Here is a 72,089-nt window from a genome sequence, read left to right as displayed (position 1 = left end):
TCAAGGTCATGGTAAGCTTTCCACCCTACATTTATCCTTTTATCAATGTTATAGTTTCAGTGGAGGTTGTGATGAATATCAATTCTAAGATAATTCTAATATATTTGTATGAAGACATTTACTCCAAGTTGTTGTTGTCCTATATGAAAGTACCATAAGTGATCTTATTGGATTTAATTATCGTGACTTTCATTTATCAATATTAAGTATCATACCCATATTAGAGAATAAATCCTTGAGGATTATTAGTTGCTTGCAAACTCAACCTACTTCCTATAATATTCTAACTTTTCAATGCATATACGAAAAATGGTAGGAGATAAGGTACAACCTTGCTTGACTTCAATATTACAATTAATTTCTTTTGATGAAGTCTCAGAGTTCCTAAAATTGGCCATATTATTATCATTTAATCTAGTCGTAACAACACTCAAATTGAGAGGAACTTTAATCTCTTCCATCCTATTCCAAAGGTTTTTCCTGGGTACAATGTCAAAATGTTTTCTAAAGTCAATGAAATAACACTTGAGATTAGATTTGTTATATGACACTCCTCCGTGATGATCCTAATTGTAACAAGGTGGTCCATAGTTGAACGATATTTCCTAAAACCAACTTGGCCTTTAGCTTTCTTTCCATGGCTTTCTAGCCATAGGCTAATCTTTCATTCCAAAATAATTCCATCCATCTTGCTAAAATGGGGCTAATAATAATAATTTGATAATTAGAGCGAATGTTTTTATTCCCACTTTTAAAAATAGGTATAGTGAGACTTTGCATTCAACATTGAGGGAATCCCATCTTAACTACTAAATTGAAGAGATTACGTAAGGGATGAAAATAGGCCCTCCAATTTTAAAAATTTAAGCTTGTTAACCTTCATTGTTCTTAGTCTTCTCATTTGCAATCTTCTTAACCCCGACTTCTATGTCGTCCATAGAGAAACCTTCGTCTTCTATAGGATTGTTTAGGATGGTGTCCATCACATTAGAGTTCATAAAGCTTTTTAAGGTAAGAATTTGAATCCTTCAAGGGAACCATATTATTTTTTAACTCGATGAATTAGAATTTTCTTCTATAATTTCTTAGGATCAAGCTTAGATAGTTGTAATACAAGCTCTTTCTTTTTATCAATGTAGAATATTCTCCCCCTTTTAATTAGGGATTTGTACATATTTATCTTATTGAGTTTTAAGGAATCATTAGTTGCATCCCTAATGGATTTCCCAACAATTTTACATTCTTTATCATACTAAGGATTGGTTGTGCTATTAATATTTTTACTTGACACATTGAAAGAGAATTTGTAAATGGAGGTAGAAAGGGTTGTTATAATATTATGATAGAGGTATTCAATGTTGCATGTATAAGTTAGGAGATTTAATCCATTGTTTAAATCCTTTAAGAAAGTATTAGCTTTACTTTTGTCAAAAATCATGTGTCTTTGATTATCAAAATCTTCTTCAATAGGGATTTTGTGTATGGAAAATTTTAGAGTTAGGGTTGATAGTCTATGATTAGAGTTAGGTTCATTGTCATTTAAAAGGTCAAAATTTACTATTTGATTGGAAATGGGATATCACATATCACATAATCCATGACACTACTACCTAGCCCACGAATACAAGTCATCCAGTTGGAGTTAGGCCATCTCAATACACAATTCCAAATTATCAGGCCTTGGGAACTACAAATCTTAACTAGCACGACACCAAACAAGTTCTCAATTAGGTTTTCAAAGTTTTGCTTGTAACTATTAATTAAAACAAGGTCCACATCTATGTAAAAACCCCATTTTGAACCACATGATTACTATAATTACTTATTTCATTATTGCTTTTATTGATGTTTAATTGTCGTCATGGTTTCATAGACTAAGTTGAATGATTTGAAAAGATTCATATGTAAATATTTTCATTGATAATTAAAAATGTTTAGCAACCAACTCAGAATGTGAGCATTGAAACATATTATGATACCAAAAATGGCAACTAGTGAGGTGGTTACGAGAAATTAACCATGCCTACTATCACCAGAAAAACCTCACCCTATGCCTATGCCAAAACTTGAATTCTAAATTTTATTACCTTGTTTTCCCACCAGCACATAATTCATTGAATGAAATAATGGGTAATTGAAGCAACCACTTGCCACATTTATGGAGGTTAGGTGGTGGTTGTGGAGTACTTTCTGAATTCATTGGGAAACATGGACGTGTACCCATCTCGAAATTTGAGCGTTGTCCCATGAAAGGTGTGGGAAAATGGGGAAAATACATGTGGATAAAAAATACATGAGTACATGGAGACCATACCCAGAGAAATTATAGATACATGAGTTCTTGTAGTGGTGATTTCATGAGCAAATAGTTGTCAATTTCAACTTGGAGGTTCTCTTCATTTTTTTAAGTATTTATACAAAGTTTTGGGTGCCCAAATACAACCATAAAAGTGCCAATCACAGATTGGAACATTGTTGGTGTGATTTGGGCTCTCTAAAAATGAATATTTCATGCACATTTCTCAACGAAGAGATTTGTAACTTAGTTAAAAAGTGGGGGTCACAAATTGATCCATAATGGGCCAATATGATAAAAAATGAGAAATGAAATCGCCAAGGGATTGTAGAGAAGTTAATGTATTTCTATATTCTATGTTGACTAGTTGAGAGGCATCTAAGATTTGTGAGACCCAAATCTTAACAAGAATAAGAGTCCTTTGAGTTTTTTTTCGTGAAGGAGAGTTTCCTTCACCCATCCCAAATCTCTTAATTGTTGATAGTTTCCCCTTGTGGTATTATAACATGGCTAAGGAATGGCTAGTTGTAGAGAGCATTAGTGCATCTAAGCCTACAGTTGGGTGGAAAAGGATCCTTTCCAAGTTAGTTTCCATCTTGAAATTATAGATAAATGTTGCAATTTATACTTGTTATTATTGTTGTTTTACTCTCTAAATTTTTTTGATGAAATTAGAAATAGAAAATGTATGGATTTTCTTGTATGGAAATTCAGAATGTGGTACAAATGTTAAACTATCATACAAATATGGTATGTCGATATGATGATGTACAAGTATGTCCCCCGATGCATCCCCTCTGTCCATAATTACAAGGTATTGGGTTTGTATGATGAGTAAGTCTTGCTATAAATCTCAAAAAAGCCCCATAGAAGTATAAGTGCATAGCTAGAGTAAGAATATACTAATTCATGACCCAAATATCTACTATATCCAGAGAAATAGTATAATTAATAGAGACATGGTAAATTTGGTAGAAAACTTAGTTATTACCAAGGGAGAGTAAAAGTTTTAATGTTTAATTTGTAATAGTAAAAAATTATTCATATGATTATGCCACATATACATAAGGTTATGTTTGATTTAATGCATATTAATTGGAACTTACAAGAACTTCTTGGGGGTAATTGTTGTTAGTAGATAAATTAATTACATAATCATCTTACTTAAATATAGGAAAAGAAGTGCATAAATTTTGGTGGAAGTTACCTTGATAACTTCGCATTTTTACTTATTACTCTTATCTATATCTCAACATAAATGCATAACTTTTGATGGGTAATATCTCCTGGTAAGTGTGCTCATTATTACATATATCCTACCTATTTTGGTGCAAAACTTGCTTAAATTATTATTTGTAGTAACTCCTTGTAATTATGTTTATTTACATGAGTATGAAAAATGTCAAAAATTCCCTTCTTCCTAAAAATTAGGTTTGAATCTTCACCTTTATAAGTTCTTATGTATATAATGAGAGTATATTGAGATTATATGAGAGTATCTTTATGCATATAATGATTCACATTATTCAATAGCTATAATCATATTTAATTTCTTATGCAATTTCTCTTAGGTTTATTGCAGAGTTTGTAAAAATATATTTTATCAACTATTGAAGAATTTATGGGATTTTTACTAAGTAAAAATGTTAATTTTGCAAGTGCTTGATGATACCATTGGTTTCGGTGGATTAATGAAATTTCTAAAATTGTGTCAATTGTTGATTATACCATCGAGGAGTCCATGGATTTGATGAAGTTTCTAAAAGTAACATTAAATTTTCTCAAGAGACGATAATACCATTGCAGATTTGATGAAGTTTCTAGAAGTGACACGTTAATTTTTTTCCAAAAATTGATAATACCATCACGCGTTTGGAAAATTTAACGAGGTTTCTAAAAGTGACATGTTAAATTTCATTTATGGTCGATGAACTAATTGGGGGTCAATGAAAAGTTGTGAGTTTGAATCCATCAACAATCGTGAAATGTTTTAGGTTCTACATTCGTTCAAATTTTACCTTCCACATTTTGAGTTATTCAAATGGGAAATTATTTAATTTAATGATAGTGATATAATGAAATTTATTTATTATCGTTGCAGTAGTAGTATGAACATAAATATATTAAGTTATCAATTAAAAAATTGTTTTACTTAAATGTAAGATAATTAATTATTAGGCAAAGGGATGACATGGAAGTGCTAAGTGGACTTAGTGTTGACATGGCATTACCCTCATGCTGACTTGATGCCACAATCATCTACCATGTGGTAATTGCATATTAATACTAACATGGTGCCAAGTATAAAAATATTTACTTAGTCATATCTCAATGATCTAGAGTTAATAAAATTTAAATCATAGGAAAGTTATCAATGATTAACATGTGATGATGATCTCATACAAGAGTTTTGATTTGAATTGAAAAAGAGAAATTTTGGTATCCCATATCCTTAATGAGTCTTGGAGGGACTAGCTAGGTGTGTTACAATCTATCCTTAAAGGATTAGGGTTGGAACCTTTGCTTAATAAAACCATTTGGTTATTTGTAGTTTTAGTATTAAAATCTCATAATAGGATGATATTACCTTCATTTTCAAAGTACAAATATCTTATTTAAAGTTATTATAAGGATCAATTGTATCTAGATTTTTTTCTTATAAAATGTAGAATTAAAAGGTGCAAAATAACAATTTGCTATATAAATTTTCTTAGCATTCATGTCAGAGATTTCAATCCAAATGCATTAATTGAGAGGTTCTATCCTATGAAGTAAAACGTGAGGAGAAATATACTTTCTTATGTAAGAGGCTATGCCTCCAACCCATTTACAATGTGATTTATTGTTCCATGTTGACCACCAGACAAATCCTTCTATGTTAGGGACTTTAGACTCCTTATGCTCCCATGTTTCAATTGGAAAAATAATGTCAATTTCACTCGAGATCCAACTTTGCATATGAGCCTTACACTATGGAAAACCACAACAATTCCATAAAAGGATATGGAATATCCCAAATTCCTATTTTTTATGGTTATTATGGTCTCTATCCCTAATACTAAATTGTGTATTCTATTTATTTCCAATTTTTCTTCCTTCCTAACTTATTTTACCTTTTGAACTTCATTCATTAATTATGTTTGGCAATAAACCCTAAAATCCTCAAGGCATAAGGCTAGTCAACATCAAGCATTGAAGTCATTTCCATTTTGAGCTCAACATGTCATTTGTGGGAATTGAACTTGGGTGGGGAGGATAACAATCATTCTTCCTAACCACCCAAGATAAACCCAATTGATAATTAAATATGTCATACTTATCATTAATACAATTTACCTTGACCCAAATTAACATATCATTATTCTCATTTATTTTTCCTGACCTTATTACTTCTATGGGGTAAGTTGTATCAATTCGTGATTTATATGTTAGTTCTTATTTTAGTATTGCTAACATGTCCTCATCTTTGTGCTCTTTTATATTAAAACTTATGAGGCTCTCGGACAAATTGTTTCTTAGTTTTTGTAGTGCTTTATCATGTTTAATAGGTTATGATTTTCTTCGGTCTCTCCATCTTGGATTGATTGTTTTTTTTAGCACTCTATTTATATTGAAAGCAAAAGGATATTTACTGGAAAATAGTTTTGTACAATCCAATATAAGGGAGATGTTTAATTACTTTTGAGATCAACATAGATTTGACACATGTTGTTTAAAAAGTTTTTAATAACAAAAAATAATTTAATGTTGCCAAGATATAAAATATTTCGATGTCGAACTTAAGTGAAATAATATTATATCAACATTACATATATATAAAGAGAAAAAATAATTGAAAGTATAAAAAATATATTTTTCCATATGTGCTTTCCACTTTCCCATATGAGGCAAATGTGTAATTCATTCAATGCTTAATATGTATTTCAATCTCCATTAACTGATTGATATATATATATATATATATATATATATATATATATATATATATATATATATATATATATATATATATATATTAATTATGGTTAAAATATTGAATGGTGAATCTTTGTTGGTAATTGCATGGAAGATGTGTAACTATTTCTATAATCAACATGAATTTGAGACATGGCATATTAAGAACCATCATAAATCAATCTTAGTTGTGGATCTATCATGTGCATAGAGCGATCAAAATATTGAGGAAATATTTGCTCTGGCAATTTGAATTTCTATGGATTTGATCGCTCTCTATACATGGTGGTTAAAACATTTCAAACGACATAGATGAATTTTAACTTCATATCTATCATGGGTTGAGAGGGATAAACATTTGAGGAAAATTTTCCACCTCTAGGGGATTTTATCTCTCTTTGTGCATGGTGGTTAAAACATTTCAATGGTGTTTTGTTCAATATGTAGGAGATTTCTAATTCCTTTCGTCCTCAACATAGAGTTGCTATGTGGCATATTAGGAACCAATATAGATCTATCTTAAGATATATCATGCATCAAGAGGAATCAAAATTTGAGGAAATGTTTGCACCTCCAAGGATTTGATTTCACTTAGCTTATAATAAATCTAAAATTAAATTGGATTTATGCCAATAATAACAATATAGTTGTAAAATCAAAGTAAAAATAAGATATGAATCTTGTAAGAGACAAAAGAAACTAATTAATTTATAAGTATGAAGTGTCAAATTCAAAATTATTTTAGAAAACTAATTGAAATTCAAAGTGAGAAAAAAATATTAAAGTATGATTAATATATGAAAATGTCAATAAAATAAGTTAAGTTTGTATTTTGTGCAAAGTAACACTAATTTTTTATCTAATTAAAAGAAAATTTGTCTCAAATGAAAAAGAGGAATAAGGAAAAATTAATTCATAAAAGTTATGATTATTGAATGTTGTAGTTGTTATATGTTTTGAAGCTTTTTTTAGCATTTGTTTTGGTTGAATTTTCTTAGAATTTGACACAAAATTATTGGAATCACAAATTTGGGTTGTAAACTCTCCAAAATATAAGTTCTTGGGGTGTTTTCAAGGTATTGAATCCATATACAGTCAAGAACTTATTTTAAACAACAAAAAATTCACAATTTCACCAAAAATTGTTTCTCCAGATTCTAAAATTCCAAAATGTATAATAGTTAGACAATGTCATATTAAATTAGAGGGTGGAAAAGTTTCAAGATCGGGGAGGAAAAGTATTGAATAGATTAAAAAAAATTAAATAAATGGAGAAATTTTAAAATTAATCAAGAGAATAGTCTATTAGTTAAATAAAATTAATAAAATGAAAAAGAGGAATAAGGAAAAATTAATTCATAAAAGTTATGATTATTGAGTGTTGTAGTGGTTATATTTTTTGAAGTTTTTCTGAGCATATTGTTTGGTTGAATTTTCCTAGAATTTGATAGAGAATTGTTGGAATCACAAATTTGAGTTGTAAACTCTCCAAAATATAACTTCTTGGGGTGTTTTCAAGGTGTTGAATCCATATATAGTCAAAAACTTATTTTAAACAACCAAAAATTCACAATTTCACCAAAAATTGTTTCTCCAGATTCCAAAATTCCAAATTGTATAATAGTTAGACAATGCCATATTAAATTAGAGGGTGGAAAAGTTTCAAGATCAAAGAGGAAAAGTATTGAATAGATTAAAAAAAATTAAATAAATGGAGAAAGTTTAAAATTAATCAAGAGAATAGTCTATTAGTTAAATAAAATTAATAAAAGAATTAAAGGAGAAGTAGAAAAAAAAAAAAAAGAGAGAGAAAAGAAAAGAAAAGAGATATAAAGAGATGAAAAGAACAAATATTAAAGAGAGAGAGATGTCCTATGGGGTAGGGTTGGTAGGGCTTATAAACTAAGAGTAAATATGATTTTAGGAGTCAAGAGGAGGGATAAAAGTGGATACTTGGAATTAGGGGAGGAAGCTAGAGAAATGAATTAAAGATTTAGGTGATGTATTGTATGATTTTTGGATTAAGTTTGTAGTCAATTTTTTTTTTTTAAAGTTATTAGAATGTAGTTTAATTTCTACGGTTTTTCGAATGATATGGATGGGGTAAAAGGGGATTGAAGTAAGAATTTTGGTTTGATCAAAGTAGATAAGGTGTTTAGAGTTATGAGAAAATTAAAAGATATCTGACTTAGATATGTGATTATGGAGTGCATCGGCTATATGCTCTTTGTGATGGGCTTTGAATGATTTGAGAGTTTGGCCAACATAAGATTTTCCAAGGAGAAAGGGATTTGGAAAACTCCTTAGCCAAGTATAGGATTATATTTATCTTTTATTATTCTAAATAAATATTTGAGGGTTTTATAAGGCTTGAACATGGTTTTAACATTCTTTTCGGCTAAGATATTTGAGATATGGTCGATAATGCCATATGTGTGGAGAGGAGAAATGAAAGATCAAGGTGGAGTAGAGTAAGGAGAGGTTTACATTTAAATCTAGAATGAAGTGTTGATAATAAAACTTTGTTAATTTGAGAGACTAAAAAAGCCTTGTTAATGAGAAACAATTTTTTAGGACAATAGATTTTTGGGTTGGTCGGTGGTGGGACTAAGCAATAAGGTATTTGTAAGTGTATGCCCTTTTTCGATAAACTTGGTGGGTAAAGATACCATTAGATTCACGGGATATATAAATAACCAAGAATGGAAAAGAGTTATTCTTTTGGATTTCTATAATATTTAAAGTGGTTAAAAAATAATTTAACTACACAATTGAATCTTTTGTGGATTTTTTTGAAGTTTTTTGCGATGCTGTCGGTTTTCATTAATGCAGTGGCTAGGGTTTAGCCCTATCTAGTCGCTTCTCTTTCCATTCACAATGGTTGAATGTGGTGGATTCTCTGACCTCCATGATTCCAGTATTTTCGATATCTCCTGTATTTTTGTCGCTCACCTTTTTCCAACCTTCAACCTTTCCCTCTCCGTCGGCTAGAAATAAGTCCATGCTCTTAGTTATGGGAAAGAGTTCACCCTTTTCGATGGAGACAGACTCTCCTTCATCCTCTGCTTCGGATATAGTTGTCACTAAGGGTGTTGCTTCCTCTGTGTCCATAATGGTTGGATTAAATAAACTCTCTTCTTTAGAATATGTGGAAATAAGTGTCGCTTCTCCTTCAAGCCTAGAGGGCTCCCGTTAGGCGGTGTTTCCTCTGTCCTGTTAGTTCCAGTCTTCACAGGCTGTCACCAAGGATCAACATGAGCTCTTACTAGTTTTGGTTTGGTTAGATGTTTTGCACACGATATTTAGCACAAAACATGTCACAAGTGTGTCCATCAGAAGAATCTTAGAAATATATTTCCAACGGTATATCACACTCCCATAACCAGTTTCTGGATCAAAAGATATGATCGAAATGAATGAGTGATTCTTCGTTATGCATGTTTTGAGGTCAGTTGTTGCACACAATGACAAGTTTAGTACAAGATCAGTTTCTGAAATAATGGTAAGGAATTTTTCAAAAGTGAAAGAGGTTTTTGTCCACCACATACCAAATAACAAAAACATCCTTCAGTTTATCCATAGGCATTATTATGTGGGAGATATGCAGTGATGTTTGAAGCCTACATTAAAACAAAGCAAATTTTTCATATTTTTTACTGTTTTAGTCATTTTAGTGCGGTGCCATTTTACAACAGATGGAAAGTAATTTTGAAAAACCCAAGGACATTTTTGTTAAACACAAGCCATATAACAAAAACCTCTTTCAGTTTATTCACAGGTGTCGTGAATTTTAATATGTGACTAGATCTTTATAGCTCATTTTGACAGATTTAAGTTTTTAATGATTTTATGTTTTAGAGATGATTTTGTGGCACAGATTCTGAGCAACTGGAAACAAATTTCCAGAATTTGAGAGAGGTTTTTCTCCAACATGACCTTATCTACAAAAACCTCTTTCATTTTTGTAACAAGTGCTATGGTTTAGGAGATACGAGTTCATCTTCAACACCTATTTTCATAAATTTGGTCCAAGTTTAATGTAACTGATTCTATTTTGAAGAAGATGGTTGAGCTCAATTCCCTTAATACAGGGATGAGATAAATGTATAAATTTTATGAATTTCATAGTGTATAGGTTCGATTTTGGCAGCAGAGAGGCTATCTTGGCTTTGTGTAAAAATTTTCCTGAATATCATTTTAATAAAGCAGTCTTTTGCCCTTTGGATCTGGGATTCATCACGGTGCTGATGTTTAGTATGTTTTTCCTGTAATTCATTTACACATTATGTTTTTTTCTGCCTTGTTACAGCATTATCTAAGTGATATGTTAGGAATTCATCCGTAATGATGCTCCTTTCATGATGATTTTGCTATTAGTTGTAATGGTTGTCTTAGCAGAATTCATCCTTGGCTAGATGCTCTGTTGAGCAACCTCATGATTCTCTTTCATCTAAAGTTGTTGTTGCAGATTCATCCTTTGTCTGATGCCTGCAGGGCAGCGAGCTTTCTCCCTCATACTTCTCACATTTACAATATTCACTTGGCTGAACATGGCACTTAATTTGCCCCAGGTTTGCCAGCAGAAATTGACATCGATTCCATAGTCCAAATCATCCTTTCTCTTGTTGTTTCAACCCAAAACAAATCCAATCAAATCCTCTGAGCTACTATACCTAGCCTAAAATCTACATTAAATTTAGTCATCTCAAGCCCTAATTGCCAATATCCTAATTGAGATTGACAAGGAGAGAGCCCTCTCCCAACCTGGTAGGGCTAGCTACCAGGTTAAGCGTGGTTTGATGTTACCCTAGACCTGTCTTCCTTCAACCTGAGGTAGATCCAGGCACTAACATAGTGGTGATCATATTGGGGAAGAAGTGATAGATCTTCTCCGGGAAAGATCGTTCAAGTTGTAGATCTGATTGTTGATGGTGGACAGCAGTTAGACACATATGAAGGCTGAAATCATCTACTTGATGACTCCAATGTTCAAGATCCTGAGCTTCAACTTCACTGCCAAAGAATCCAGTTTTCAGAACGTTGATGGTAATCATGATGACGGGGTATGTGGCAAATTCGTTATCTAGTGAAATGTTATTGATTTTAAGGATGAGATAGCAAAATTTCAGATTGATCAGAGTTTTTTAACATCATTGTTTCTTAGCTTGAAATCCAGCCGACTCACACCTGAGAATAAATATTGTTTTCTTGGCTTAGTGGTTGAAAGATTGGAAAATGAAATTGAATTATTGGATGTTCAAATTAAATCATATGAATTCCAAGGTCCCAAAAAGTTCTTGGAAACTCTCCCTCCTCCCAAAGAAGAAAAGGTAAGGCTGCCCTTAGATGGTTGGATGGAAGGATGTTATGGTTTACAGTGAGGATGTGACAATCTCCAACCAAGGGCATATGTTAATGAGCTGGGGCAGCAGATAGAATCTGGTTTCTATGATCCTATAGTTTCATATATGGAATATATTTTTAAGCTGAAAGAAAACCCAGGTTGCCTTTTACAGAGCCAGAGGTACTATGGGTATATATTGCTGGTAGGATTTCCAACTATGTTTTGGTTCAAACACTATCAAACAACACAATCATTGTCACAGTTGCTTGATTGGTTGGTCTGGCATTATAGCATTACTTGATCTATTGATTTTGCATCAGACTAGGGTGGATTTGTAAATAAATAAGCTGCCCAAGGTAGCATTTCAGTTTTCGGTATTTGCTTATGTACACGTTGCAGTATGTATATGTTTTTGGATTGGTATGAGTTGTTTTTGGTTTGCAATTGTTTGGCCGTATAGCCCAATGGATGAGGAACTTGGTCTACGGTGTTCTTGACACCTCCAAGGAGCTTCCATTCCCAATAAGGCCAATGTTAGTTCCAGTCTTCGCAGCCTGTCACCAGGGATCAACATGAGCTCTTACTAGGTTTGGTTTGGTTAGATGTTTTGCACATGATATTCAACACAAAACATGTCACAAGTGTGTCCATCAGAAGAAGATCATAAATATATTTCCAATGGTATATCACACTCCCATAACCGGTTTCTGGATCAGAAGATATGGTCGAAATGAATGAGTGATTCTTGGTTATGCATGTTTTGAGGTCAGTTGCTGCACACAATGACAAGTTTAGTACAAGATCAGTTTCTTAAATAATGGTAAGGAATTTTTCAAAAGTGAAAGAGGTTTTTGTCCATCACATACCAAATAACAAAAGCCTGCTTCATTTTATGCACAGGCATTATTATGTGGGAGATATGCGATGATGTTTGAAGCCTACATTAAAACAAAGCAAATTTTTCATATTTTTTACTGTTTTAGTCATTTTAGTGCGGTGCCATTTTACAGTAGATGGAAAATAATTTTGAAAAACCCAAGGACTTTTTTGTTAACCACAAGCCATATAACAAAAACCTCTTTCAGTTTATTCACAGGTGTCGTGAATTTGAATATGTGACTAGATCTTTACAGCTCATTTTGATATATTTAAGTTTTTAATGATTTTCTGTTTTGGAGATGATTTTGTGGCACAAATTCCGAGCAACTGGAAACGAATTTCCAAAATTTGAGAGGGGTTTTTCTCCAACATGACCTTATCTACAAAAACCTCTTTCAGTTTTGTCACAGGTACTATGTTTTAGGAGAGATGAGTTCATCTTCAACACCTATTTTCAGAAATTCGGTCCAAGTTTAATGTAACTGATTCTATTTTGAAGAAGATGGTTGAGCTCAATTCCCTTAATACAGGGATGAGCTAAATGTATAAATTTTATGAATTTCATAGTGTAGAGGTTTGATTTTTGCAGCAGAGAGGCTATCTTGGCTTTGTGTAAAAATTTTCCTGAATATCATTTTAATAAAGCAGTCTTTTGCCCTTTGGATCTGGGATTCATCACGGTGCTGATGTTTAGTATGTTTTTCCTATAATTCATTTACACATTATGTTTTTTCTGCCTTGTTACAACATTATCTAAGTGATATGTTAGGAATTCATCCGTAATGATGCTCCTTTCATGATGATTTTGCTGTTAGTTGTAATGGTTGTCTTAGCAGAATTCATCCTTGGCTAGATGCTCTGTTGAGCAACCTCATGATTCTCTTTCATCTAAAGTTGTTGTTGCAGATTCATCCTTTTTCTAATGCCTACAGGGCAGTGGGCTTTCTCCCTCATACTTCTCACATTTACAATCTTCACTTGGCTGAACATGGCACTTAATTTGCCCCAAGTTTGCCGGCAGAAACTGACATTGATTCCATAGTCCAAATCATCCTTTCTCTTGTTGTTTCGACCCAAAACAAATCCAATCAAATCCTCTGAGCTACTATACCTAGCCTAAAATCTACATTAAATTCAGTCATCTCAAGCCCTAATTGCCAATATCCTAATTGAGATTGACAAGGAGAGAGCCCTCTCCTGACCTGGTAGGGCTAGCTACCAGGTTAAGCATGGTTTGATGTTACCCTAGACCTGCCTTCCTTCAGCCTGAGGTAGATCCAGGCACTAACATGTCCTTTTGTGATATTGTGAAATATGCTACCTGCAGTCATTCATATGGGTCTGAGCACTTCATTCCTCCTTTGTCCCACAACATAGTGAAATCTATCTCTAGGTCATCTTTCTCTGGGATTTATGTTCATGAAGCTCCTCTGATAGAGGTCCCATTGGTGGTTGATGCTCTGTGTGATGAAATTTTTTTCTCAGAAGCTAGCTTGATTTGCAGGTCTAATGGTTTGTGGCCAAGGCTGTTTAATCTCAACTCTTGTATTTCTGAGCAGTGGAAGCCCTTAATCTTAGATGATTTAAATATCTACCCAATCACAAGAGGCTTCTTTATTGCAGGTTTTGACAAAGTTAAATATTGAGCGCTAATTTTTTAATCTGGTATATGGTTCTGAGGTAGTGCATGGCTTTCTTTGTAGCCCCCATTCCCCTCCTTCGACCCTCTATTGGCTTCAACTTCAACTGCTTCATTTTGGGTAAGGCTTCAATATCCCTCTGCATATGTGGAATCTTTACTCTTTGACATCAATTGAGAATGCCTTAGGAAGATTCTATTGTCGAGGTGATGACACAAAATTATATTTGAAACCTACATATGCTTGCATCTGTGTGGAAATGGATATTATCAAAGGATTTCCTACTGAAATTAAGTTAACAGGTCTTGACTGTTACAAGTATAATCACCCTAGAGTCTTGGGTTGGGAACCCCAACAGAGCAGAGGACATACAACATAAAGAGACATGAAAATAGGCAGTCCTAATACTTAAACTATTGATGTAGGAAGAAGAGGTATTACCCAGAGGTCCTATGTTTGAGGTTGTTCTCGTAGGGTCCAAACCCTCTGCTTCTTCCAATGCCTTAGAACCTGCAACTCATTCAAGAAAAGCATATAAAACAACAGTAATAGAAATCATGTTCATGATATAGGTGTTAGGTCATATAAGCATGTAAGAAAATAAGCATTAACATAAGATTTTATAAGAAAATCATAACGTAGATTAATGCATAAGGACCATAAACATCAGGAACAAGGCAGCATCGTCTCCAAGCATAAGAAAGTAAGAACTACAACCTGATTCATCTGCCGGCTCCAAGCGAAACCGTCCTCCGAATCCATCCTACCCAGGCCTCAGCAATCCTCCTCCATAGGTATACACAAGGATGTCATGAAGGGATGAAGGACATCTCAAGAAGGAAATAGAGGTTTCCTATGACTTGGGAGTGCAGAAGGCACATGGATTTCTTCAAACTTGATCAGGGATTTAATCAACTATAATATCAATATCTAATATTTTCTCCTCCCTTAAGCCTTCCCATGGAGGTTTATTTATACTTCTCCAAATTAGTTTTTTCAGTTGGGAAACAGTTGGGCCATGGGCTATAGTAGGTGAGTAACAGGTAAAACCCGTAAACTCCACCCGAATTTAAGGATATTATATATTTTTTAATGTTTTAACACATATACGCGGGTTGGGTATAGACTGACATGCGTGTACATGCTTTTTATATAGGGAAAAACAACGTATGGGATTTAAAACATTGTTTTTTAGAATTTGGACCAAGTTTGGAAGGGAAGGGTTGCCCTAGGCCATATCACGGAGCATCAAATATACCAAGGGTGGTAAATGGTGTTATAACATATGCCGCCTAATATATGAGGTCAGAAGGGGTACATGATGACCGAAATGTATTAAGTGTATAGAAGGAATCATACCAAGACCTAAGAGGAGTTAACCAGATTTCATCCTGCCAAGCCAGTGGAAGAGATCAGAAAAAAATTTGTTGTCTGAGGCGGGCATACCCATGCTCAGAGATAATAAAGCATCTTCACATATCAAATACAAAAGTGGATCCAATATTTATACAAATATAAAAGGACTGAAAATACATAGTGGATCATCCGATCATATCCATAGAAGTACATGTCACAATATCACATATAAAGGACTAATCAATGATGCTGAAGTAGAAAGTTGATCACTAAAGTCATAAAGCTGATCCAAAAAGTACCAAGTCAAATAGTGGAACAAATGGTACTGCACACAACTCGGGTGCCAACATATAGGATTTCATTGTAATGAACTACAACATATAAGGTAGATGGTGTCACTGGAAGAAATAGGAGGGACTGGCAAGTGAACCAATAAATACTGATGCAAACCCAAGGTCTTCACCGATCATCGTGGTACATTTCTACACAATGGGAATAAAGGATCTGAAGTTGACTATGTGAGGAATCATTTGATTATCAGTCATTGATGTATATTGTTAACAAACGCGAGACTACTCACCGATAATGATGATGAGAGCCAAGGTACCTAGTACAATCTAACAAGTGTGAATAAATGAGTTGAAGTCGAACACTTGGAAGAATCTATCAATCAGGAGACAATGATGTTTTCCCACTGTCGATAGTGAAGGAGTCTACCACTGATGACTACAAACCCTAAGGTACTGCCAAATGGACTCTAGACCTTGTTCCCAGATAAATGAGTTGAATTCGATGGGAAAAGATCCGCTAGAAGGAAGGCATTAAGACATCTTTCATCAACCCAATGCAAGTGTAACCCGTAGGCCAATAATGTGGAAGGAATCGGACGAAGAAATATGTAGTAACCAAATTGAAGCACGTTTCCAACATACACAAGATGTAGCTAGTGCACAATAGAAACCCTTTGAACCAACCAACAATTAAAGCTGACAGAGAGGCGAGGAATCCACCAATAGAGTCAAATGGAAACCAAGGTATTGCACGAATCCCAATGTATGATAATGAAAGCTAACGTCGAACACAAGGGAAACCACTTAATCAAATACCCATGATACTGATCGATGTTAAGCACAAGGTGACATATCAATAATGAAAATAGGGCTAGGGTGCAGCTATAGGTCTACTCTTAGATCAATTTGTCGTAGTCGATAAGAGCAAGACCCACTAGCAAGAAGTCAATGGAGACCTTCTCTCAAACCAGCACGAGCGAAGGACCAAATAACTGATGTGATAGTGAACATGACTCTGATAACCAGGGATGGCCGATTGAAAATAAGTCAATAGATACTGCAGAAAGGCCGACTCAAGTTTACTTCCCTTGAACAAAAGCACGACTCAAATGTGACAATATGGCAACATATGATAACTTTGTTGAGGAGTATTGATTCAATAATAAGGTTAAGGCCCTCCTAAGTCAAACTAAAGCCCATCCTAATGGAGGAAAGACTTAATTTTGAGTGCTTTTTTCAAGGGCAACACAACTGACTCTAGTTGCCATCAATCATGGAAATAATGTCTCGTTCCCGCTCTTTTTGGAATATTTAATTTTTTTGTCCTTTTCATATTTAGAAAGCTTGAAAAAGAATAAAATAATGCCTATGGTATAGTGGAAAGAATGAGTGTCAAAATACAGATGCGCTAGCTCTTGGGAGGGGAACATTCCTATGCTCAATACAGGGTGACGAAAATAGTCAGTGACACTCAAAGGAACGTTCTTTCTACGGGTAAAAAGGTGAAGAGTTGCAGAGACTAAGTGATTGCAAGTTTGACTTCGCAAAATACATGGTCAAAAGGTGGCTTAAACACGAGTCCAAGTGAAGTTGTCTTAAGGCCAAAAGGTACAAATTGTCAACATGCAATGCAATAGTACAACTCAAAACAAAGGAACCTCTAGGGTATAAAGCCAGAAAAATAGTGAAGAAGTAAGAGAATGAATCTTCAACGCACAAGTTATGGTGAGACTAAAGAGGACTTTTGAGCCTACACAATAAAGAAACATGGGCAACATATGCTAGCGAGGATCTAACTAAGATGCCCATGTAAAGGTTGGATCTACCATCATGTCATGATTTTATACGTTGGCGAGTGAAAATGGTTTAAGAACCAAGAAATGATGGGGTCGACCCTATGGCCAAAAATATTATAGTATGGGGGCTAGTATGAAAAATGCAACTAAAAATGATATTCCCTAACCTATATGCCAATGAAAAAATGATACCTTCCATGACAGGTCTGTAGTTATGGAATCGAAGCAGTCTCTCAAAATCTCCAAAGTATCCTGAAAAATAACCCATCCCAACACTCCAAGCCAAAAAGGTCATAAAGTTCATAAAGTTTTAAAAAGAAAAAATGAACTTTAGAAAAAGTGATTTTCATATGTCAACTTATATAAAGACTTTTTGACTCACAATTCTTCATTTGTGTTATGATCAAGTGAGTGAAGGAGCTTTGGAGAAAAAACCCAAGCAAGCTTAATCCATCAAATTCATCTGTTCATTCAGTTTTCAATCCTCTAGGTAACCTTTTAACTAATTTTTTGATAAGTTTTACTACATTTTAAATGTTTTTGTCGAAAATTTCACCGTGGGAATTTAGTTTAAAAATTATGCTCTGCGTACATGCGGGTTGGACACGACTAAACTGCGTATAGAAAATCCTTACATGTGACTGTGTAAATACTGAACCCTTATGTGCGCGAATTTAAAATTTGAAACATAGTTTTTAATGTTCCAAAACACTTTTTTTGCATAATGTTGATTACGTGGCGAGAAAGAGAGCATAGTGTGATTGATAACGAAGTGATGGAAGATCCAAATGCATTAGATTCCTTATGAGGATGTCGATTATTGAAATTTTTCAATATGCCAAATATGAAGGCAAATACTAGATTGCTTGAGATGCTGATCCACTAGTGGGATCCAGAACAAGATGCTTTTATTATTGACCAAATTCCTCTGAGGATAGAAATAGAGGATATCTATTTGATCACTAGTCTTTCCTGGAGAGGAGAGAGGGTCAACCCAATAAGAAGAACAAGAAGTAGCCTTAATGTGGAGGACTACGTACGCATCTACTGCCAAGGAAACACTGAGAATATTGGAACCCAGATTCCAATCAAAGATGTAGAGAGCTTAGCCCTAACAATCCTTCTCTTTACCATTGCCAGAGTAAATGGTTCATCTTCTCTACATCAGGCTTTTCTAGTTTCGATGAGTCTAGCAATGGAGTGTCTCACGACATGTTTTGATTGGTGCACACCCCTCTTAGCCAATATGAAAAAACAACTTACATCTATCTGAAAAGGTCAAACAAAGAACTTTGGATATGGAACCATCTTGTGCTCCTTTTTCTTTGAGAGAGTACCAGGGCTTCGACCCAAGGTATTTTCCACCATCAGCAGCCCAAGGGATCCATGAATGGGCAGATGGGTTGATCTAATGAAGAGACTAGGGGGCAGTGAGGTCCCTAGAAACACTTTTGATGACGAGTTCTTCTCCTGGTGGGAAAAACAAGTCATAGCAGTCGAGGACTACCCCTATGTTGGGATGGACTTCATAGGAGATCCAGATCTAGTGTTGCCACTGGATGCAGCGTGAGGAGCCATAGGTACAAATGGTTTTTATTTTTTAGATTTTAAGATTTTTTGGATTTTAAGTATAAATGAACTGAAAATATTTTTGATGAGAAAAATACTTAATTATTTTGATCATGACAGAGATGTTGGACCAGTAAGACCTGAGGGTCTACCTCAACACCGGCGTTGCAGAAGAGACGCAGAGGGAGCTACGGGAGAGACGAGAGGACCCTCCACGTTGTCCAGAGAAACTTGGTGAGGTTGACTCACCGGGTACCTATGGTAACTATAGAAGATCTTCCAAAGGAGATGCAAAGATGTGTGGTAGGAGTGTCACACAATTGGGTGTGGCTATTCCGACGGGTGGCAAATGCCATCATCTTCTTCCATGTTGCTCACCCTGAGCAGGACCCATAGATGGATGACTAGATCTTCTTGATTAGACATGATTATTGGGATAAGCCCTAATTTTGTAGGACATTTTTGTCCCAATTTTGTATATTATTTTGAACATAAAACTCTATCTATGTATCGACGATTTATCGTGATGATCATATATATACATATGACTTTTCGATTATTTTTTATTCTTAATGTGATGAATGATTTATGTGTTAATCAAATGCTTGATTAGTGATAGAATCTGCAAATGAATTTTATGATCGTGGAATATGAATAAATGTGATATAAATAAATGATCTATGTAATAAATGCACTCTCAGAAATTGGTGATATGAATAAGGATCTCTCACACGATCAATGTTGTTTAATTGAGATACTACTAGTTGTGAATCCAAGTAAACTACTAATGAATCAATACCAAGAGATATTACCTCGGATAGTAAATTAATGACATCAGTATATTCGGAAACATTATTTGAAGAAGGACCAATACATACACCTCTTGAAACCAACAACTGCCCAGATGGATAATAAATCACCCAAGCCACGGAAGCAAGGTTCCAGTAGTGTCTACTAGCACCATCGGTGAACCCTAGCTATATCAAACCTCCATAAATACCTGCCAAAGCAGATCAAAAATATCGACATCACTATGAAATGTGTAGATAGATATGCACAAATATACAATATTTACAATCCAGCAAATGTTAGGCCAAATCCTAAGAAAAATACTTTTAAGATAGAGCCTATTTCTGGGCTCCGCTAACTCGTTTCCCTCAAAATCAATTAACTCATAAGCTCCTTTTTCAAAACCATTTTGACAATGAAGTTATCGTACCACATAGATTTAAACTTGCCTGCCCCTAAGGCATATTTGTCCTGGTCATCCACCAAGACAAGGTTGCCTTCAGAGAAAACCCAAGGACGGACAACCTTATCATATTGATTTTTTATTCTCTTTTTATGAGCTTCGTTGATTACGGTTGCGTCTCGACGCTGCTCATCAAGATGTTCCAAATGAATGAGGCATTCTTCGATACTAGAAGTATCTATAAGAAGTTCAACAACTAATTTAAGGGAAGGAATTTTACATTCCAGAGGAAAAACTGATTCCAACCCATAAACTAGTTGAAAAGGAGTAAAACCAATAGCAGTCTTGACTGACATTCGGTATACCCAAAGTGTCGTATATAACATAATGTTCCAATTGGATTGAGCTTCGTTAATCGTCCTTTAAAGGATGATTTTTAGGGATTTTTTCACGGCTTCAACCTGCCCATTGGCTTAAGGATAATAAGGAGATGAATGCTCCTGCCGGAAACCCAACTTAAGAGCGAATTCAGACATCATCTGATTCTATAAATGACTGTCATGGTCAGTGACAATCTCTTTAGGAATACCAAATCAGGAAATAACTTGATTGAAGAGAAACAGGGTTGGTGTTTCACCATCATTCTTGAAAGTAGGCATAGCCTCGGCCCACTTAGTAAAGTAGTTGACAGCTACGGTGATATACTTGTGATTTCCCGCCAAAGGTGGATTCCAAGTAGTGAAATCAATACCCACTTCGCGAATGGACCGACAGTGATCATAAGGAAAAGAGGAGCTGGATGTGCGCACATTTTCTTAGTATAAACTTGATAAGGGTGGCGTCTCTTGACCACTTCAATACAATCCTTAAAGATCTAAGGCCAAAAGTAGCATGCACACAAAAAAATTTGGGTTGTTGCAAGCCCAAATAGATGACCACCACAAGCTCCATTGTGGCAATCATTAAGCATAGACTTAGCTTCTTCTAAGGTTAAACAATATCTAAGGATTGAATCCACCCCGCGACGATATAAAGTGTCACCTATAATAACATAGCTTTTAACCAGGTGATGTAACTTTCTACATTCATCCTTCAAAAAAGTGAGCGGAAACTTTGAAGTCTGGAGATATATAATGATATCTCCATACCAAGGATCTTGCGAGGAAATAAGGAAAAGATGTTCATCAGGAAAAGATTCCTCATAAACTATTTCTTCCTCACAAGGCAACTCTGAGATCAATTCTGCAAATACTAAGGATTTCTTAGACTTAGCTAACATGAATTCGAGATCGAACTCTTGTAAAATGACAATCCATCTATTGTATTTTCCCCCAATCACTCCCCTACTAAGAACAAATTGAAATGGATTGATGGCTACTAAGACGAAATTTTTTTGAAGTAGAATATAATGTCTAAGTCGATGGACAGCATGGACAGTTTCCAAAGCTAATTTCTCAATGGGAGAATAGCACAGTTCAGGGCCTACTAAACCTCGGCTCGGATAATAGATTACGTGCTCACTAAAAGCATCATCTTCCTGAACCAGAACCATACCAATAGCTGATTCTGCAATCGTGACATATAAAAGGAAGTCTCTGCTATAATCAGGTGGACTCAACAAAGGAGTAGAGGTTAATGCTTTTTTCACGGCATCAAATGAGCGTTGCGAGAAATAATAGCTATAAATCTCCTTAATAAATTGGCTTTTCCTTGAAGACTCTAAAGTTGAAGAATATGGGACAGGGGAGGCAACTAAAGTATTTCCTCAACCTTTAGGGGATCTACATGAATCCCTTCAATAGAAACAATGAATCCCAACAACCGACCGGACGTGACGTGAAAACACACTTTTTCGGATTCAACCAGATTTTATAGAAACGGCATCGTTCAAAAATCAACTGTAGATGTTTGGGATGATCTATTATATTTCTAGAACAAGCAGCTAAATCATCCAAGTAAGCTTCAATAACATGTTTGATATCGTGAAAATCATATGACATGGCCTGTTGAAAGGTATATCTAGCATTTTTAAGGCTGAAAGGCATCTTCTTATATGGAAATGTATCCCAGGGGAAAATAAAAGTTTTCTTATATTGATCTTCTGGATGAATAGTGATTTGATTATAACCAGAAAATTCATCCATAAATGAGAAAATATCATTACCCGCACATTCATCGATAATCTGATCAATAAAGGGTGTGGGGTAATTATCTTTAGGACAAGCCTTATTCAAGTCCCTAAAGTCAATGCATACATAGATCGTTCCTTACTTCTTGTCAATGGGGATTGGATTTGAGACCCACTCAGTTAAAGCAACGGGGTATATGAAACCTGCCTTAAGAAACTTTTCAACCTCAACTTTGATAGTTGCTACTTTTCTAGGGTTTACCAATCAAAGATTCTGCCGAATAGGTTTTTCATTTTCATATGTATTGATCTCATGCTAGACTATAGATGAATCTATCCCAGGCATTTCCTCATAAGACCAAGTGAACACGTCTCGAAAATCTTTAAAGAGATCGACATAAGTTTTAATTTCTTCAGGGGAACAATCAGCTCCAACAAATACATTTTCGATAACGTTGGTATTCCTAGAGATGCTCACTAGAATAGTTTGTGAAATGACAGAGATGTTACCTTTGGCTCAAAACTGTTCTGGAGCCAAAGGATTTAAAACTGCGTGAACATCACTAGTAGATGAAGGACTGGACAAGCTTGATTCTACTTCTCGCAAATCAAGGAGGAAATATGACCGATGATGCAAATCATCCCACAGTCTCTCAACACCCATCATTTCTTCTAGAATTGCTTCTTTGGATGGAAAAACAATATCTAAGCAATCCATAGCAGAAGTTGAATCTATAGTCCAGGCTAGAGCCACATCCCCATCTATCTCCTCTGGTGAAAAAGGAGTAGGATCGGAGTTTGCAGTGTTAACTATAGATTGATAAGCAATTTCAGTTGCAAACATAGGAAATTCCATTCCACCTACTTGCCCCGCATCTAATGTGGTGGTAGAAGAGGGTAAGGGCCAAGGATCTAACAAATAATGAGTTCTAAAGAACTCTCTTCGAGAAGGTGCCTCGGAAGATGAAATAGCATTAATTCTAGCAATAGGAGTAGTAAAATCAAAGGTACCCATTACAACTCCTAGATTCTCAATAGGTGGCTTCAAATTTTTCACTAAGGGAATAGTAGATTCAAAAGATGCATTGGATTCACCCGAGAATAATCCATCTGATCAACCATTACAATTCTCCCTTCATGAGGAAAACAGAGGATGCGGAATAACGATGATACAATAGCATCCATCTCATAAATCCAATTTCTTCCCAAAAGGAGATTGTAATCCAAATTTGCATCAACTATTTCTACTTCAATATTTACAACCTTACCCCCAACATAGATGGGAAAGGTTGGAATAATCCCATGTGGCCTATGAGAATGACCATCAAATGTTGTTAAGAGAGTAGGTGACGGAACAGCCTGAGGTGATCCAATAGCCTTCCAACATGATATGGACATTACACATGTGGAAGCTCCCTCATCAACTACGGTTCGAAAGATATTGGTCTTTCGGTATGTAGACTTGATTTGAAAAGCCATATGATGTGGGAGTCTCTTCTTGATATTTAACATGTCGAAAGTAAGGACAAGAGAGTTTTTTGGATCAATCGCTCTGATCGCAGTGAGTAATGCACTCCTTTGTGCTGGGCACGAATGGAGTACCTCTAACGCTGACATGGCACAAGGAATTTGAGCCAAATCTTCTACAATAGAGTAGTTTTGAGCTGCCTTGGCATTGGGGTTAATTGTCAAACATTTTGTGGAGCCTTTCGGCATCCAAGGTATAGACTCAACTATGGGCCTCTCGATATGGAGTGGCTCTGAAACATCAGGAGTAGTCTTAGCCTTAGACGATTTTGGTTCACCATAATCACGTGACCGTGTAGAAACGTCGATATGTGAACTCATCATATAAACATTTGATGGATTTTCCCCTTCCTATTTGCCTCGAGTGGGGGTACCAGTAGTAGCATTCTCGCCAACAAACAATTGTTTCCCTTGGGAAAATGGGTTAGTTAGCACAGTCTAGGAGCTAGAAGACCCTTCTTGAACCAACAGGCGTTGAGCAACCTAAATCTTTGGGAAAAGATGGGTCAAATGGTCACCATTGCATAACTTGCATGGGAACTTTACTTTCTTTTTGAACTCTTCTTTACCCCCCGAGCATCACTATCGGGCTTATTTGCATTACCCTTCCCATCCTAATTCTCTTTCCTACCATGTCCTTTCTTCTTCCCATCGGATTGTTGGTTTCCTTTGGGATTAGAAGTTTGAACTTCATTGGTACATGAAGGTTGAGAAGGCATGGGCATCGATGGCGATGCCTGAATAGAAGAAGAAGTTTGCAAAGACAACTGTTGCAATTGATTTAGCAGGTTAGCCGTGTTATTATCAATCGATCCAACTAGCCCGTAGGCATGGGGACCTAGCTTTGGCTTGGCTAGATCAACCTTAGATCTAGGAGCATCAGGCAAAATTTTCTCAAGAATCCTAGATTGAGAATATATGAGTTCTAGTTGTTGTGCTCTAAAAATAGCTTGTTCTTCGGTGAATATGTCGGAGAGTGATACATCCTTGTATATTTCAGGTTGTAAAGATTTTAGAAACCATTAAATAAGGAATTCTTCTGGAATATCAGCTTTAATAAGCCTCTTCCTTCTCCTTCATTCCTAGATATGATAAAAAATGTGGGTTGCCTAGTCTTGGTGGAAATTAGCTAGGAGGTCAATTCCAACATCATAATGAACGGGCAGCTAAAAATGGTTTAAAAATATGGTAGCCAAGTCACCAAACGAAGAGAAGGTGCCCCCTGGGAGTTCAATATACCATTTAGTTGCATCCCCAGTTAGGGTGCGTTGAAATAATATCAACCTGATTGAATCATCTATCAGTGAGTTTGACGAACACCATAAATGGAAAGTGGTTATATGGTCACTCGGGTCTTCACCAGTCTTTCCTTCGAATTTGGGTATATCTGATGGAATTTTGGTTGGAATCGAAGGCCAAGCCATGTTATATCAAATAGGATCATTAGTCAACTTTGATAGATCTAGAAAGTTTAAGGTTGCCAGGAAAGGTAAGCACGAAGGACCTTGAGGATTCCACCCAGTCTGGGAAAAATTTCCAACATTCTGAAAAGAATATCCTGGATTTGTGAAGGCATCAGGTTTGATGAAATAATTCGTATAAATGCCTAAACCATAAGGAAAACCTTGTGGCCCAGAAAAAATTGGAGTTTGTCCAACTCCTGCCAAAAAATTGCCATATCCAAAGAGCTATTTAATGGAGTAGAGAGCCCCTGGTAAGGGTTCCATGCATTAGAAAAGGGAGAAAAACTATGAAATGAACTCACGGAGGAGTACGGAATATTCACCTATTGGCCAAAAAAGAACTAATTCTTGGCTCCCAAGCTGCTAACATTTGGGTTAGTCTATCCCTCGAAAGGATTATAACTTTGACTCATGGAGGGAAAAGGTATTGATCCTAAAGACAGGTTATAATATGGTATATGACCACTCCCAAAAGCGAAATTGTGAAAAGAAGCTAACCCACTCACCATGGAAGTCATAGACGTGGAAGAAGCAGATGGAAAACTTAACGGCACCGAAGGAATTGCATTGGTAGGCATTCCACAGGGGAAAGAACTAGTGTTGGAGGTAAAATCGTGGGTGCCCCCACTTGAAAATGGAATGGAAGTAGAGCCACAATTTTCAATGCTAGGAGTGATTGAAGGTACGGAAATTTTACCTCCTCCTTGTACAGATAAAGAAGTTTGTACACTAGTAGCACTCATAGTTGAAACCGTGCTCCCAGCAGTGGCCATTGAAGGAAAAGATCGATATAGACTAGGGCTCGAAGGCTTGGGGGTCAGAGTCCTGATGTATAATAGAATGACTGGATAATCGGGAGGGAGAGGAGAATAAGGATTCAAAGGGGACTCGGGGATTTCTTCAACCTCTATGACGTCTTCCTATTGGAAGAGGACTCTAGAAAGGACTGGAGTGTTCCTCTCCAAATCTCAACTAACACTAGGTCTATTATGTGAATCAATAGCTTGAACTGGAGGATCAATATCCATTGCGTCTTCTACCACTAATTGCAAATCACCAGCAGAATTCCTCCTATGCCTTCTGGAATAAGGCTCAACACTCGTAGGTGAAATCCCATGAAGCCTCCTAGACTGATGAATTGGTCGATCAATCACCTTTAATTACTTTAAGAGAACTAATTAAAGACTCAAAAATTTATAAATCTAGGACAACTAGGAGCAAAGAGCACTCTTTAACAAAGTCCCTAGAAGATACAGTCAATTAAGCAACTTCCAAGTATTTCCGCTCCAGGAGATCAGGACCAGACACCAAAATACAAGAAAGCGAAATCAAGGATCTTCCAAAGATAGTCTGGGATAATAATGCCCTAGGCCTACCAGCGAAGGTGATAGAAACAGTTACGCTAACCTCCTAATAAAATCCTTTTCCGGTGCAAGCACCGAAGGTTCGCAAGGGTACCCTCCAGAAGTACTAATGAACGTGAGGTAATGTCTGCCTGAGGTGTCATGGGATTCCCCTCCGCGGAAACCTATGTGGTCCCTAGGAATAGCAACTATGGACACCAGTTCATATCAAAAGCCGGGCGGAACAGTCTCAGAGTAGGATCCAACAATTAGGAGAGGGGATATCTCTCTTCCTTGTCTTCACTCTCCCTCTTCCTTGACTCCCAGTCACGGAACTTTCCTGGTCTTTCTAACGACACTGGATTTCACTCATTATTCAACATTTATGTTTAATATTTTGAGTGGCCTTGGAGAGTTAACTCTCCACTCGCCTATTCCAAGGACCTAAAGAGCTAGACTTGTTGGTGTAATTAATGACAAATAAAAAATGTTCTAGTTCTTTTTAATTAAACGCTTGATTTTAAAGGGTTGTTTTTTAGGTCACGGGAAAAATGAGAGTGAAACTTATAGTGTTTTATCACAAAATAAATCAATAGAAACTTATCTATATCCAAATGTAGCCATTTTTCTTCGATGAAAAGATATTTCTATGAATTTCTATGAAAAAAATTATAAAAGCAACAAAAAAATTATTTTTTCAGAAACACACTCCACACACTCAAAATCTAACAAAAAGACTAAAATGCTTACAGTGAAAACTAACTTAATGCAAACTATAATGATGATGAAAGATTCTACGGATGCTCATATAATAAGCAAATATGTTTCTTCACAAGATCAATAGGCCAACTTGACTACAAGGAGGGCATAAATTCAATGAAAATCTTCCTTTGAAACCAAGCAAAACCAATCGAAAAAAGTTCACAATTGCTCAAAAACAACGAAGAAACCAAAAACAAAAACTGAAAAGAAAAAGAAAGGCAAGAACTATGTTTTTGTATTTTTCTTTTTAAATAACCCAAAGAAATTTTTGAGACCACAAAAGACTACTAAACTTCAAAGACCAAAAACAAGCATAAAGAGTCCCAAAATTCGCAAGTTATGCACATCATTAATATAATGAAACTTGAAATGATAAAGGACTACAAACTTGCTTAGATTGATCTGAACAACAGTATAAAGGACTTCAACAAACCAAAAGAATGTCAAAAAAGACTTTCAAGATTGCCAAAGAGGCACTCAAAAACCATGAAAAACAAAATAGGTCAACCAAAAAGGAAAGCAAAGTAAAGCAATCTGAAAATTGGGTTATAAAAAAAATTGCAATCAGTTTCTTGTTCCACCAAGTCAGAACAACCAAGAACTTCCACAAGAAGCCTTGAACCCAAGACCAAATTGAAACCTTACTAAAAAAGCAAACCCTAGGTTAACTAGGTTTTCCAACAAGAAGAAGATTAGAAATTGAAAACTTGCAAGAAAGCAAAGCTTCACTCATAGTGAATGACCCGAAAATAGGAAAAATCACTAGGCAACAATCTTAACTGAGCTAAAGATTTTGAAAAATTAATTCAAAATAACGTATACATGATTGTGTAAAGACACAAAAGCGTGTATATGGAACTAAAACAGAGGAAACTTGCATACACGCAAGTCTATTTGAAGAAACTAGTGTGCATATGCTACTGTATCCTCTAAGAAATGCGTATACAAATCTCAATCAAGAAAAACAAAAAATCCAGGCCTGATTCAAAAGATCAGACTTGATGTCCAAGAAGAAAACAGGTCACAGACATTTTAAAAGCAAGAAACCAATCAAACATGCCCTGATCAAGAAGAAACAACCCAATCTAGGAAAAACAAGAATGCTTTCCCCAGTGGAGTCGCCAATTCTATTACAAGTAGCATCACCCTAGGGTCTTGGGTTGAGAACCCCAACAGAGCGAAGGGCATACAACATAAAGAGACATTAAAATAGGCAGTCCTAATACTTAAACTACTAAAGTAGGAAGAAGAGGTATTACCCAGAGGTCCTACGTTTGAGGTCATTCTTGTAGGGTCCAAACCCTTTGCTTCTTCCAATGCCTTAGAACCTACAACTCATTCAAGAAAAGCATATACAATAGCAGTAATAGAAATCATGTCCATGATATAGGTGTTAGGTCATATAAGCATGTAAGAAAATAAGCATTAACATAAGATTTTATAAGCAAATCATAACATAGATTAATGCATAAGGACCATAAACATGAGGAACAAGACATCGCCTCTTTATTGATGTAAACTAAAGAAAGTATGAAAGAACTAAAACCTAAGTCATCCGTCGGCTCCAAGAGAAACCATCCTCCGTATCTGTCCTACCCAGGCCTCAGCAATCCTCCTCCATAGGTATACACAAGGATGTCATGAAGGGATGAAGGACATCTCAAGAAAGAAATAGAGGTTTCCTATGACTTGAGAGTGCAGAAGGCATAGGGATTTCTTTAGACTTGATCATGCATGTAATCAACTATAATATCAATATCTAATCTTTTCTCCTCCCTTAGGCCTTCCCATGGAGGTTTATTTATACTTCTCCAAATTAGTTTTTTCAATTGGGAAATAGTTGGGCCATGGGCTATAATAGGTGAGTAATAGGTAAAACCCGTAAACTCCGTCTGAATTTAAGGAGATTATATATTTTTTAATGTTTTAACACATATACTCAAGTTGGGTATAGACTGACCCGCATGTGCATGCTTTTTATACAGGGAAAAACAGCGTATGGGATTTAAAACATTGTTTTTTAAAATTGGGACCAAGTCTGGAAGGGAAGGATTTCCCTAGGCCATATCACAGAGCATCAAATCTACCAAGGGTGGTAAATGGTGCTATAACACTGACTATTCATGGGTGCAAAAATTGAATTACGAAAATATTTCTTTTCGATGTAGAGCTTGCTATGATACTGGTCATTCCCTTAAAAATTGTCCCAAAGTTGGGAATAAATTAGTAAACAAAATGAACCGAAAACCAATATGGTGGGATGGTGCCAATTCAAACAATAATACAATCTCTAAGGAAATTCCTCCTCTAGTTCATTGTAATGAGACATTTTACAAAAGGAAAAAAAGTCTTCATAGCTTGAGACTAGTCCTTCTAAAGATCAAGGGTTATAACCAACAAATAAAGTGAAGATGGGTAACAGTGTGCAGAGTTTTGGCACCTTGGTAAAAGTTGGTAATTCGAATGCTTCTACAGATAAATCCTCTGTAAAAAAGATCTTAGGGGATGAACACTGAATTTTCGATAAGGGCAATAATTTTTCCTCAAATTCCATACCCTCTGAGTGGGTTTCTTTAGAAAACAAGTTTGAAAAAGTTCCCTCTTGGGTTGATTAGGTAGATGTGGAAGAGCCTTCAATGGGTCAAAAGACTAAAACTAGCAGCAAAGATCAATCAAAGAATGGTGACACATCAAATTCATAAAAAAAATCGGTTTGGATTCAAGTGGGAAAATAAATGAAAGGAAACTTTCCAAGGATAATGAGAAGTCATTGCAATGGGAACCAATTCTTTGTTTTTTAGAGTCTTCTTGTAATTTTTGGTGTTGATCATGTGTGTTCAATCCCAAATCTCCAAGGAATTGTGGTAGCTTTTTTTGTAGAAGAATTGTAATGGTTATAGGTTGGATCCCACTTTTATAAATATAATCTTAAATACTAATTTCTTGAAAAAAAATAACAAAGTATGACAAAATATTCAATAATATTAATCATAAATCCTTTTGATATCTTGGTAATATTTTTTTATATAAATATTTATAATAAAATAGACTTCATCTATTATAATTTTCTTTTTCATATCTAATAATATTAATAAATTTTTTTATCCCATATACATATCGAGAGAGAAATATTAATCATAACTAACTGGGAAAACCACATTGAGGACACTCATCATTGGCTATTATCCACAAACATGGATTGACTCGTCACAATTATTCAAACAAAATACACCCCTTGAAATGAAATATTGGTAGTTTACAAGGGTGCAAGTTTCCACTCCTCCTAGATGTTTGTAGGTCTTACACCATTTCCCATTTCCTTATACAAAAGTAAGATGAACCAAGCTAATCACAAAAAATTAGGTCTTAGTCTAAGACTAAAGGGTGGTTTCAACCTAAATAGTATTTATAAGAAAGCCAATATCCTTTGTGGTCATCAGTGAAGCTACCTCCAATAAGCTCTCGTACATTTTAGTAGTATTTAACTTTAATCCCATACATGAACATAGATATTATCCCCAGTTTCAATGTAACCTCTTACCTAAGAGGAATACACACACACACACACATAGGAAAAAACTATCATAAATTAATGGCCAACCAACAATAAGGATAACGATAACTGGTTTCTCTCCTACAAATGTGTGTTAATTCACCATTGTTACTTAAGGAAGACCATGCCACTTGAAATGATCCACTAGTGGTCCATAGGGAGTATGCTTTTACTCTTTCAAACCTTTGGGTCTTAGACCATTAACCTATTTCCTTCTTTCAAGGAAGACAAACCCTTCTTATTTTTTAATCATGGTGGATCAGTAACACATTGGAGGGATCTAGGCTAGGTACATGATCAATCCTTTCAGCTACTACTATACCACCAATAGTATATTTAATCTTCCTATACGATGAATATACCAAGAATATATGACTTAACAAGAATTGAGACATCCTGTATAGACTATGAAGAGAGTAATTTTTTTGGGGATGCCTATTCCTCTAGCCTCATCACAACATGCTTGTAACCACCCCTCCCACATTTATCCACATTCACCGACCTACCAGGGTAAATATTGCAACACCCTCATCCCACATTTACCTAATCTAATCGGCCAACCGGGGTAAACATGTGACAAAGAGTTACCGTGATATGATTCAACTCCCCATGTATAGTTAAGGAAGTGGAACTAACAAGAAAAGACCAATCTGCCCTTCCTCGAGAGCTACATCACCTTCAAGAGACAACTAACCCTTCCAAGTTCCCAACCCCTAAGACAACTTGATGTTTTGCAAAACTAGACCCCCAGTCACTCCCATGACAAGCCTTCTATGTGACTAAGACCCTCCAGTCGCTACCACAGCAAGGCATCCATGTGATTGTGGCCTTTTTCAGGAATTTGCATGCTAGTGACCCCAAATTTTGAGCCACCTTTTCAGGGCTAGGACGTGGAGGGAGTTCAATTTAACTAGGCACGCTACCTCTACGATGAGTTCCTCGTGAACTTCCGCGAGGCACAAGATCATAGTAAAACTTTCCACTATGCATGCCTATTGTTGTCCATAATGCTAGTTGCATGGGAGCTACCTTAGGATAGCCAGTTTCCTCCGGTTGCACTGGACCTACCAGAGGAAGTGAAGTTCACTTCATTGTGGGCGACGAAGGATTCTCATCAGATAAAGGACAATGAGATCTTCTGGATCTTGATGGAGATGAGCATCCATATGGCCATCAACCGCAAGCTACAACTATCACCTACAAATTTTGAGAAGTTGCAGGAGTACGTGGAATTCAAGGCTGACTTCCATCATGTCTAAATACAGGCACGGAAGGACCCTAAGCAAAAGTGGCATGACCTGCCATACTTGGCCACAGATGATTCAATTGCAGCAGTCCTTGACCACTGGCTGGTAGATTGGCCCAATGCCATGAACTCGACAGCAGGATCTAGCAAGACTATCATGCAACAGAAGAAGGAAGAAGCCAAGTTGAATATGGAACAGTTGATCGCGAAGAGGAAAAAGGAGGCCGATGACAAGGCCAAGGTAGAGCGTGCTGCTGCACAGCAGTCAGGTGGACAGGCAGGCGAAGAGGAGCATGGCTCTGACCGGAGTCAAAAGTCACCTTCCCCAGAGACCGAGGAAGAACATGATCAGTCGAAGCAGGGAGGAGCGAATCTGGAGACGACTCCATTCTGCACCAAGCGCACCAGAGGTCCAAAGAAAGTAGGGTCGCGAAAGAAGTCTAAGGCTAGCAAGACATCTTTGGAACCGATCACCCTAACAGAGGGAACTTAAATGACATAGGTGATATGGTGCAGGATGCCACTACAAAAATTTTGTAGCAGTTGGAGTAGCAACAACAGCAGGAGTTGGGTGCTATATAAAAGGGTTTGTGCGAGCTGTAGATCCACGCATCACAGATACAAACCAGCACGACGTCAACCAGCTTGGCACCTGGCACCTCAGAAGCCACAAGGATGCTGTGCAAAAGGGATCCCCGAGAAATAGTGCTGTCGGATGGAGCACTGACAACAGAGACTAAAGCTGATAGACCCGCTGTCAGTGCCCTCAAGAGAGTTGGACTCAACCTGGCCACACTTCCCAATGAGGCGCTTCACCTTTTGCAGGACGGCGTGATCGTGGAACTTCAAGCCCATGAACAGCGTGCATTGCAGGTGATCAACGAACAAAAGGTCAACAACACCTAGCTAACCGTGCAAAGAGACTCAACCCTTAACCTTGTAAAAGACATTATAAACAAGAACTAGTGGATTTCCAATGGCATATAGAGATTGGATTGAGTTTGATGAGCCTAGATCATTAGAGGAAGCCATCTGTAAATTGAATCATTGTTATGAGCAGTCAAGGTGAAAACATGAGCCTAAATGTGACTTGAAGGGAAATGAGAAAATAAAAGGAAAATTTCCACCGAAGCAGGGAAGACCTCAAGATGCAAGTGAGAAAGAAAATTTTGCTCCTTGCAAGAAGTTTAGTGCAATTGAGAAGGGACATGTGTTATAGCCTGGAGAGCAGCAGACTAGAGGTGATAGTAGAGCATCATTGCAGTGTTGAATATATGGCAAAGATCATCATAAGAAGGATTAGCCATTGTACCAGGGAGGTAGGCCTTAGATATATAGTGCTCAAGATGCGTAGACAGTTGGGGATGTTGGTCGTAGTATTCCACGGATTTATGCAGTTGTGGACAACAAGCAGGCAGATCACCAAGCATTTATCATTGAGATGGATGGTAAGCTTTTTTATCGAGTTATTTCTGTTTTGGTTCATCTTGGATCTAATTATAGTTATGTTAATATTGACCTGGTGGATAAGTGCATCTTGAGAAAATAAGTGCATGAGAGTCTTGGTTGGTGCAATTGGCTATAGGTACAAAAAAGAGAGTTCATAATTGGGTAAGAGCTTGTGCATTTGAATTGAATGGTATGCCTACAACATCACATTTGAATGTTCTTCCATTGGGATCGTATAGTATGCTTTTGGGTATGGATTGGCTATAAATTCATTGGACCAAGGAAGATTTTTATGACAAGGCTATTGAGTGCCTGGATGATAATGGAGAGAATAGAATCTTGCAGGGGGAAAAGAAGCCTACATTTGTGAGGATGGTCATAGTTATAGAGGCTAAGCGCAGTTGCAAAAAAGGGTGTGTGATGTTTTCAGTTCATATTTCTAGTGACAAGGGTAAGGATGTTGAGGATTCAAAAATCTTCAAGAGGTACCCTATATTGCAGCAGTTTCAGGATGTGTTTCCAACAGAGATTCTAGAGTTTCCTCTGCACAGGGAAGTAGACTTTTCTATTGAGTTGGTACCAGGGGCAACACCAGCATCAAAAGAACCTTATAGGATGAGCACACCAGAGTTAGTGGAGTTGAAGTTGTAGTTGAAGGAAATGATTGACAAGGGATACATTAGGCCAAGTGTATCACCTTGGGGTGCACCAGTATTGTTCGTGAAGAAGAAGGATAGTAATCCTTGATTGTGCATTGATTACAGGAAGTTGAACAAGGGGATGATCAAGAACAGGTATCCATTTCCAAGGATTGAAGACTTGTTGGATCAATTGAAGGGAGCAGAAGTGTTCTCAAATATCGACTTGTGATTAGGATACCATCATGTATGCATCAAAGAATAAGACATCTACAAGGCTGCCTTTAGGACCAGGTATGGGCATTATGAGTTTGTTGTAGCTCCATTTGGTTTCACTAATGCTCCATCTAATTTTATTTGTTTGATGAATAGTGTGTTGTGTCCTTATCTATAAAAGTTTATTATTGTATTCATTGATGACATCTTGATATATTCTAAGAATGAGGAAGAGCATGTTGAGCATTTAGCAGCAATGTTGAGATTGCTAAGAGAGCATCAGTTATATGCTAAGCTTAGCAAGTGTAGTTTCTTTCAGATATAAGTACACTACTTGGGACATGATGTTTCCAAGAATGGCATAGCAATAGATCCAGAGAAGATAAAGGCTATCATGGAGTGGGCAGCTCCTAGAAATGTGGAGGAAGTTAGATCATTCATGGGCTAGCAGGTTACTACAAGAGGTTCATCAGGAACTTCTCACGCATTTCATATCCTATTACATCATTATAGAGGAAAGGTAAGAATTTTGAATGGGCAGAGGAGTGTGCAACCAGTTTTGAGCAGTTGAAGCAGTTGTTGACAAAATGCTCTAGTGTTAAAGATTGCAGATCCAGATAAAGAGTTTGTAGTATGTACAGATGCTTGCAAGAGAGGGCTTGGTGGAGTCCTTATGCAGGAGGGAAAAGTGATATGCTATGAGTCTAGGAAACTGAATGAGCAATGTTGAAGCCCAAATTGTCTCTTTTTAACCACCTTCTTACACTCCCTCCTCCTTCTTTTTTACTCTAATAACTCTAAATTGGGCATCAGTTTACAAGGTTTATGGCATAACAGGTATCTAATCATCTTTTGTTTCATAAGTGTCATTTTTATTTATTATTTAACTTAATATTTGCATGAGCTATTGAATTGCACCAATTCTGCAGCTAATGACTGATTCTGCAGCAAAATCAAAGGTTTGACAAGTTTCAAAACTCCAGCCAAGGAATGAGACATATGGCTAGGTGAAAAATAGTTGGCACAATGATTTGTACCTATCTTCATAACCTGGATCGATAAGGAAAGCACTGTAGCAGCTCAGTCAAAGCAAAAGTCAACCACCAAGGAAGGAGAACTAGGCGAGCGAGGAATTAGTGAATGTAGATATTCAGCCTCATGATTTGCTTCACTGATAGAAAATCATGAGGAAATCATGTTATGTTATCTCTTCATGTTAATTTTAGTCACTGTCGAGTAGGGTAAGGTCGTAATACTCTGAAACAGTTATTCATAAGAGATTATAAATATGCCTCTCAGCATGATAGTCACAAACTTGGATATTGTTTTTAAACTCTGTTTTTGCAATTACAAACTCTGTTTCATTTCATCCTTTTGTTGTGCAATTTATCCATGCGTATATAATCTTGTGAAGGAGTCATGTTGTCACCTACTTCTCACAGGAGGGCCCCCTCGAGTTGTAAGGTTTTACTATTTACAGTTAGCATTTTAATTATGTATTCTCTATAATATTTCATTAGTTTATCTAACTGCTTAAGTTTTGGCTTTGAATGAATGTTTAGGATTTCTTTTAAGGAAGAATTTGTTTAATCATTTAGTTGTAAAAAGAATGATTAAAGTTGATATCTCTTATGCACATGAAAGTAGTATAACAAGGTGTGAATTGATATAGATTTGCAGTATGGTTTTGAGTTACATTGTAGTTGTGTGAATAAGATTTCAATTTAAGTATAGAGTTAATTTCTCTTTCTATCAAAGTAATTTAGATCTGGTTTCATTATCAAGTTTTCTTTCAAGCAAGTGTGTGTGTGATTTAATTTCAAGCAAGTGTGATATTTTCTTTCGAGAAAGTGTGTGTGTGATTTCATTTCAAGCAAGAGTGAAGCAAGTGTGATGTTTATTTCAAGAAGAGTGTTATATTTATTTTAAACAATAGAAATAGTTTTTATTTATTATTTACTTTCATAGTTGTTAAAGAAAACATGTGAATTTCAGTATCTCAATTTAATTTAGGAATTGTTTGAGTGATAAGGAATCCTAGCATAGAGAGTGCACATACATTTCATCAATTTACTAGCCCTGGTTGATAATTCATGTAAGTAATTTAACCCCTATTAAATTACCAAACAAGCACAAGAATAACTACATGACTCATGATCTTGAGTTGGCAGCTATTATTCATGCCTTGGAGATGTGGAGACATTATCTTCTTGGCAGGAGGTTTGTGTTGATGAGCTATCACAGTGGACTAAGATATCTGTTTGACTAGCCGAATTTGAATGCCAAGCAAGTCAGATGGTTATCTACCCTTAGTGATTTTGACTTTGAGATCAGGTACATTAAGGGAAAGGAGAACAAGGTTGCGGATGTTCTTACCAGGAAAGTGCAGTTGAACCATGTTGCAGTAGTGAGCTCACATGGGATAGATTTAGAGGATCGAATATTATAGGAAAGACAATAGGATGACAGGTACATGGAGCTTATACTTAGGTTACAGCAGGGTATAGGTGATCAGGATGTGGATTATCATTTTACTGCAGATGGTTTGGTGGGATTCAGGGAAAGGATCAGTGTGTTAGATGATAGTGAACACAAGAATATTATCTTGAGGGAGTTTCATTTAAAACCATATTTAGGTCACCCAAGATACCAAAAGACATTGACAATAGTGAATAAGTTCTACTACTGGCCGAATCTGAAGAAGGAAGTAACAAAGTTAGTGGCAATATGTTTGGACTGTCAACAAGTCAAAGCAGACTGTAAGCATCCAAATGGGTTTGTTCAGCCTATTCTGATTCCTCAATGGAAATGGGAGGTCATTTCCATGGATTTCATTACATGCATTTCGAGGACATCGAGGCAACATGATTATATCATGGTTGTGGTCGACAGGTTGAGCAAGGTATCTCACTTCATTCCAGTGAATACTACTTATTCATCTAGTGAGGTAGCACATGCCTTCATTAGGGATATTGTAAGATTGCATGGTGTTACGAAGAAGATTGTGTTGGGCAGGGATGCCAAGTTCACTTCCAAGTTTTGGAAGGATTTGTTTACAGGATTGGGGAAAAAGTTGGCCTTCATCACAACTTATCATCCACATAAAGATGGACAGACAGAGAGGGTTAACAGGATATTGGAGGACATGTTGAGGATGTATGTCATGCATCAACAGAGGAGATGGGAGGAGTACCTTCCATTAGTTTAGTTTTCATACAACAACGGTTATCATAAGACACTGAGGATGAGTTTGTTGGAGGCACTATATGGACGAAGTTGTAACACTCCCATCAACTGGAGTGATCTAGTGAATAGGGTAGTTATTGGACTGGACATGTTAGCAAACATGGAATAGGAAATACATGTTATAAAGAAGAATCTAAAGGCAACACAGGACATGCAGAAAATTTATGCAGACTAGCACAGGGAATTTAAGGAGTTTCGGGTTGGGGAGAATGTGTATTTGTGCATCAAGCCCAAGAAGAGCTCTTTGAGGATCAGATTATGTGCCAAGTTGGCACCATGGCATTGCAAGCCTTTTGACATCCTTGAAAGGATTGGACTAGTGGCATACAAACTTGCACTGCCTCCGACAGTGAAAGTCCATGATGTTTTCTATGCTTCATTGCTTAAAAGATATGTAAAGAATGTCGATCATGTCATTGATTGGTTTGTATTGCAGGTGGATCAAGAAGGATAATTCTAGCCAAAACCACAATGCATATTCCAGTGGAAACATGTCGTGCTCCAGAATAGAGCACTCGAGCAGGTTAAAGTGCAATGGAAGCACTTTGGGCTCGATGAATCTACATGGGAGATGGTTGATCAGATGTGGGATATGTATCCTTCATTATTTTCCGGTGAAGGAAATTGAGACTTGGAATTTGTACATATTTATGTACGGTTGCTTTTGTAAATACCGCAATGAGTTAAGTTATAAATCTCCAATAAGGTATGGTTGTCATGTTGTCATGTTTTACATGGTGGTTTTTCTTTTGAGCAGGATGTTATTGTAAATACTGCAATGAGATGGGTTATAAAGCTCCATATCCAAAAAAAAATTTCTCTTCAACAGTTTTATTGGGTCTAGCTGTGATTTAACACCGAGGATGGTGTTTCCCTAAGAGGGAGGGGTCTATAACAACCTCGAGTTAAAAGTTCATGTAATAAAAGTTAAAAAAGGTAAAATAAGATCATGAGCAAGGGACACTTATTTCAAGCTGAATGTTGGGCAAAATATCCTAGTGGGCGCCACTTGTTGTGTTTTATGGCTAAAGGGAAATTGGCAAGGCAATGCTTAAGGCTTTGGAAAGGCAAAAAGGTATTTTTGGCACATTATTTATGAAAATAATGGAAATTAGGAGAAAATGAAGGTGAAAGATCACAGGTTGCATGTGAGGAGGAAAATAATGGAAAATTGAAGAAATTAGAGGCCTCATTAATAAAAAGACCTCAAAGCATCAGTTGGTAGCTTTGGTCAGCCTTTTGTTAGTTTAGTGTTAGAATTTGTCTTGGAGAGGAAAAAGCACCAAGATGAGAAAGAAAGTAAGCAAGAAAGGAAAGGACATGAAAAGGAAAGAAGGGAAAAGAAATCAAAGGAAGGCAAGTGTTGGGTGTGGACCCTAATTATCTTCAGTATTCAAAGGTATCGCTGCATTAGACCCTAGTTCATAATGGGGCAGCAAAGCCGCCTGTAAAATATACGGTGCAGGGGGGGGCTGCGACCTTTGGGAGCCCCCCCTTGGCGGGGGATCGGGGGCAACGCCCCCGAAGCTAAAAATAGATGTAAAATTGCCTTGTAAAATACTGTAATTTTGTAGTCAATCTGGGTCGTTCATTTGGCGGAGATCTGACAATAGAAGTTATGTTTAATTTAGGGGTTTTGCCCTAAAAGGCAACCTAGGGAATTGTCTTGCATCTATGTATATCTATATTTTGAGTGAGGAAGAGAGAGGAGATTGAGAGCAAAGAGGGAATTACAGTGGATCTACTGTAGGTTGTATCTCTTTAGTTTGTTGGATAATATAAAAGGAAGAATTGGTTGTTTCTCCGTGGACGTAGCCCAAACTGGGTGAACCACATATATCTGTGTCTCTCTTGTTTTATGCATTTTCTGTGTTTATATTTCTGCAATATTTTATGTGTTCCATTGCTCTATAATATATAATTTTCTAACATCAAGGATCAAGCAGCTTTAGTGGGAATACTTGCAGGTAACAAATTGCATGTGAGATTTCCTAGCTGGTTTTGGCATGCATGGTATTTGCATGTTGGTATTTGGTTCTTTTGTTGTCATTAGTGTTGTAGCTCATTTTCACTATGTTTAAAATGTGAAAAATAAAAAATATATACTTCAAAAAAGCATCTCATAAAGAAAAATTCAAAATTATTTAGGGCGATAATTTGTTTTCAAAGAATAATAGAGGTGGATTGATTTCAAACTAAGACAGTGTAGGATTAAAGAGTATTTATGATTGGAGGGACCCAGTGGGAGTCCAAAGGGTCGAAGGTTTAATGGTTGGGCACGTTTGTCGTGCGATCTCAATGGAGATGTCGAGCCTTCTTGATGGAAGAAACCCGACATCACAACAAGCGCACAATTTATTGTCGCGGGTGCCCGTGTAAAGAAGTCAGTGTTAAACCGTTGACTTATGATCAACGACGGAGATCTATTCCAGCATCACCCACAGATGGTCCCACTTACCACCATGGGTGCTCCCGTGAATTGTAAGGGGATGCTACCGAGCGTCTGTGACAAGTGAGCATGATTGCACCACGTCACTGACATATCACTGCCATGTCATCCACCTCGACCATGTCATCACTATCACATCATCCACATCATCATCACCATGTCATTTCGTACACCCATCACTTTCACATTCAATTCCGTTTAACCTTTTCCCATTTACCCATAAAATCTCATTTATTACTTTCATAGTTCACATTTTCTGTTCAAGTTTTCGCTCATCTGTAAGCACGTTCACGCCCGCCATCTCATCAATTCAAACTCCAAATTCATCCTGCAACACTCAAGTACTTATCCACTGTGTTTATCTCCACTCAGTCATTTAAAATGTCGAAGAAAGTTTCAATGGAAGGTTCTGCAACCCATATTCCCCTCATGGACACAAAAAGAGACATTTTCGACCTTGTCTGCCCTTTGAACCTGATGGAACTCTGCCAAAACATTTTAGCTGGTCTAACAGACCCCCCTGTATACTCTACATTTGTAAGGTCGGGCCTATTTCTACCATACTCCCTCAGACATATGTTTACCCATAATTCATTACTTGGTTGGTCTCTGCCCTATATCCTCAAAAATGTATTGTAATGAATGCACTAGGGGGGGAATATCTTTCAAGCCTCCGCCTTATTAATCCAGCAAGATCTTGTTTTTCCACCTTCTAATGTTATACTTCATTTTCACAAGAAACCCTGGTAGCTAGCTTTCAAAATTTTTCTGTAAGAGATTATGCCCAATTGTCATTTTATCTTATGCCATCAGGACAAAATTTATCTATTGAACCAACTCAATGTCCCCTTGAAATTTTTGATGACCATGTTAAGCCAATTTTACAAGTAATTTCCAGGGTTCTAGGAAGAGAGAGTACTTCTATTATTGACCATGTTGTTCTAGGGATGGTTAATTTAGTTATGTAGCCTGAAACTATTCGTGGTATACCAACCTTCTGGGAGGCGCTAGTAAACTTTCAATTTTCAAATCTGAGTCTTACTGGTTGTTGTTGGAAATAATACTGAGGGGGGGGGAATCAGTATTATCTAGCAATTTACCAAATCTTCCTTGTTTGATCTTTTGAAATATTCTTGCATATCAGTACCATAAAACAATGAGCATGAATAAAGAAAATAGACAGTCACACCAAAGAACACAAGATGTAAGGTGGAAACCCAATGCGGGAGAAAAACCACCTGCTGCAATAATGTCTCTATCTTCTTTCAAGAAATTCTTTTTACAATGATTTTGTACTGGTGCAGTCCTTTACCAGCACGCAGGCTGCAACCTGCAAAGAGCTACAACTCTTTCTCGTTTTCCAGACTTCTCCTGGAAGGGAGCTACAACCCCCTACTTCTTTTTCAAAATTATCAACAAGTATACAACAGATACAGTCTACTACAGATATCAGATCAGTAATTACAGAAACAACCCAGAACACCTTATGAACAGAAATATACAGTTAACAGATCATCTTGAGACAGGGACGCATATTTTCTTTCTGTGGCCTGCGACTGGACGCAGTATACCTTATGCTGTTCTGCGTGCAGACGCACTGTTACTTTTGCTTGTCTGCGATCGACGCACACATCAACACTATCGCGCCGCGTCTTTTGCTTCAGAGACGCACCCAATACCACAGTCGCGCCGCGTCCTTCGCTTCAGAGACGCACCTGATCCTTTACTGTACTGCGTCCCGGCGCACTTTCCCTTCACTGAATCTGCGTCCTTTTAGATATAGAAGATAAGAGGACTTCAGAACCAACCCAAACACTCAGATCCACAGATCTGATCATGCGCCATATAGATCGTAGTCCATTAGAAGATTTACCCTTAAAGATATGGACTAGATCACACCAAGAGATGATCAACCAAGATAATTCTTAATCCAAATGAACTCCTTTGCTTTATATAGGCAAGCTTCTCCCCAAAGCGTGGAACAATACCACGAGCCGACACCATAGAAACACGCAACCGTCGGCTAGATACCACACAAGAAGCCCCCACAAGCTTTTCTCTACCTTGAAATGTGTGCACTGGGCGGACGCACCTTCTGAACGGCTGGCCAGCGTCCCTGGACGCGGGTTCTGTATGGAATACCTGCGGGGACGCACTTGCTGAACAAAATTTCCTGCGTCCTTCTTGATTTACCATCTGAAAGAGTTTGCCATCAAGTACAACACCTGAATCATAATGCCAACAAACTCCCCCTTTGGACTTGATGGCAACCACATAATCTTCAGCTTCATCATTCTCCCCCTTTGACATCAAGAGCAAAGGGTATGCTCCCCCTATGCTCATGCTTCTCCAGATTTGTAACCAGAAATCCATCATGAAGGAGACAGAGACATATTGCAGCTATTTCCAAGATCTCCTTCTCCATAATGCCAACAATGCATTATGTGCTCCCCCTGAGCCTATACCATCAATAGGAAGATGGTCAACAGTGAGATGATGCATCAACAACCCCCAGCTTTTGCCTGAGGTATTCAAAAGTGTCCCTGGGCAACGATTTGGTGAAAATATCAGCAACTTGTTCCTTAGAAGGAACATACTCCAACTTGACCTTCTGTTCAAGTACTTGTTCCCGGAGAAAATGGTACTTGATTGGTATGTGCTTGGTTTTTGAATGCATAACCGGATTCTTTGAGATGCTGATTGCACTTGTGTTGTCACATAAGATAGGAATAGGAGGTGTACAAGTGATTTGATAATCCTGCAAAGTCTGCATCATCCAAAGAAGTTGGGTGCAACAAGATGCAGCCGCAACATATTCCGCTTCAGCTGTAGACAAGGCAATTGAACTCTGTTTCTTGCTGAACCAAGATACCAGTCTAGAACCCATAAAGAATGCACCACCACTTGTGCTTTTCCTGTCATCCACGCTTCCGGCCCAATCTGCATCTTTATAAGCATGAAGAGTGAGATCTGTATCTCTAGGATACCATAGGCCATAATTTTGAGTCCCTTGAAGATATTTGAAGATTCTCTTTACTGCTTGAAGATGAGTCTCCTTTGGATTTGCCTGAAACCTTCCAACTATTCCAACTGCATGCATGATGTCTGGTCGGGTACCTGTCAAATATAGTAGACTTCCAATCATAGATCTGTAGGTTGGTTGATGAACTGCTGCAGATTCGTCATTTGCACTGAGACTACATCCTGTAACCATGGGTGTACATACTGGTTTTGCATCTTCCATGCCATATTTCTTCAAAATCTGCTTGAGATACTTGGTTTGAGATAAAAGGATTCCTCCTTTCTTTTGTTGGATTTGCAAACCAAGAAAGTATGTCAGTTCTCCTAGCAAGGACATCTCAAATTCTTTCTGCATGACTGAGGCAAAGCTTTGACTCATAGCTTCTTCATTACTGCCAAAAATAATGTCATCGACATACACAACAAGTATTAGTAATTTGTCATTTTCAACTTTTATATAAAGATTGCTATCTGCTGAACCTTTTGAAAAACCTTGTTGATGAAGATATTTGTCCAACCGGTAGTACCAAGCCCTTGGAGCTTGTTTGAGACCATAGAGAGCCTTTTTTAATCGGCATACAAGATTTGGATCGTTTCCAAGAATGAAACCATCTGGCTGTTCAATGTACACTTCTTCATCCAAGTCTCCATTCAGAAAAGCTGATTTCACATCCATTTGAAATACTTTGAAGTTCTGACAACTTGAGAGAGCAAGAAACATTCGGATGGCCTCAAGTCTTGCAACAGGAGCAAAAGTTTCTTCAAAGTCTATTCCTTCTTGCTGTGCATACCCTTTACAAACAAGTCTGGCTTTGTTTCTAATTACTTCTCCATTTTCATTCAATTTATTTTTGAAAACCCATTTTGTTCCGATAACATTCTTATCCTTTGGTCTAGGAACCAGCTCCCAAGTATTGTTCTTTTCGATTTGCTCAAGTTCTTCATCCATTGCTTTCACCCAACATTCATCTTTGCATGCTTCTTTCACATTTTGTGGTTCAGTAGAGGAGAGTAATGCCAAATAACTTGAAGCTTCTGCAACTGTTCTTCTAGTTTGTATACCTGCTTCCTTTTGTCCCATGATCTGAGATTCTGGATGGTTCTTTTGAACATATCTGGATGGAGTCTTTTCTTCTATTCTTGTTCTTTCTTCTGCTTCTTCGTGAGGTCCGTCTTGAAATTGTTCTTGCGGTTCTTCTTCTTCATCATTCTGTCTTTGAGGGTAGCTTTCATCTTCTTCAATGTCTTCACGATGTATTTGCCTAGGAATGTATCCTTTCTCATCAACCACTACATCAATGCTTTCAACAATTCTGCCAAGTCTTTTATTGTAGCATTTGTATGCTTTGCTATGTGGAGAGTAGCCAAGAAGAATTCCTTCATCTGCTCTAGGATCAAGTTTGCCAAGCTGCTCCTCAGTATTTTTGATATAGCATTTGCTCCCAAAGATTTTGAAGTGCTTTACTGAAGGAGTTTTACCACTCCAGAGCTCATGAGGAGTTTGAGTGCTGTTCACTCGGACATTTGTCTTGTTGAGAATAATAACTGCCGCATGTGCAGCTTCACCCCAGAAGGTTGCAGGAGTTCCTGATTCATCAAGCATAGCACGAGCCATTTGCTGGACTGTTCTGTTCATTCTTTCCACTACTCCATTTTGCTGAGGAGTTCTAGCTGTAGAAAATTCTCTCCTTATTCCATGTTCATCACAGAAATCGAAAAATTCATTTGAAGTAAATTCTCCACCTCTGTCGGATCTGAGGCACTTAATCTTGTGACCTGATTCATTTTCAGCCAAGGCTTTGAAGGATTTGAATTTTTCGAAAGCTTCATCTTTGTGCTTCATAAGTCCTAACCAAACAAACCTGGAGAAATCGTCAATAAATAATATCAAGTATTCCTCTCCTCTAGGTGTTCTTTTTCTGAATGGTCCACATACATCTGTATGTACTAGCTCAAGAGGCATACTGGCTGATCCTTCTTTCTCTGGAAAGTTAGTTCTAGTCTGTTTTCCAAACTGACATGATCTGCACATGGTGTTGTCAGGAATTTTGATATCTGGAAGATCGCGAACTGCCTGATATTTGCAAGCTTTCCTTATTTGTGAGAAGCTTAGATGTCCCAATCTTCGATGCCATAACCAGTGCTCTTCATCCTTGCTTAAATAGCATTGTTGTTGTTCTTCATCAAAAATGTATAGATTATTTGAAGTTCTTTTTCCTTTGAGAACTGTTTTACCTGTATCAATATCACGAACAAGACATCCATTTGATCTGAATATAACCTCGGTTCTTTGATCACACATCTGGCTTACACTTAGAAGATTATGCTTTAGTCCATCAACAAACAAAACATTTCCAGCCTTAACATCTTCTTTTAAAGGAGCAATACCTTTTCCTTTTATAGTTGCAGGAGTATCATTTCCAAAAGAGACTTTCTTTCCCTTTTCTAAATTAGAATAAGAATCAAGTTTTTCTTTATCACCTGTCATGTGCTTTGAACATCCACTGTCAATGTACCATAGATTTTCTTGTCCTTCTGCATAGAATGCTATCCCACATCTTTCTGTTTGAGGTTCCTTTATTTTCCATGTTTTGGTGCCTGAGGTTTGTTCCCTTTTTTGTTCTTGTACCTTTCTTTCCGGAAACCTGCTTCTACATTCAACATCTTCATGTCCAAAATTATTGCAAATAGAGCATTCAACTTCATTTTCAAGAGCTGAAAAATTGTTATAGGTCCTTTTTGTATTCCCTGTCATGCTTCTTTGTTTTTGAGCTTCCCTAGTCATGATTGTTTTATACGCAACACATTGGGCTGCTTTGTGACCAAAGTTATGGCAAGAAAAGCATTGTCCATTGAAGAAGTTTCTGCGATTATTGAATCTACCAGCCGACTGATTGTAATTTCTATTTTCATCTATTCTTGAACCAAATTGAGAAGGTTTTACCTGTGGCTGGTTGTGGCTTTTGTTCACCCTTAAGCTGGATTGCCCCTGATAGTTTGAAGTTTGTCCCTGCTTTACCTGATGATCTTCCTTGTGTTCTTGCTCATTTCTTCTTGCTGCATCAAGATAACTTTTTGAAGTGGAAGCTTGAGAAGTTTCTCCATTGTAGCCCAGACCTGTCTTATTTAGAGGAGATCGCTGCACACTGATAATCTCATTCAACGTTTCAGATCCTTTGACAAACTTGAGATTAATAGTTTTTGTTTTCTCAATTTCTTTTCTAAGACCAACAATTTCACCTTCTAATTTTTCAAGATGTTTTTCCTTTTCATCAATCTGAAATTGTAGAGTATCAATAATCATGTTCTTTTCTTCTATACATCTCTTGAGTCTAGTAATTTCATCATAAAGGTTATCCACATCTATAGCATCCTCATAATTATCATCTTCAAATGCCATTAACAATCTATATTTGTTACCTTGTTCATCTTCATCACTGTTTGATAAGCCATCGCTATCTTCATGGGTGTAGTAGCTTTTCTTATTTGTACCCTGTTTCTTGTTCCATCTAACTGGTTCCTTTCCTTTATCCTTATAAGAGCATTTTGCAGCATAATGACCTACTCTTCCACAAGCAAAACATTTGAAAGGTAGCTTACCTCTGAACCTTCCAGAACCCCTTTGAAGATTTCTGACAAAGTTTGATTCTTCTTCCTCTTCTTCTGGAACATGACATGCTTCATAGTGATCTTCTTTGCCTGATGCTTTAAAAGCAGCTTCCCTTCTGTCTGATGGACCTCCCTTTCTCATTTCATAAGCAGTTAGAATTCCATGCAGCTGAGACATAGTGAGAACACGGAGATTTTCCTTTTCTTCTACTGCAGATACTTTAGATTCAAACTTGGGAGATAAAGATCTTAGAATCTTTTGAACTACTATAGTCTCTTTTATTTCTTCACCCAAATTTTTCATACAATTAACAATCTCATCTACTCGAAGAAAATAATTAGCCACACTTTCATCATTATACATCTTGAGAGTCTCATATTGAATCCTGAGAGTTTGAAGTTTAGCTTCTTTTACCTGTTCATCTCCTTCATAGCTAGTGATCATTTTGTCCCATATCTCTTTTGCTGATTTGAAGTGCATGACCTTCATGAACTCTGTTTGAGATATACTTCCTAATAGAGTACTGACTGCTTTTGCATTTGTTTCATACTGCTTTTTCTCAGCTGGATCTGTAGGAGTAACTGAAGGAAAGGCATAGCCTGATTCTACAATGTTCCAAACTTCTGTACCAAGAGATTGAAGATATGCAGTAACTCTTACCTTCCAATAATTGAAGTTTGTTCCATCGAAGACGGGTGGCCTGATTGATGCTTCTCTCTCGTAGTTGCTCATGATGAACGATCTACCTTCAAGCGATCAAGCTGTTCTGAAGGACCTGCTCTGATACCAATTGTTGGAAATAATACTGAGGGGGGGGGAATCAGTATTATCTAGCAATTTACCAAATCTTCCTTGTTTGATCTTTTGAAATATTCTTGCATATCAGTACCATAAAACAATGAGCATGAATAAAGAAAATAGACAGTCACACCAAAGAACACAAGATGTAAGGTGGAAACCCAATGCGGGAGAAAAACCACCTGCTGCAATAATGTCTCTATCTTCTTTCAAGAAATTCTTTTTACAATGATTTTGTACTGGTGCAGTCCTTTACCAGCACGCAAGCTGCAACCTGCAAAGAGCTACAACTCTTTCTCGTTTTCCAGACTTCTCCTGGAAGGGAGCTACAACCCCCTACTTCTTTTTCAAAATTATCAACAAGTATACAACAGATACAGTCTACTACAGATATCAGATCAGTAATTACAGAAACAACCCAGAACACCTTATGAACAGAAATATACAGTTAACAGATCATCTTGAGACAGGGACGCATATTTTCTTTCTGTGGCCTGCGACTGGACGCAGTATACCTTATGCTGTTCTGCGTGCAGACGCACTGTTACTTTTGCTTGTCTGCGACCGACGCACACATCAACACTATCGCGCCGCGTCTTTTGCTTCAGAGATGCACCCAATACCACAGTCGCGCCGCGTCCTTCGCTTCAGAGACGCACCTGATCCTTTACTGTACTGCGTCCCGGCGCACTTTCCCTTCACTGAATCTGCGTCCTTTTAGATATAGAAGATAAGAGGACTTCAGAACCAACCCAAACACTCAGATCCACAGATCTGATCATGCGCCATATAGATCGTAGTCCATTAGAAGATTTACCCTTAAAGATATGGACTAGATCACACCAAGAGATGATCAACCAAGATAATTCTTAATCCAAATGAACTCCTTTGCTTTATATAGGCAAGCTTCTCCCCAAAGCGTGGAACAATACCACGAGCCGACACCATAGAAACACGCAACCGTCGGCTAGATACCACACAAGAAGCCCCCACAAGCTTTTCTCTACCTTGAAATGTGTGCACTGGGCGAACGCACCTTCTGAACGGCTGGCCAGCGTCCCTGGACGCGGGTTCTGTATGGAATACCTGCGGGGACGCACTTGCTGAACAAAATTTCCTGCGTCCTTCTTGATTTACCATCTGAAAGAGTTTGCCATCAAGTACAACACCTGAATCATAATGCCAACAGTTGTTTTATATTTCCATCAAGTTCATTTTGTGCTAGCAAAGAAGAGACATTTATTCAAGTTTCCCAAGATTGTTAGTCCTTTTATTGTTAATAATAGACGGGCCATGGAGGAAGTTGAGAAAATGCTTCAAAACATGCAATTCCAACAAGGGGATAAATGGCCCTACAACCTTCATCATGTTATTTCAAAAAGAAGGGTAGAGAATTCTTATTCTCCACATACGCATGAATCTAGACCATAAATTTCAAAATTGACTAATGGTGGTAAATATGAAGCAGAAAAGGGAATGGAGATTGAAACTCCCCATCCTACATAAAAAGGCTTGAAGAGAGGGATTGCAGAGATTATAGATCTAGATGATGAAACAAGTCACGGTTCCAAGAAAACAAAGTTACATGGGGAAGAAAAGGAGTTTGAGCATCTGGTTAAACGTTCCTCTACTGCAGTTAGTTTCTAATTACAATTAGGTGAAGTGACATGCACACCTTCTTCCCATGTTCTTGAAGAGATTCCACAGAGTTTTGTCTCAGTTTTAAAGGAGTTATATGGTCATATTGAAGAAAAGAATAAGAATATTAAAGAAAATGTTATGTCTTAGCTTGAAGCTTAGTTAGTGTCAAAGTATCACACCAAGTTGTTATTAACCATGGATTTAGAAAGGAATCAACTCAAATTGTCTTTTTCTCATCCTTCAGTTTTAATTTTTTCTTCATCAGTTGGTTTCAAAACTTTGAATCTAACTGTAGATGCAAGGGATATTCCATTTCCTGAAAAAATCAACCTTCACAGGAAAACTAGAGAACTTATCTATAGTTATTTGAGTAAAACGTCCCTAATAGCAAGCAAAACAAGAAGCCTTATTGGGGAAGGTGGTAAATCAATTGAAGTTGGAAAAGGAAAACTCCATAGCCTTATTTACTCAAAATCAAGAATTGAAAAAGTTAATTGTTAAGATTGGTGTAAATCTTGAAGATGTGAGAAAGCTTTTACAGGGGGCTGTTGTGCTATACAACAACCCCCCATTTCAAATTTTTCTTAATCTTATTCTAAGATGCTAAATAGGAAATAGGGTCCCTTTAGTTCGTGAAAAGCAATAAAACCTTTACATAGAGATAAATTTATTTGTTTCTTTCTTTTTTAAATAAAAAGTGCTCTAAAAAACTTTCTAAAAAACACACATCACAAATCGCATTCGCATAATGCTAAGGTACATTCAATCCAAATATTCATGTTGCGATGCGAAGTTACCGCCAAAAATATCAATCGCAAAGCTTCTTAAAACAATCCATTGATAAACATGTGATGCAATAAAACTATCACATATCGCATATCGCTGCTTCCAAAAAATATGTTTAAACGATCCGTTGAAACTTTGTGATGCGATATGATTCTCGCATTCCACATACCCCGAAAACCAAAGGAAGTTAGCCCCAAAAACTTGCGATGCGATATACATCGATCGCATATTGCAATCCCAGCGGAAACAAGTGATACTCACCTCGGGGACGTGCGATGTGATGTTAATAATAATAAAGTGGTTTAATAATAATAAAGGGAAAACATGATCTGGGCAAGTTAAATGAGGAATTTCCCAACTCTATATGCCAGGTCATCACTTATCGCAATCACGGAAATTCGAAAGACTCTTATAACATGGCACTTATAACTCCCGACTTGCGATATGCGATTGCTCTTTAAATATTAAAATACTATATTGAAATCGCTCATCACAAAACTGGAAAGTTTATGGCACACATTCTAATAAGAACTTTGGAAACCTGCAATGCGATGTATTCATTGAGAATTAAAGTTTCACATCGTTGGTTAAGGCAAAAAATTAAAAATAGTTATGACTATGGTCCTTCAAGATTTCATCCTTCGTGTTGATATTAATTTACAATACGAAATCTTTCGTATAAAATGCTCCTGCTCCGATTTTCGTCTGTACTAATCTCAACACTATCTTTACAAGCTTTAGCTGCTCTGAAAAGCTTTAGCCTATCACTGTCCTCTGTTTCATTTTTGCAAGTTGAATCTGGAAGTATGTAGCCAGCCAACACGTCAAAGAAAGCTCAAAAGACGAAAGTTCCCCCTACAGTGGCGGAAGGACCAGAGAAAACTATGTTGATCTCGAATACTACATGTCAAGATTATGGGGAAATTTCATGGGAAGGCATATATGATATGTTAGAAATGGAAAATCCAAAGGTAACGGAAGGACATGCAACAGTTGATGGACCTGCAGAGTCAAAAACCAACTTGGTGATTTAGCCAACTCTTTTCTTCATCGAATAGTGGCCCGCCCAAAGGTTTTGCCATATAATGACATGGTAAAATGGGTAATTGAAAGCATCAATATAACGGACAAGACGCTCTTCACAGTTGACAGAAGAATGTTTGGATCCTTCAAGCCTAAAGACTTGAAGAAAATGTATCATTTGCCAGAGCCCAGAAGTACTACAATAAATCATTCCTTGAAGCTTTCTCGAAGGAAAATCAAATAGAGTCGGACCCCATCAGACAATGGAGGCACTTCCCTAACAAACACAAGCACGAATCATCTGGTATGTATTCTTTGGACTCCCTAGCGTCTCCATATTGTTATGCTGCCGCAATGATGTGTAGACTATTTGGAAGCTCCAATACTGCTAAGTTTTCCATTGAAATGGTTCCATTAATAGAAGCAGCATTGAACTCTTTTGTGATGGATTGGGCTAATATCCTATCAGATAAAATGGTTGTCCAAATACTTGATTATAGGAAAAATAGGTATGTTTCCACCCGAGTTGTTCCCCCATTTTATATGAGTGCCTATATAGTCGATACCATTTGTTTCAATTCCGATTTTCCCATCATGGGATGGAAATGGACTATCCAGGACCCAACCCCTATCCATGTTTACCATAAATTCCTATGGAAGACCCAATATAAGAATCATTTCTACAAAATTTGTCATGGTTTCATCCTACCCATTCATCAGGCCATTTTTAATAGACCAGCTCCTCGGTTGTCCGAGGAGGCTAGTATTGATCTAACTTCAATTGGCAGTTGGTTTGGGGAAGAAATGTTCACATACATTAGGGTTTTTGGTAGCATCACCGACCCACATGTCCTTCCTCTTTATGTCCCAGACAAACTATTGGCAAGAGAAATAACCTATCAGACAATTTAAAAAGGGCTTACGAAAAATCTCAAAGACACCAAGTAATAGTTATGGCCCGCCTTTCCTGTTCACTGCGGCATATATTCATTGCATGACTATAAACATGCCCAAATTGAAGCCGAGAAAACAAAGGGTTTGAACTTAGCTGTTATTCCCAAAAGATAGTATGACCTGAATAAAGTTGCTTTTAATTTTACTGCTTGGGTAAAGGTTAAACAATTCGTCCATGAGGATGATGAATTCAATTACTTATTTACATCAGCAAAGACATTCACACAAGTGAACCATCTGGAAAAAATCAAGCTGGAATCAGCAAAAATGGACCAATTCATCCAATACAGGATGCAAAGGCTTCAGGTAGTACCACTGGACTTATTTAATATTGCACCAGTCATCCAGCAAACAGAGCAGGATATAGAGAAAACTTCTAGTGCAGCCGAGACAAGCGATAAGGCAAGTGAATAGTTAGGCACAGATGTCCACATTGATCCAATATTGATCAAAGAATGGGAACAATTTGATCAACATATCAAAGGTCAAAGTGATACCCAAAATGTTATCACACTGGGATCCCCCTTAAGACAACAACCCATGATTCATGATCCTATGATTGAAAAACCATCCAGCAAGGACTCAGCTCTAAAATAAATCGAGATAATCCCTGAGTATCCTTCATCAGAGATTACATTGAGCATTGAGGAAATTCCACCTTTGGATGTGTTTTATAGCCCTAAACACAGAGCTGTAGTCAAAAGGCAAAGGAAAAAGAGAAAGATAGACCAAACATCAGCAACAGTTCCTCAAGATGAATCCATGAATGTCATCTAGAAAGAATCAAAAGTCAATCCCTCTAAAGACTTGACAAAATTATCTCAGTTTGCAGGAGCGTATACAACTGCCACGATAGATAAAGCAACCAAAGTTAATCAATTGGTCAAGGAAAAAGATCAAAAGATTAAACAACTTGAAGAACAGTTAATGGTGGAGAAACAGAGGATTGATCAACAGGCTATTGAAAGACAACAATAGTTATCTCAGGAGTTCGAACAGCTAAAACTGGCACATCATGAAGAGATCAAATATAAGGATGAGAAAATAAAGCAACTACAACTCTCAATGGAGAAATTCAAAGACAATCCCAAAGTTGAAGAGTTTATAAAGGAAGCCTTAGAAATAAATAATTTCTTATCTCAACAACTAACCCAACTCTGCCAAAAGATATCTCTCATTTATCCACTATGTATCAAAACCAACGCACTGATAGATCAAGCAATCAATTCCAGGTTGGAATTCGAGGATGCAGATGACAAAATCACAGGTTACATCTCTTGGCAAAACACAGAAAAGGGAAGGGCTGCTAAATTGCCGGTAATTGAAGAATCTCATAAGGAGATATTATTTTCAGAATGGGAGACACAGTTGATCAAAGCAGAAAGAGAAACTTCAAGGGCTAGGGCAGTGATGAATAGTATCATTGAGTTGATAAACGATAACTTACACAACGCCAATTTAATTTTTGAGTGTTCCCCTGAAAACATTCCAAAAGCGAAAGTATTAGAAAAACAATGAAAGCAATATTTGAATACCAGAGAAGAGAAACTCAAAAAATTAAAAAGCCTCAATTGGGATACACATTGGTTCTATTTAGTCAAACCACATAGCCAACAAATGACAATCAAATGTCTTGCTGATGCAGTTGATCGCATGATGCCAGAACTCTCAGATGCAGTATACACAGGTCAGTTGCATGCTAGGATGAGTCATCCGCCATAGATCCAAACTATGCTTGATATTTTTCAGTTAAAGCCACATGAGGAATAATAGATGCAATGCATCTTTTCAAAAGTTATCATAATTCTACTTTTAACATGAAATCCCATATTTTGGGGAAAGGTTGTTCCAACCACCCTAAGCACTTTTTACGAACAATTTGCTATAAAGACCCTTTCATGTCATTTTAGAAAGGGTCCTGAAATTTGTATTAAATTAGATTGAAGAAGATAGCATTTCTGCACTTCTTAATTTACTTTTGTAGAAAACAGGGATCAAGGTTCAAACTTTTTGTAAAGGGATTTCAAGAGGACTTGCATTTTTGTATCTTTTTGAAGTTTTCAGAATAGGAAGAGCGAACCAGACTGTTACTTCCGTAAGAGGACTCAAATACATATGGTACTTTTATCAATGTCTTTTGTTTCATGTTATGCAATTAAACAGTCTTTCGATTCGATATTGTTGTTATATGTGAATGTTCATACAATTCTGCATTATATCACTTTTGAATAAGTTGGAATTGATATTCTAAACACATATGCTGACAATTGATGTTATTATGATATGCGATATGTTCTATATCACTTTGTTTAAAGTGATCATCATTCATGCTTAACTTTCTATAGCCAAGTGATTGATCTTCATTAGCATTTGATTACCAGAAATCATTATAAATCGCATTGATATTAGATTACTTGGGTTATATATAGGTCTATTTATGTACTTTCATAAGTTTATTGTCCAAACCATCTATCATTTTGTTTTATATATTAAACACCAATTCATCAAAACACATTCTATTGGGAAATTGGTCCCATACTATCCAGTCGGAGCCACCATACCAAACGGAAAAGGAACTGCATTAAGGGCCGGACCGGGTGGTTATCCCCAATGTTGGTGCAACGATTCTTGAGGCATCAATAGGGGCAAAGACAGGAATTCAAGCACTAAGAAAGAAATTAATGTTGCCTACAATAGAACATGTTATGGCCCTAGAGGTAGCCCAAGTGGAAAAAGAAAATGATATTTTAACCAAAGAATTACTGGAGAGAAACAATGAAGTGGATGCTTTGAAAGAAATGAATATTAGATTGCAACAAAAGTTGGATACCCATGTCTACACTATTCTAGTACAACCAGATTCAGAAGATCTGACTAATAAATTAACCAAGGTTATTAATAAGTTGAAACTTTTAGAGGATGAAATGAAGAAAATGCATAAGAACCTATATGAAAAAAAGGAGCTTCTAAAAAATAAAAAATACAGTTGACTATGGCAAAAGACAGTTCATTACAATACCAGAAAAATTATCAGACAACTTGTGATGAGATCAAAGAGTTGAAGGAGAAGGTAAAGGGGAACATGTCACTTATAAAAGCCAAAGAAATAATTTGGAATGATATTATCTAGCAAGTAAAGGCTATTTGGGATTATATGTTGATAGTAGCAGAAGAGAAAATCATTGTCAAGGACCTGAAAAACATCATTGCTGCCCATAAATAAAAAACACAACAATGTGCCCATCTAACAAAGAATACGATTGATTTTCTTAATTCCAAATCATCTCAGGAATTAATAACTATGCAAGTTGAAGATAGAACAGAGATGGTGTTAGAAATAAATAAAATGGTGCAGAAGAATTTATACAGGAAAACAACAGAGGCAAACTTGGTGAGATCAAAGAATTTGTTGTGAAATTTAATAGAAATTTTGATACAAGGATGAGGGCATGATTTCCCTCATGTTGGGATCAACAAGGAAATTTGCTTCCATGGGAGACTTATGAGACTTTGTTGGTAGAATCAAAGAGTAATATTGGTTCCTCTCATGAGAAAACAACAGTTCTTAAAGGGTCAACTATTGTCAATTACCTTCACAGATATTTTAAGCTATTATGGTTAATTAAAACCCTTTTTACAGAGAGGCCATCTTACAGTCGGATCACTAATTTTAGGATGGATCATATGAGGTTTGTCAAATGTCCAAGTTCAAACTTGACAGTATGGAAAAGGTGAAGAGCATGGATATTTCCAACAGTAGTAGAAAAAACTGGACCTTCTACAAGCGAGCCTACACAGGGATCAAAAGTTATTGAGTGAAAAATGGCCACCTGTTTTATCTTATGAAATATTCGAGACATTGTGTTTGTAATATCGACACAATTTTGTTGTTAATTTCATAAAAATTCTAAGTCCTCAAAAGGGCTGAATATGGCTTAAAGTACTTTTTAGGTAGTTTTAGAAGTTTGTGACATTTAACCATTTTTATAACTATCACCATTGTAATGCAACTACAAAAGAGACTTTGGAAAACCATTTGGGGTTCTGAATTTTTTATTTCAGAAGTGGAATTTTTTTGTGTAATGTTTCTATCTTTTTAGAGATTAAATAAATATTTTCTAGGTGATTCCAAGTAGTATTTGAAATTGATGTGTGTCCTTGTTCATTGTAAGTCATTTATTGTTCTTTCTTCTTTTTAAAATAGTAATGAAGCTGCTATTTATTTTGAATAATACAAATTTACTTAACTTATAGTACCTACAATCATTAAGTTAAATAACCTTAATAGGTGCTCCTCTTTTCTATAAGCTCATTTTTATATATTTCATATTTTATGCTAAGGTCTGAGACAAAATATTTTGTAGTAAGTAGCATTCTGTTTTGGGCCTTTTATCATTTTTTTCCATCACCCTGCTACAACTTTGAATCATTTTCATTACCAGTAAGGCCATCTTGAAAAGTATTTTTATCCTAGAAGGTTCCTAACACATTACTTGTGAAACACACTTCTGAACTATCATAATGGGACAACAAATAAAATTAACTATCTTGTTGTATGGATGTCCTCAGCACTAACCTCTACTCAACCAAGGGTTGTCTCTAAGGTTACAACATCTTTTGGCATTGTTGTAGGGGAATGGAGAACAAAATATTTTTCCCTAGGTTTCTTTTGAAAACCATTTCTTTGTTTGGTGAGCAGAGAAAGTGTGTTGGATGAGATTTCTCACCAAGAGTGAGTAAAGATAGTAGTATTGGCTCCTAGAAGGCCTCACACGGGGTCAGATACCTCACAGTAAAAATCCACAGTTTTATCTAATCCTGAAAAATTAGTTTCTCAAAGGGTTTGGAGAGAAAAGTCTCTAGAAACTCCAAGTCCCACTTTGTCGGCCCCTGGTACTAGTTCTTTGTCAAAATCCCCCAAAGGTCATAATCTAGAAGAAATCATTAAAAAAATAGATTTTTTTGAAGGCACTTCGATTTCCCCTCAAGCCATCTTTCCTGAGCCTACTCTTGAATAGAGGTCCTTTGAGTCTATTTCCTTTTCTTTTCCAGTTATTTCAAAAGTTGAAGAAATAAAAATAGTTTATTTTTCTGCTTCATACCAGACTGTCCCTGCAATTTCTCAACCAGTTCCTATATATGTGGTTCCACCTCCTCCTTTTGTATTTCAGGAAAGAAACCCCTCTGCTCCCCTCCAAAATCAAAACATGGTGATTCCAGGTTTTCTTTTGAATTGATATGCTCCTTTAAATCTTCCCCAGCCCATGAATGTTATGCCTTGGGATTATTTAAAGTTACTACCAAGATTCACAGGAGAGGATGAGATAACAGCAGAAAAACATGTGGCAACTTTCTACGCTTTTGCAGAAATCTTGAATGTGGAATATTTGGATGTTGTTATGAGGTTGTTTGTACAATCATTGGATGGAGAAGAAATAAAATGGTTCAAGACCCTCCTAGCTAATTCAATCAATACCTAGGAGGAATTAGAGAATTATTTTATATAGAGATGGGGGGAAAAGAAAGACCATGGATATTTCTTAACTGAGTTTAATGCAATAAAAAGGAAACCAAATGAAGGAGTGGTTGATTTCATCAAAAGGTTCAATAAACTGTACAATAGTCTTCCTGTAGAAATAAAACCACCTCTTGTTGGTGCAAAAGTGGCGTTTATAGGGGTATTTGAGTCAAAATTTGGTTTTACTTTAAGGGAAAGACGGTCTATAACTTTAGACCAAATTCAGACTGATGCATTAAATATTGAAGCCAATTTATCTGTAGCATGGAAAATTAAACAAAAATATGAAGCAATTGACAAAAATAAGGGAAAGGAAGAAGCAAGGCCTTCTAATCAGTCTAAATATTTACATGAGAAAAAATTGGATGAGATTGCAAAAGTCATTAGGAATCTGTCTAACAATTTAGTGAAGTTGGAGCTTGATAATAAAAATCCTCCTAGACAGATTCAACAAGCACAGGATAGAAATTTTAATCCTCAATTTAGGAGACCACCATTGCAGATTATGCAAAGGGAGAAGAAAGACCAGGATCAAGTTCAGCCTCCTTTGTACATTGAAGATGAACCGAAAGAAGAAGTGGAAGAGACTCTTAGATTGCAGGAAAATCAATATTCTACTCTGTCAGAGGAAGAAGAAGAAATGATGAATGATGAGGATTTAAATCTTGAGCCTCAAATTGCATTAGATGATGAAGAGATTGATGAATATTTCAGGAATTTTACAGATTTAATGCAGGCAGAGTTGCACAAGAAGTATGATCTCAGATCAAGGAAGAGGTTGAGGACTTAGGATTATGTAGAAGGTCAATCAAAATAGATAGTCCAACATTTTGTGCCAAAAATGGATGAAAAGGGGAAGCAACCTTTGAGAATAGTTCCAATTCAACAAGGAGAGACTTCTAGAAGCCAACAAATTAAGGTGACACAGGAGAAACAAGTCCAACAACCTATAATAAGTCAACAAAATCTGCAAAAAGAGAAGCCAATAGAGGAGGAGCAGTCTAAAGTAGCAAAGGAGGCTCATTCTTTCAATATTTAGAAAGAATTAGAGAAGGTAAAAATACTTATTCCATTGACTGAGTTGGTGAAACAATCTGCTTACAAAAAGCATATTTAAGATTTTATCAATTTATCTCAAACCAATGATGTAGCATATACAATCAATTTGCAGGAGGAGAGGCCAATGGTGATGTTTGGCCCTCATGTGGAGGAACAATATTCTTCAACCCCTCCTTTTTATATCTCTCTCCTAATACATACTTTTATCCTTCATAATTGTATGTTGGATTCAGGGGCTTCTCACAATTTAATGCCTCTCTCTGTGATGAAGTAACTAAATCTCCAGATCACCAAACCATACAAGGATTTATATTCCTTTGATTCCAAAAAATTCAAGTGTGTTGGGCTTATTAAATACCTTGTGGTTTCTTTGGCTCAAATTCCAGCCAAAAGTATTGTGATGGATGTGGTAGTGGCAGATATTCCAACCCGATTTGGAATGTTGCTTTCAAGATCTTGGGGAGCTAAACTGGGAGGAGTACTGAAGCTAGAATTTACTTATGCTATCATTCCAGTCTTCGATGGAGAAGAAAGAAGACTATAAATAGAGTCAAGGTTTGTAAAGACAATCACAAAGGAAGGTTCAAGTAATTCTCCTATTTATAGTCAAGAGAAAGATGATTTTTCTTGTTTTATGTTGCAAGTACCTAAGGAAATTGTTGAAGTTACAAAGGTGCGGGCTTCTTCAGCAATCCAGAACAAAGAAGATGTAGTAAGTGGAATTTGGAAGTTCTATTTTGATGGAGAAAATTCAAAGGAATGGAATGGTGGATGGGTTATTCTATTTCCCCAAAAGGTGAGATCATTCCTCTTTCTTACAAATTGGAATTTGATTCTACCAATAATAAAAAGGAGTATGAGGCTCTAATTCTTGGTCTGCAAGCTACTAAGAATATGAAGATAGAATGTATTTCTATTTTTGGAGATTCTAATTTAATTATGAAATGGATTAAAGGGAAGTTCCAAATAAAGTACCCAAGTCTTAGAGCCTACTAGAATGAAGTTTGGGACCTAGTGGATAATTATGTTTTAGCTTTAAACATTCAGTTTCTGCCAAGGGAAGGAAAAAAATTGGTTGATTCACTTGAAGTGGCATCCAACACCTTTAAACCTCCACAAAATCCTAAGTTGAGGTATGAAGTTGAAGTTCAAAACAAACCTTCAATACCAGACAATGTTAAATATTGGTTGGTATTTGAAGATGATGAATAAATCAAAAGGTTTTTGGAAGTGGTAGGTTAAATTTTCTAATTCAAAAATTGATCCAGAAGTAGAAGCTGAAGATAATGCAGAGCAAGGAATTAAAGATGAACCACATTGGAAGAATTCCATGGCTGGCTAGAAAATTCTTCAATTAAAGGGTAATGTGATTCCCAAAGGTCTGGTACCCCTGGAAAAATTGTTTGATACAAATTATGTTCCAGTAACTGTTAATAAGTAGAGGTGGGAGGATAATGTTGAAGATTATAACCTTGGAACTGAACAATAGCCCAAACTTGTGAAGCTGGAAAAAGGTATTTCTAAAGATTATAAGCACGGGTATGTGGATCTGTTCAAAAATTATATTGATGTTTTTTCATGGTCTCATGAAGACCTCAAGACTTATAACATAGACATCATACAACATAATATTCCTTTGAAGCAAGGGGTTAAACCATATAAATAGAAGTTGAGACAGATCAACCCCCTGCTTTTTCCTTCAATAGAAAAGGAAGTGAAGAAAATATTGCAGGCGAAAATAATTGTTCCTTTGAGGTACTCAGACTGGGTTGCTAATTTAGTACCAGTGAGGAAGAAAAATAGAGAGATCAGGTTATGCATAGATTTCATAAATCTGAACAGAGCCTCACTGAAAGACAATTACCCCCTCCCAAAGATGGATCACATCCTACAGAAAGTGACAAGATCTTCCATATTATCCATGATTGATGGCTTTTCAGGTTATAATCAAATTGCAATTCACCGAGATGACCAAAAGAAAACAACTTTCACAACTCCATGCGGGACTTTCATGTATGCAAAAATGTCATTTGGGTTGATGAATGCTGGTGCAACCTTTCAGAGGGCTATGGATATAGCCTTTGTGGGAGAAAAGGATAAATTTGTGGTTATTTATTTAGATGGCATTACAATGTTTTCTAGATCTAATGAAGAGCATTTGAAACACCTACAACAAAATTTTGAGAAGTGTAGAAAATATGGGTTATCACTAAATCTGAAAAAGTCTCATTTTTCTTTGAGAGAAGGAAGTTGCTTGGGTATATTGTATCCAAGGAGGGGGTAAAAATTGACCCAAAATGAGTAGAAGCAATCAGTAATATAGCTCTACCTAGAAATAAAAAAGAAATTCAAGTAGCTCTACCTAGAAATAAAAAAGAAATTCAAGTTTTCTTGGGGAGAATTAGTTTTTTTATGAGATTTATTCCTAATTATGCAGAGATTGTTAAAAAAATCACTGATATGTTGAAAAATGATGCAAAAATTAAATGGAGCCAAGCATCCAGAGAATATTTTTCAATAATAAAAATTATTTTTGTGAAGCACCTATTTTGGTAAGTCCCGATTACCATAAGCCTTTCCATTTTTTTTCTTTTGCTTCACCTTCTACTGTTGCAATTGTTACAAAGAAATAAGGACAATAAGGAGTGACTAGTAGCATTTTTCAGCAAAGTATTAAGATATGTTGAGTTGAAGTATAAAATTTTGGAGAAACAAACCTATGCTCTTGTTAAAGCCTTGAAGGATTTCAAAACATATTGTTTGCAGTCTCAGATCATTGCATATGTACCAAACTCAGTTGTGAAAGATGTGTTGATACAGGGTGACAATGAAGGAAGAAGGGGAAAGTGGATAGCTAAGATTCAAGAGTATGACATGGAAATTAAGCCAATGAAGTTAATAAAGGGACAAGGATTAGCAAAGATTTTAATAGAAGCAAATTACCAGGTGATGGGAATTAATTTTCTTGCAGAAATTTCAGAATCAAAATCAGATGATGAAAAAGGTAAAGAGAAGGAACCAAATAACAAAATTCAAACAAATATATTTGTTCTGATTGGTATAAAAATATTCTTCATTACTTATCATTTATTAGCTTCCTAACTTCCCTATACAGAAAAAAATACAAATCCCTAAGATTGAAATCTCAAAAGTATGTGATAACAAATGGCCAATTATATTGGAAAGATCTTGTTGGTGTTTTGCTACTTTGTCTAACAGAGGGGGAAACAATTGAAATTTTTAATGAGTATCATGGATGTGCATGTGGAGGACATTATAATTGGAAGGTAACAACACATAAAATATTGAAGGCTGGTTTTTATTGGCCTACTTTGTTTTCAGATGTTTACAGATTGGTTAGGAGTTGTAAAAAGTGCCAACTTTTTGCTGAGAAGAAAAAGTTAGCACCATTGTCATTAATTCTTGTGTTTATTGAGGAGCCTTTCAGGAAGTGGGGACTGGATTTCATAGGGGAGATAAATCCACCTTCCAGTGGACAACACAAGTGGATCTTAACAACCACTGATTATTTTACGAAATGGGTGGAAGCAATTCCAACCAGGAAGGCAACTGATACAGTGGTAATCAAGTTCCTGGAAGAAAATATTTTTGCAAGGTTTGGTTGCCCTAAGAAATTGGTTACAGACAATGCCCAAGTATTCAAATCTGCAAAACTAATTAATTTATTCCAGAATTACAATGTCATTCTTTCTCATTCTACCACCTATTATCCTCAAGGAAATGGGTTGGCAGAGTCTTCAAACAAAGCTCTGGTAAGGATACTCAAGAAAACAATTGCAGAGAATAAGAAGAATTGGGATTCTCAGCTAAAGTTTTCCTTATGGGAAAACATAGTGACTACCAAAAGGTCCACTGGTAAGTCACTCTTTGAATTAGTGTATGGAACAATAACTCTTTTTCCTAGTCAGCTAGCTAAGCCAGTAGTTTCACTCATTCAAGATGCTGAGGAGGAACCCAATGCATTAACTCGAAGGATTAACCAACTAGTAGAATTGAATGAGAATAGAGAGAAGGTGATTGAAAATCTAATCAACTATCAAGAAAAGATGAAACTTATTTTTGACAGAAAGGCCAAGGAGATAATCTTTCAGCCTGGAGACCTTGTCTTGAGATGGGATGTTAGAAGGGAAGATAAAGGAAAGCATGGAAAATTTGATCCTTTGTGGTTTGGACCTTTCAAAATAGCAGAAGCTAGAGCCAACAATACTTTCATTCTGGAAAATTTGGATGGAGAACTACTACAGCTTCCTGTCAATGGGAAGTATTTGAAACACTACTTTCAGCATTGAGAATTTTTAATTTCTTTCATTGTAAATACTAGTTTGATCATTGTAAGTACCCGGTGAGTTTCATTGTAATGTTTTAAGCTATGATATGACTCCATGCCCGAAGTGAAGGCACTAATATGTGGTTCTTAGTGTTTTGTTCCAAAACACTATCCCTGGGTGGAGCCAGATGTTGTAGCTCATTTTCACTATGTTTAAAATGTGAAAAAGCAAAAACATATACTTCAAATAAAAATCTCATAAAAAAAATCAAAATTATTTAGGGTGATACTTTGTTTTCGAAGAATAATAGAGGTGGATTGATTTCAGAATAAGGAAATGCAGGATTAAATATTATTTATGATTGGAGGGGCCCGACGAGAGTCCAAAGGATTGAAGGTTTAATGGTCAGGCACGTTTGTCGTGCGGTCTCAATGGAGATGTCGGGCCTTCCAAATGGAAAAAACCCGACATCACAACAAGCGCACATGGTTTCCCCTGTAAAGAATTCAACATTAAACCGATGACTTGTGATCAACGATGGAGATCTATTATGGAATCACTTGTAGATGGTCCTGCTTACCACCATGGGTGCTCCCATGAATAGTAAGGGGATGCTATCAAGGGTATGTGGAAAGTGAGAGTGATTACACCACGTCACTGGCATCTCACCACCATGTCATCCACCTCCACCACGTCATCACTGTCACATCATCCATGTCATCACCACCGTGTCATTATATACACCCATCAATTTCACATTCATTTATGTTTTCCCTCACCTTTTCTCATTTACCCATAAAACCCCATTTATTAATTTCATAGTTCACATTGTTTTTTCAAGTTTTCGCGCATTCGTAAGCACATTCACTTCTTCCAGCTCATTAACTCAGACTCCAACATCAGCTAGCAACATCCAACTACTTATCCATTGTGTTTACCTTCACTCAATCATTTAAAATGTCAAAGAAAGTTTCAATGGTAGGTTCTGCAACCCATACTCCCCTCATGTACACAAAAAGAGACAGTTTTGACCCTATCTACCCATTGAACCTGATGGAACTCCACCAAAACATTTTGTTTGGTCAAATAGACTCCCCTATATACTCTATAGTTGTAAGTTGATGCCTATTTTCTACCACAATCCCTCAAACATATGTTTACCCAAAATTCATTACTTGGTTGGTATCTTCCCTATATCCTCAAAAATGTTTTGTAATGAATGCACTAGGAGAAAATATCTTTCAAGTCTCTGCCTTATTAATCCAGCAAGATCTTGATTTTCCACCTTTAGAACACTATACTTCATTTTTAAAGGAAACCTTGGGAGAAAGATTTCAAAATTTGTTTGTAAGAGATTATGCCCAATTGTCATTTTATCTTATGCCATCGGGACAAAATTTATCTATTGAACCAACTCAGTTTCCCCTAGAAACTTTTGATGAGCATGTTAAGCCAATTTTACAAGTAATTTCCAGGGTTCTGGGAAGAGAGAGTACTTTTATTATTGACTGCGTTTTTATAGGGATGTTTAATTTAGTCATGCAGCCTGAAACTATTCTTGATATACCAACCTTCTGGGAGGGGTTAGTAAACTCTCAATTGTCAAATTTGAGTCTTACTAGTTGTTTCAAATTTCCATCACTATTGACCTACTTGTTCCTTTATGTCCATGTGGAAATATTCATGCACTTAGGCCTAAACATAATGGATGTACACAAAAAGAAGTAGTCAATAGTAAACTAGACAGACATTGTAAGAAGTCACCCTAATCATGAAGGTTTTGTATATTTCACTGCTTCTTTCATGTTAGTTGTCTATTCCATTATAAACAACTTTGTTCCACCATGCCTCTTGCCACAAGCTCAATCTTTCTTATAGCTTAGCAAGGATGTCAAAGTAGGGGATTGGTTTCAGTTTGAATATTATGTTGAGATCAGATTATATGGAGTAGAGGTTGCCCCTTATAAGCTTCCTTCTTTTGTACCAATGAGACTCTTTGCTTTGGAATTCATTAGACAAAGTTTGAATGTAGATCAAGTTCATTTTGTGCCAGCAAAGAAGGGACATTTATTCAATTTTCCCAAGATTGTTGGGCCTTTTATTGTTAATAATAGATAGGCCATGGAGGAAGTTGAGAAAATTCTTCAAAACATGCAATTCCAGCAAGGGGATAAATGGCCCTATGACCCTCATCATGTTATTTCAAAAAGAAGGGTAGAGAATTCTTATGCTCCATATACACATGAATCTAGACCAGAAATTGAAAAGTTGGCTAATGGTGGTAAATCTGAAGTAGAAAAGGGAATGGAGATTGAAACTCCCCATCCTACAGAAAAAGGCTTGAAGAGAGGAATTGAAGAGATTATTGATCTGGATGATGAAACAAGTCACAGTTCCAAGAAAACAAAGTTACATGGGGAAGAAAAGGAGTCTGAGCCTCTGGTTGAAAGTTCCTCTACTGCAGCTGGTTTCCAATTACAATTAGGTGAAGTGACATGCACACCTTCTTCCCCTGTTCTTGAAGAGACTCCACAAAGTTTTGTCTCAATTTTAAAGGAGTTATATGGATAGATTGAAGAAAAGAATAAGAATATTAAAGAAAATTTTATGTCTCAACTTGAAGCTCAGTCAGTATTAGAGTATCACACTAGGTTTTTATCAGCCCTAGATTTAGAAAGGAATCAACTCAAACTGTCTTTTTCTCATCCTTCAACTTTAATTATTTCTTCATCAGCTGGTTTCAAAATTGTGAATCTAACTATAGATGCAAGGGATATTCCATTGCCTGAAAAAATCAACCTGCACAAGAAAACTGGAGAACTTATCTATAGTGATTTGAGTAAAACATCCCTAGCAGCAAGAAAAACAGAAGCCTTATTGGGGAAGGTGGTAAATCAATTGAAGTTGGAAAAGGAAAACTCCAGAGCCTTGTTTACTCAAAATGAAGAATTGAAAATGTTAATTATTAATATTGGTGTAAATCTTGAAGATAGATCTGTTGTGAAAAAGCTTTTACAAGGGGCAAAGACAAAAATTCAAGTGCTGAGAAAGAAATTAAAGTTGCCTGCAATAGAACATGTTATGGCCCCAGAGGTAGCCCAAGTGGAAAAAGAAAAGGATATTTTAACCAAATAATTACTAGAGAGAAACAATGAAGTGGCTACTTTGAAAGAATTGAATACTAGCTTGCAACAAAAGTTGGATACTCATGTCTGCACCATTCTAGTACAACCAGATTTAAAAGATCCAACTGATAAATTAACCAGGGTTATGAATGAGTTGAAAATTTCAGAGGATGAAATGAAGAAAATGCAGAAGAACCTGGATGATACAAAGGAGGTTCTAAAAATTAAAGAAAGGCAACTGACTATGGTGAAAGATAGTGAATCACAATACCAAAAAAAATATCAGAGAGCTTGTGATGAGATCAAAGAGTTGAAGGAGAAGGTAAAGGGGAACATGTCACTTATACAAGTCAGAGAAATAATTTGGAATGATATTATCCAGCAAGTAAAGGCTATTTTGGATTATATGTTGATAGTAGTAGAAGAGAAAATCATTGTCAGGGACCTAGAAAGCATCATTGCTTCCCATAAAGAAAAAACACAGCAATGTGCCCAACTAGCAAAGAAGATGATTGATTTTCTTAATTCCAAATCATCTCAGGAATTAAGAACTATGAAAGTTAAAGATATAACAGATCTGGTGTTAGAAATAAATAAAATGGTGCAAAAGAATTTATATATGAAAACAACAGAGGCCAAGCTTGGTGAGATCAAAGAATCTATCTTGAAATTTAATACAAATTTTGATAAAAGGATGAGGGTAGGATTTCCCTCATGTTGGGATCAATAGGGAAATTTGCTTCCATGGGAGACTTATGAGACTTTTTTGGTAGAAGAAAAGAGTAAGATTGGTTCATGTCATGATAAAAAAACAATTCTTAATGTTGGAAATAATACTGAGAGGAGGGGGTGAATCAGTATTATCAAATCAATATAACTTTTTCATTTCCATATTCAGATTCATATATGCTACTTCAGTTAAGGCAAACCGCGTGTATACGCAACTGTGTTTAATGCAACAAGCGTATATCCAGTAAACTTATGATTTAGTTAGTTGATCCTTAATGAGTGCATCAAAACATTATTAACCATATGAACAGTAAACAGGACCAGTAAAACAGAACAGATCATCACACATAAGAAACACACATGAACACCGAGATGTAAGGTGGAAACCCAATGTGGGTGAAAACCACCTACTGCAATTCGTCTCTATCTTCTTTTAATAAGAAACTTCTTTTTACAATATTTCTGTACTGGTGCAGTCTTATACCAGTACGCATGGTTCTACCTGCAGAAGGCTACAACCTTCTCTCATTCTCCAGCTTCTCCTAGAAGGGAGCTACAACCTCCTTAGCTCTTGTACTAGTTGATGTACTAGTACGTAGGTGCTGACCTACAGAAGGCTACAACCTTCTCTCGTTCTCCAACTTCTCCTGGAAGGGAGCTACAACCCCCTTAGCTCTTGTACTAGCTGATGTACTAGTACGTAGGTGCTGACCTACAGAAGGCTTCAACCTTCTCTTTCTTCCTCCAGATACCACGTTTCATAAATTTTCAGACTGGATACTCATGGAACACAACATCATAATTTGAAGGCCACGTTTCATCCAATTTTCATACTGGACCCATCAACAACATTTAAGCACAAAATCAATCACCACTGCAATACAACCATCAATTATATCTACATCAACCAATCACTGAAACTTAATCATTAATTTCTGAATCAACCAAACTCAATCAATCATTGACAACCTCTAAACTTCTGACACAACTGAATCAACCATTCATTCATACTTTAATCAACTTCAACAAATCAACTGGAACAAAGAGATCACTGTAGCCAGTACACAGATTTGTACCCAGAACACTGCATCATCATTCAGAACCAGCTGTAACCTCAAAACCATGCATCAGAGTGTATACACAACTTGGAAGAGCTGAACCAGCGTGTATACACAACTTCATCAAATTGAACCAGCGTATAGATCTACAAATACTTACTTATAACTTCATTGCACTTCCCAACTTCAGACATACCTAGATCATCACATATAAAGGATAATACATGTGTTAGCAATCAGATCTAGCCCATCAGATGACATAATGATAAGTCATTATGATCCTGATCCATTATTAGATCTCATCCATCATCACTGAAGCAAATCTCAACCAATCAATCTGAACATTGTTACCAGAATGTCGTCACCATAACATAAAGCAAAACCTAGAACTCTGCATCAACAACCAGAACCAATTGTAATTTCAAACATCATAGTTCACAAGGTATACACTACTTCGATGTGTCGAACCTGCATGGATACACGCTTTCACCGGAGGGAACCCACGTACAAATCTGAAAATAATTACTTATACCTTCACCATAGTTTTAAACTTTAGATATACCCAGAACATAAGATATAAAGGATAAGACATGCGTCAGTATTCAAATTTGAACTATTCACGATCATACCATATAATGATAATGCATTTTAGTCTTCATGATTCTAGTCCATCAACCTTCATCTACCGCATAGGTGCTTCCTTGATTCAGGTCAAGCAAAGCATCACAAACCCATAACCAACAAGCTAGATCTCACACTTCATCAGATATTCATCACTTGCACACTTGCACCCTGGCCTAATGATCTTCTTCTCCTTATATAGGTTTAGGCCTCTCTCAATACCATGGTCCAAAACCATGTAGGACCAATACCTTGGACCCAATACCTAGGGTCAATACTTCGGACCAAATACCACGGACCCAAAACTTAGTTTTCCGACATGTACGCGCCTTTCCTTGCGTGAAAGTGCGTGTGTACGGTATACACGCCTTTGTATATAGTGAACCTGCGTGTATACACTACTTGGTATATAGCGAACCTGCGTATGTACGCGACTTGATATATAGTGAACCTGTGTATATACTTCTCTTCCTTCATTCTTCGTAGTCTGATCATCAATTCTTTGCTACTGACCTGCTGCACTATGATCTGTCATCTGTGTGAGTTGCCATCAAGGAAAACACTTGTATCATATCTGTATCATAATGCCAACAATCTCCCCCTTTGGACTTGATGGCAACAACCACACCAAGTCACTCTCCCCCTTTGACATCAAGGGCAAAGGGTGAACCAAGATATTCTCTCCCTTTGATGTTCATTATGCTGTCCATACTCCCCCTGAGTACATGCTGAAATCTCTACATGCTAAGATGTACCAAGTCGTTCATGCTCCCCTTGAGCACATGTTGAGTTCTCTGATCAAACTCCCTCTTTGTACATGCCAAGATGTAACAATCCGTCCATGCTCCCCCTGAGCACATGCCGAGTCTGCAAGAATATTTTTTTAATAGAATGACATGACTCTACAACTCAACTAAGTGAGTATGACCTTCCTATCACCAATGACTCATACATACATCAATCTCCCAACCAAGTGGGGATACACCATTTTGACTCATCCACCCAACCAAGTGGGGATATACCAAATGTTTATACATGACTGAAAATAGAAATCATTACATCATCCATCCTATGCATAGTGGGGTAACAAATTACATCATATGACCAAAAGGGATTCATCACACGACTACAATAGACAGAGACAAACTATTACTTCATGGGTCTTGATATGACCTTTACATCGAATGATATACATGACATTTATAACAGAGACCAAATATCTAAACAATACCATGATAGTCATCAGCAACTATCATACACAATGTATGATCTGCTCCATAGGCATCTGTCAACAACATCCAGACCAGCAACCTATATATGTCCATTAGTGTAGATATCATCAACCTGTAACAAGGTATGTCTGCATATAGATATCAACTCATTCTTTCGAACATTATCATAGCCTTCCATGAATGAATTCTGCATATGTCATACAAAATCATTCACATTATATCATATGTGAAAAACACCATAGTCATCTTATCATCATCAAGATCTGCATGATCTTTTATACCATCCATGTATCATCACTCGGGAACATCCCTCATCTGATAAGCATTAATCAACATATGTGAGTATCAACCTATCATCATATAGATAAGAACTCATCATCATCATGTCTCCAACAATGCAACTTTGAGTAATCATCCATGTATCCAGTATACTGTATATAGCACTATGTATCTTGAGCAACAATCCTCATCCATGTGAGAGCCAAGAACTATAGGAATCCTGCATCATAACTATATTATATGATCTTTATGGAGATGATGACAGTAGCATATGAGTGACTCATCATGAAGTTGAGTATTCAAGCTTTGTACTTCTCCTTATCCTTATGAAGATCACCATGTAAGCAACATATATGCATCATCAGAGAGTCATCCACAAATATGATATGAACACCAACTATGTAACCCCAAGAGTCATATGAGATTTTGTCATGGGAAACTCATAACCATATCATAGCAAGATGTATCTTTTAGCCATATAAGCATCATCACCAAGGACTTCTAACCATAATGCCAACAATGCATTATTCAAAGCATATGCTCCCCCTGAACCTGTGCCATCTATTCACTGTCAGATCTGATCATGCATATATCATCAAGAAGTATCAAGGCATCATCATCATCAAGTTAGGATCAAAAACATCTTATGAGTACCAAGACATTTCCACACATCATCAACATATTGTAACCATTATCAAACAGAGCAAATAATGGACTGAATCATATCAGACCCTTTTTCCTGAGTCTGTCCCACTGCTTTTCCTCAAACTAATATATACGCGACTATGCAGTGTCTAACTCACATATATACATGACTTCTCTTCATGAAACTTGCGTATGAGGTTTAGAACACTGAAGTTTTACACTTTCAGCTCCCTCTAGGTCTGTTATGTCTATATATTGTGTTGTGCCACATCTTTCTGACTGTACTTCCTTCTTCTTCCATATCTTCAAGTGCGATGATGTTTTCTCCTTTTGGTATGGTGCCTGTACTTTGTTCCTGCATTCCTTTGCTATATGTCCAAGCTTGTTACATGCATAACATCTTACATGTTTCATATTTCTTCTGTAGCAATCAACAGCTTTGTGACCAAACATATTGCAAGAAAAACAATATCCCTTAAAGTACCTGGAACGTGATGATCTTTCTGTGTGATGGCCTTGAACCATTCTACTTCTGCATCTGGCTGCAACATGTCCAAAATTATGACATACATAACATTCAACATTATTCATTGGAGGAAATAACCAACTATCACTTCCATAGTTAGGAGTAAAATATTTTCTTTGAAGAATTTCTTTCCTTGGTTGTTGATGGGATTGACCTTTCATCTCCTTGTTGAGCATTTCAGATTTTACATTAGAGTTCCTTGTCTTACTTTGTGAACTAGATTCACCTTCAATAGATTCATGAAAACCAAGACCAGTTTTGATAGCAGGAGACCTTTGACTACTAAGAATATCATCCAAGATCTTAGTACTATCTTGAAATCGTAGGAGCTTACCCTTTTCTTCTAATTTATCTTCTAGAATAATTACCTCAACCTGATGTTGCTCTTCCTTTTCAAGATATTGTTTCTTCATGATTCCTTCAGCTTTTGTTCCTTCTTCCAATTGATGACTTATTTCAAGAACTTTGTTTTCTTGTTTTTCAAGAGCCTGGAGAAGTTCTTTATTCTACTTATTTGATTCTTCAAGATCTTCTTTTAGCGAGAGGATCTTAGCTTCAAGACTTTCATAGTAACTAGATCTTTCTCTGAGTTTCTTGATTGTTGTGCTCCTTTCATTTACTTCATTTCTTAATGATGTCACTTCATCTTGTAGCTTTTGACATTGATCTTCCTTTTCCTTGAATAGCTTCCTTACCTTGTTTCCTTCCTCCAGTTGAGCTTTTAGTTTGGTAGCTTCTTCTTTGGAGGCACATTCCCTTTTGTCCAATAGATCTTGTTGATCTTTAATTTTGTCCGTGAGCCTTTTAAATTCTGTCTCTATTTGGTATCTTTCATCCTC

The sequence above is a fragment of the Pinus tabuliformis genome, chromosome Q (genome assembly GCF_031772625.1).
Source record: "Pinus tabuliformis cultivar Carrire ecotype Pingquan chromosome Q, CPIR1, whole genome shotgun sequence".
Classification (NCBI taxonomy): domain Eukaryota; kingdom Viridiplantae; phylum Streptophyta; class Pinopsida; order Pinales; family Pinaceae; genus Pinus; species Pinus tabuliformis.
The sequence above is the reverse complement of the archived record's forward strand: the minus strand, read 5'-3'. Positions refer to the sequence as shown.